Here is a 72,089-nt window from a genome sequence, read left to right as displayed (position 1 = left end):
TTACCTGTTGTTGAATGCTTAAGCATTAAAAGAGGAGTCCATTATCTGTTGTCTATGTTGTCCCGGTATGGGTGTCTAAGTTGAGAATGATCAAAAGCGAGAAATCCAATGCGAACCTTCTCCTTAGACCCTTGTACAGGCGGCATAGAGGTACCCCTTTGTGACACTTGGTTGAAACATATGTTATGCAATGATAATCCGTGTTAATCCAAGCTAATTAGGACAAGGTGCGGGCACTATTGGTATACTATGCATGAGGCTTGCAACTTATAGGATATCTTATACATAACTCATATGATTTATTACTACCGTTGACAAAATTGTTTCTATGTTTTCAAAATCAAAAGCTCTAGCACAAAAATAGTAATCCATGCTTCCCTCTGCGAAGGGCCATTCTTCTACTTTATTGTTGAGTCAGTTTACCTACTTCTTTCTATCTTAGAAGCAAACACTTGTGTAAACTGTGTGCATTGATTCTTACATGTTTACCTATTGCACTTGTTATATTACTTTGTGTTGACAATTATCCATGAGATATACATGTTAAAGTTGAAAGCAACCGCTGAAACTTATATCTTCCTTTGTGTTGTTTCAAAGCTTTCTACTAAGAATTTATTGCTTATGAGTTAACTGTTATGCAAGTCTTATTGATGCTTGTCTTAAAAGTACTATTCATGAAAAGTCTTTGCTATATGATTCAGTTGTTTACTCATTATCTTCATCATTGCTTCGAATCGCTGCATTCATCTCATGTGCTTACAATAGTATTGATCAAGATTATGATAGCATGTCACTTCAGAAATTATCTTTGTTATCGTTTACCTACTCGAGGGCGAGTAGGAACTAAGCTTGGGGATGCTTGATACGTCTCAAACGTATCTATAATTTCTTATGTTCCATGCTACTTTTATGATGATACTCACATGTTTTATACACATTATATGTCATTATTATGCATTTTCCGGCACTAACCTATTAACGAGATGCCGAAGAGCCCGTTGCTGTTTTCTGCTGTTTTTGGTTTCAGAAATCCTAGTAAGGAAATATTCTCGGAATTGGACGAAATCAACGCCCAGGGGCCTATTTTTCCACGAAGCTTCCAGAAGTCCGAAGAGGAAACGAAGTGGGGCCATGAGGTGGCACCACACTAGGCGGCGCGGCCCAAGCCTTGGCTGCGCCGGCCTGTTGTGTGGGGCCCTCATGTGGCCCCCTGACCTACCCTTCCGCCTACTTAAAGCCTCCGTCGCGAAACCCCCAGTACCGAGAGCCACGATACGGAAAACCTTCCAGAGACGCAGCCGCCGCCAATCCCATCTCGGGGGATTCAGGAGATCGCCTCCGGCACCCTGCCGAAGAGGGGAATCATCTCCCGGAGGACTCTTCATCGCCATGATCGCCTCCGGATCGATGTGTGAGTAGTTCACCCCTGGACCATGGGTCCATAGCAGTAGCTAGATGGTAGTCTTCTCCTAATTGTGCTATCATGTTCGATCTTGTGAGCTGCCTATCATGATCAAGATCGTCTATTTGTAATCCTACATGTTGTGTTTGTTGGGATCCGATGGATATTGAATACTATGTCAAGTTGATTATCAATCTATCATATATGAGTTGTTTATGTTCTTGCATGCTCTCCGTTGCTAGTAGAGGCTCTGGCCAAGTTGATACTTGTGACTCCAAGAGGGAGTATTTATGCTCGATAGTGGGTTCATGCCTCCATTAAATGCAGGACCGATGAGAAAGTTCTAAGGTTGTGGATGTGCTGTTGCCACTAGGGATAAAACATCGATGCTTTGTCTAAGGATATTTGTGTTGATTACATTATGCACCATACTTAATGCAATTGTCTGTTGCTTGCAACTTAATACCGGAAGGGGTTCGGATGATAACCTGAAAGTGGACTTTTTGGGCATAGATGCATGCTGGATGGCGGTCTATGTACTTTGTCGTAATGCCCTGATTAAATCTCATTATAATCATCATGATATATGTATGTGCATTGTTATGCCTTCTTTATTTGTCAATTGCCCAACTGTAATTCGTTCACCCAACATGCTATTTATCTTATGGGAGAGACACCGCTAGTGAACTGTGGACCCCGGTCTATTCTTTACATCTGAAATACAATCTACTGCAATACTTGTTCTTTACTGTTCTTCGCAAACAATCATCTTCCACACAATACGGTTAATCCTTTGTTCACAGCAAGCCAGTGAGATTGACAACCTCACTGTTACGTTGGGGCAAAGTACTTTGGTTGTGTTGTGCAGGTTCCACGTTGGCGCCGGAATCCCTGGTGTTGCGCCGCACTATACTTCGCCGCCATCAACCTTCAACGTGCTTCTTGGCTCCTCCTTGTTCGATTAACCTTGGTTTCTTTCTGAGGGAAAACTTGCTACTGTCTGCATCACACCTTCCTCTTGGGGTTCCCAACGGACGTGTGTTAATTGCACGCATCATCAATCACTTTGGGTACTGCAACAAAGCTTCTTGATGATATGATGATCAACTACTCTGAATGGCACACTGAAAGAACTCCTCAAGGTAAGAAGGTAAATTCTGTTGAAGAAACCTCTTCCTTGAGTGATAAGATTGATGTTATTATGTCTATGCTTGTTAATGGTAGATCTCATGTTGATCCTAATAATGTTCCTTTAGCTTCATTGGTTGCTCAAGAAGAGCATGTTGATGTGAACTTCATTAAAAATAATAATTTCAACAACAATGCTTATAGGAATAATTTTGGTAACAACAACTATAGGCCATATCCTTTTAATAGTGGTAATGGTTATGGTAATTCTTATGGTAATTCTTACAACAATAGTAGGAGTGTACCCTCTGATCTTGAAGTCATGCTTAAATAATTTATTAGTACACAAACTGCTTTTAATAAATCTGTTGAGAAAAAGTTTGGTAAAATTGATGTTCTTGCTTCTAAGGTTGATAGTCTTGCTCTTGATGTTGATCTTTTGAAACTGAAAGTTATGCCTAATAAAGATAATGATAACAAAATTCTTGCTACAACAAATGCTATCCAAGTTCGAATTAATGAAAATATTAGAATGATGGCTGAATTGCATGCTAAGTGGGAAAGAGAAGAAAAACTTGCTAAAGAAAATAATATAGCTAGAGTTTGGACTATTACCACCACTAGTAATGTTGATGCTTCACATGTTGCTAAACATCCTACTATCAATGGTAAAATAATTGGTGTTGGCAATATTTCTACTTCTACTACAAAGCATGCAAAATTGCCTGAAACTGCTGAAACTGTTTGTGATAAAAGTGCTGAAATTTTTCAGAGTGTTGGGGACAATGGTCCCATTGCTGTCGATCATAATGGTTTTGATTTTGATAATTGTCATATTTCTGAAGTTATTAAGTTCTTGCAAAAACTTGCTAGAAGTCCTAATGCTAGTGCTATAAATTTGGCCTTTACAAAACATATCACAAATGCTCTCATTAAAGCTAGGGAAGAGGAATTAAAACTTGAAGCTTCTATCCCTAGGAAGTTGGAAGATGGTTGGGATCCCATCATTAAAATGAAGGTCAATGATTTTGATTGTAATGCTTTATGTGATCTTGGTACAAGTATTTCTGTTATGCCTAAGAAACTTTATGATATGCTTGACTTGCCACCTGTGGAATGTTGTTATTTGGATGTTAATCTTGCTGATAATTCTATAAAGAAACCTTTGGGGAGAATTAACAATGTTCACATTATGGTTAACAATAACCTTGTCCCCGTTGATTTTGTTGTTTTGGATATTGAATGCAATGCATCTTGTCCTATTGTTTTGAGAAGACCCTATCTTCGAACCGTTGGTGCTATTATTGATATGAAAGAAGGAAATATTAAATATCAATTCCCTCTTAAGAAAGGTATGGAACACTTCCCTAGAAAGAGAATGAAGATGCCTTTTGATTCTATTGTTAGAACAAATTATGATGTTGATGCTTCTTCTCTTGATGATACTTGATAGACAACCCATTATTTTATTTCTGCAATTTTGCTTTATATTTGAGTCAAGGTGCTTGTTACTACTGTAGCAATACCTTTGTATATTTATTTTCTTGCATTGTTGTGCCAAGTAAAGTTTTTGATAGAAAGTTGATACTAGATTTGGATTTCTGCGCAGAAACAGATTTTTAGCTGTCACGAATTTGAGTTGATCTCTCTGTAGGAAACTCGTAAAATGCTGAAAAAATTCATGCGTGATCCACAGATATGTACGCAACTTTTGTTCAACTGGAGCTTTTCCATCTGAGCATGTTAAGTGCCTCGAAAAAATTCATCTTTACGGACTGTTCTGTTTTGACAGATTCTGCCTTTTATTTCGCATTGCCTCTTTTACTGTGTTGAGTGGATTTCTTTGCTCCATTCAATTTCAGTAGCCTTGGTTAATGTCCAGAAGTGTTGGGAATGATTGTGTCCTTGCTGAACATGTGAATTTTTGATTATGCACTAACTCTCTAATGAGATTGCTTTGAGTCTGGTGTGAAGGAAGTTTTCAAGGATCAAGAGAGGAGGATGATATGATATGATCAAGAAGAGTGAAAAGTCTAAGCTTGGGGATGCCCCCGTGGTTCATCCCTGCATATTTCAAGAAGACTCAAGCGTCTAAGCTTGGGGATGCCCAAGGCATCCCCTTCTTCATCAACAACTTATCAGGTCACCTCTAGTGAAACTATATTTTAATTCCGTCACATCTTATGTGCTTTACTTGGAGCGTATGTTTGCTTTTATTTTTGTTTATGTTTGAATAAAATTGGATCCTACCAATCCTTGTGTGGGAGAGAGACACGCTCCTCTTTTTCATATGAACACTAGTGTTCTTAATTCATGTTCATGACGAAAGCTGAAAGCCGCAACATTTATACTTATTGCTATTTGGTTGGAAACAGAAAATGCTTCATATTGTCTTGAATAATTTGATACTTGGCAATTGTTTTGAGCTCTCAAGTAGATCATGTTTAAGCTCTTGCATCATGTAGTTTAAATCTATTAGTGGAGAACTACCGTAGAGCTTGTTGAAATTTGGATTGCATGATTTGGTCTCTCTAAGGTCTAGATATTTTCTCGTAAAAGTGTTTGAACAACAAGGAAGATAGTGTAGAGTCTTATAATGCTTGCAATATGTTCTTGTGTAAGTTTTGCTGTACCGGTTTATACTTGTGTTTGCTTCAAACAACCTTGCTAGCCAAAGCCTTGTACTGAGAGGGAATGCTTCTCGTGCATCCAAAACCTTGAGCCAAAACCTATGCCATTTGTGTCCACCATAACTACCTACTATGTGGTATTTCTCTGCCATTCCAAAGTAAATTGCTTGCGTGCTACCTTTAAAAAAATTTCATTCCTTGTCTTTGCAATACATAGCTCATGGGAAAGTAGCCTAAAAAACTATTGTGGTAATGAATATGTCGCTTATGTATCTTAGTTCTTATAAGTTGCTTGTTGAGCGGTAACCATGTTTCTGGGGACGCCATCAACCTGTCACACCTTTGTTGAATATCATGTGAGTTGCTATGCTTGTTCGTCTTGTCTGAAGTAAGGGAGATTTCTCATGAGTTAAATGGTTTGAGTATGCATATTGTTAGAGAAGAACATTGGGCCGCCAACCAAAGCCATGTATCATGGTGGAAGTTTCAGCTTGGACATTAAACCTCAATCTCTTATGAGAATATTATCTGTTGTTGAATGCTTAAGCATTAAAAAGAGGAGTCCATTATCTGTTTTCTATGTTGTCCCGGTATGGATGTCCTCAAGTTGAGATCTATCAAAATTGAGAAATCAAATGCGATTTATCTCCTTGGACCTTTGTACAGGTGGCACAGAGGTACCACTTTGTGATACTTGGTTGAAACATATGTAATGCAATGATAATCCATGGAAGTCCGAGCTAATTAGGACAAGGTGCGGGCACTATTGGTATTCGATGCATGAGGCTTGCAACTTATAGGAAGTTTTATGCATAACCCATATGAATTATTACTACCGTTGATACAATTGTTTTCATGTTTTCAAAATAAAAAGCTCTAGCACATGAGTAATCCCTGCTTCCCTCTGCGAAGGGCCTTTCTTTTACTTTATGTTGAGTCAGTTTACCTACTTCTTTCTATCTTAGAAGCAAACACTTGTGTCAACTGTGTGCACTGATTCTTACATGCTTACTTATTGCACTTATTATATTACTTTGTGTTGACAATTATCCATGAGATATACATGTTGAAAGTTGAAAGCAATTGCTGAAACTTAAATCTTCCTTTGTGTTGCTTCAAAACCTCTTATTAAGAATCTATTGCTTTATGAGTTAACTCTTATGCAAGGCTTTTTGATGCTTGTCTTGAAAGTACTATTCATGAAAAGTTTTTGCTATATGATTCAGTTGTTTAGTCATTATCTTTTTGTTAGCAAACTATATACCATTGCTTTGAGTCACTTCATTCATCTCATATGCTTTACAATAGTATTGATCAAGATTATGTTGGTGGCATGTCACTTCAGAACTTATTCTTTTTATCGTTTACCTACTCTAGGGCGAGTAGGAACTAAGCTTGGGGATGCTTGATACGTCTCCAACGTATCTATAATTTCTTATGTTCCATGCTAGTTTTATGACAATACGAACATGTTTTAGTCATACTTTATAATGTTTTTATGCATTTTCCGAGACTAACCTATTAACAAGATGCCGCACTGCCAGTTCCTGTTTTCTGCTGTTTTTGATTTCAGAAAAGTTAGTTTACGAATATTCTCGGAATTGGACGAAACGAAAGCCCACGGTCTTATTTTCCACGGAGTCTTCCAGAACACCGAAGAGGAGACGAAGAGGGGCCACGAGGCGGCCACCCCATAGGGGGCGTGGCCCCACCCCTGGCCGCGCCGCCATATGGGGTGGGCCCCTCGAGCGTCCCCCGACTCTGCCCCTTCGCCTATATAATTCTCCCGACGCGAAAACCCTATCACGGAGAGCCACGATACGAGAATAGTTCCAGAGACGCCACCGCCGTCAACCCTACCTCGGGGGGTTCAGAAGATCGCCTCCGGCACCCTGCCGGAGAGGGGAATCATCACTGAAGAACCTACTGCAATCATTGTTCTCTTTTGTTTTCTGCAAGCAAACATAATTCTCCACACCATACGTTTAATCCCTTGTTTTCAGCAAGCCGGTGAGATTGACAACCTCATTGTTAAGTTGGGGCAAAGTAGTTTGATTGTGTTGTGCAGGTTCCACGTTGGCGCCGGAATCACTGGTGTTGCGCCGCACTACACTCCTTCACCAACAACCTTCACGTGGCCTTCATCTCCTACTGGTTCGATAACCTTGGTTTCTTACTGAGGGAAAACTTGTTGCTGTGCTTATCATACCTTCCTCTTGGGGTTCCCAACGGACATGTGCTTTACCGTCACAAGGAGCTACTTTTCTGGCGCTATTACACCCCAGGGATTTTTAACTCCCACACGCCAGAAGCTATCACAAGCAGCCATACGATCAATGTCATGTCTCACACCGATGGTGACGCCCAGACCATGACCTCCTGACTAGGCCGAAGGTTCGTCAGCAGTAGCATCAAGCTTCTTTTGACTACTGGCACTAGCACCAGACTCCTTTTATGGGTGGAGGTTCTACGTGGGAGCAGCAGCCTCCTTACCAGAGCGGAGGATTTCCACCTCAGCCAAATATAAACTACGTTGTCTCAGTCATGATTTATGCTTCCTACCACCGGTTACACGCAATAGACTGCGTCAGGAGGTACGTGGGGGGCGAGTGATCATGATGGTGAGAATAGCATGGAGGATTATATCACACAACCCAACTGGATAATTATGCAAACTCCTCCACCGGAGCTCACACAGGAGACACAGTAGGGTGAGGATGTGTCATGGATCCTTTCTCATAACGTTAGGGCCCACGACCGCTTCATTGGATGCCGTGTGGGATACCACCTCCATGCTAGGCCAGATGTCGTGGTTGATGACCTCTGTATGACCTATGTATCATACATTTACCTATGTATGCGGTATGTATGACCTATGTACGAGACATTTATCTATCTATGTTTGCGAGAGACATACTACTATTGGTTCACATTACGATACAACTTTCTAAGTAACTTCAAGTGACAATTAAGATACAACTGAAATGAAGATACATCGGTACTGCAAACACTAAAACGTAAAACAACGCTAGAAACGCTACATGGCCTTGTTCTTGCCCTTCCAACGGGCAGCACTCTTGCCCTTGTTGCTTGGCATGAAGTCGTCTTCAGAATCTTCATCCACCAGCACATCACTCTTCCCCTTCGAAGGGGCAAGACACTTGCCCTTCGAAGAGGCAACGCTCTTGCACTTTCTTCTTGGCATGAAGTCATCATCTGAGTCCTTGCTTGACTCAGCCCATGTGACAGACCACTTTGCGAGTTGCTCTCTTTCCCATGCATTCCTGGGCTTTTGCTTGTGAAGCCCTGCTTGCAACCTCAGAAGCTCTTACCGTATTTCCGCCGGAGTCCGACTAGGCATACCTACGGGCTTAGAAAAAATCTTACCTACCTCGACGAGAAGGGTAACATTCCTGAGGAGATCCTTGAGGTAATCTATCTTATTGTCACACATAACTGAACATGCAGAGGACAAACGAGGTCTAGCCATACACTTGTTGAAACTACGATCGCCAGGAGGAAGCATCTTCGACAAAATACACTTAGATTGAACAAAGGAATCACGAGCAGGTTTTATAGGACACGAGGAGGATAAATTGCAGGAAATCTTGGCGGGACAAAATGGCGGGAAATGTGTTGGGTGGAAAATTTTGGCGGGAAATTTTGGGTAGGACATACTAGCGGGAACAACTTAGGCGGGACAAATTGGATGGGAAGAATTGAAAAGGAGAAATTGGGATGCAATACATCTGAAAATAAGATACACTGGTACACTCTAGAACAGAAATAAAGATCTTACTCGGAGGGTCACCCAGTAGTAGATTAATAAACTGATTAATCAGCCAATTAAGTGATTAACTGGCCCATTAATCCCCAACTCACCGTCTAACCGATAAGTTACCAGTTAATGATATCCCCAACATTGTACAACACAACACTAAACCTAAAATTAAGATACATTATTTCACCAAAATGCAAACAAAGATACATCGCTACTCGTACATAAATCTAGTGGTCCTGAGTCGAGTGTGGGTGCTTCCCGGTCTTGTCACCACACTTTTCAGCTGCCTCAGTAGTTCTTTCTCTGGACCTCACAACCCTCCTTTGCAACTAGTTCCTCTGCGTTTCTACGTGCAACCTCTTCTTCCATCCTCCTCTTGTTCACTTCACGGTTTCGAGCTTGTTGCGCCCTTAACTCCATGATTGCTTTCTCTCACTCCTCTTTCTCCCATGCAACGGCCTTTTCAACACACTCCTCCGCGATATACCGCTCCCATGCACGCCGATGTCTATCATCAATCTCCTGCAGTGCACACAACAGCTGCTCCTTGTAAATCCAATGGTACCACTTGTAGAAGGGAGGAGGAGACGTACTACAACATAAACAAGCAAGTTAAAAAACACTAACAATTTTTTTCCTATTCAAGATGCTTTCACAGCATACATGAGTCCTCGTCGATGACGAACTTGCGTGATGGGATGGAGAAGCATCATAGTTGACACACATGAAAAACTTCATGGCCAACTTTTCTAAAAAATCTTCCACCTCCTTCACCTTCACAAGATGGCCGCACCAGCACCGCTCCGCTCTCACCCATTATGGAAAGCTTGCATTCTTCGAACTAAATTCTAGGTCAGAGCAAAGCACTCTCATGGTGGAATTTCGTTGTGGGGGGAAGAGGAAGAACTGGTACATCCCCACTAAGCAATGCCCGGTTTTATAGAGGGAGACAGTGAGAAATGGCAGGAGAGAATGGTAGGAAACGAAAGCATGAGAGAATGGCGGAAAACGAAGGCGGGAGAGAATGGCGGGAAATGAAGGCGGGAGGGTTTAGCATTAATCAACTAACATGCTAACTACACGTCTATGGTGATCATGCAGGTAGTCGGCGACACATAGGCCGATCGGCATCCGATTTGCCGATCAGGTCCCGTGAGCAACCTTCTTGCCAATCGGTGGCACCTCGGCCAACCAGGCATGTCACATGACGCAAAGCTAGGCGTCAGTTAGGCTGACGGCCTAACCGGCTACCTTTTGGCCGGTCGACAACTGTGTGGCCAAGTAAGTCAGTTTTTTTTTTCAAATTGTATAATATTAGTGGATATTAATAAAAATGTATTATTTAAAAAAATCACGTTCAGTGGAAAGGCAAAGCGAGAGGGAACTTAAGAAGGTTTAACGGCCATCGGTACCGTCAGGACCCATCCGTATCGCGCGTACGTACCATGTTGCACCTCCTCCGCCTCGTTAAATAGTTTCACCACGCGAAGAGCTGAGATCCAACATTCAGAGACACCACAACTCACATAAACCTTACCTCTAGAAGGTATCTAGAGGGGGAACTTGCAAAGGGCATCATGATTGTTGTTACACGGATCATTTGAGGCCAAGGTATCATCATCCATCATCAACAGCTGCATCTCAATCACCATCACCATTTCCATCTCGGTTACCTCTTTCTTATTGTAATTCCAATTCCCATTGTGTATTTGCACTTGAGTTCATCCATATATTCGTATACCATTAATATTCCTATGATGATGTTGTTTATTTCCTCTATGTGTGAGTAATTTACCTTGTTCTTGGGAAGATGGAGAAACCCTAGCAATATTTATGATGTGAAATAAAATGATCTATAATTTCAGTTCATCAACATGTATTGGTTTTTTCTCTACATATTATGTGAAGTGCAACATATAATATTTGCCAAGGGGACTAGAGAGGGAACTACCATTGGTCATATGGTAGTATGTATGGTGCTAAGTGACATAACATGCCAGCGTGTTGTTCATGTGGGTAATGGGGATAAGAAGAGATTCACTAAGCTCATATCAATATCCATGGGGATACCCTTCATTGCCAGGGATCGGAGTGGCTTGTTACAATCATTGCAGTGGTTATTCGGGATGAAATATCATATGGCTTATTTGTGATCATCTTATTATGCAGCTCTTCCCATACATGCACATGAAGGATGATATAGTTAGACTCATCTTAGATCATAAATAGTACCAATGCTAGTGGTGGATCCTACACTCCACGAGAACACTTTAGCCTTCTTGCAGTTTCAATATCTTTTACATAGTGATTGTCTCTTTGTTTACATTCCTTAGTTATAACTATTATTGTTTCACACCCAAAAACAAATTGTCTCAAAACACTCCTACCCAAATCAAAGGCAACTTTCAAGTATCCTTTGGTAAAGGGTAACGAGAGGCATAAATACCTCTATAAATAGCTCTCTGTGATTCGATACTCTAACTTCGAAACTAGTTACATACGAACTGTGCACTTGAAGTCATGAACCACTGGCCAAAGATTTTTTTTTTAGAAATGGGAGCATCACCCCGGCCTCTGCATCAATTGATGCACACAACTATTTTATTGCATAGTTTAATATTCAGAAGTTATACAACTGATGAGTCACATAAGGTGTACATAAAAATTAACCAGCGGAAAATAAAAAGAAAAATACAATTATGCTAGTTGCAATCTCTTAATAGGCTGCCAACCACCCTGGTTGTAGATATCCCGAGCAACCGTCTCCAGACGGCTGCATCTAGAATCCATATGCGCACGCTGAGCCTCCGATAGTAGGTATGACCATTCGTGGATCCAGTGCGTAACCATACGGATAACCTGTAAAAATTTAGCATTTGAGATTCTGTTAAAGACAATATCATTGCGACAATTCCATATAGCCCACATCAAAGCATAAATACCCGTTTGAATTTGTCCTTTAGATATTTTATCAACACCATTTAGCCAATCTCCAAACATATTTGTAACATTGACCGGTGGAGGGACATTAAAAGTATACTGGATGGTTCTCCAAATTAGCTTTGCGAAGGGACAATCGAAAAATAAGTGGTTTATGGTTTCATTAGAATCACGGAAAACACAATTCTTACACCCATTCCAATTTCTATTTGCGAGATTATCTTTTGTGAGAATTACTTTTTTATAAAGAAGCCACATGAAAATATTAATCTTTAGTGGCACCTTTATTTTCCAAAGATATTTGCGCAATAAAACCGTATGACCATTCATCATGTCTGTGTACATGGACTTGACTGAAAAAACACCATTGGTAGTTAATTTCTAGACCAAAACATCTGGGTCTTCCGTCAAGTTAACCCTAATTAGGCGCTAAAGTAGTAGTAGCCAAACCTCCCATTTATCAGTAGATAAAGTTCTCCTGAATTCGATATTCAGAGGATTACTCGTTAGAACATCTGAAACCAGAACGTTTCTCCGGTGGACAATGTTGTACAACCAAGGGTATTGCTTAGCTAGTGGTTGGTCACCTAACCATATGTCCTCCCAAAAGCGCGTATTTTAACCATTGCCAACTTTGAAAGAGCCGCGGGAGAAAAAAAACATCCTTAACTCCCATGAGTCCCTTTCAAAAAGGAGAATCAGTGGGTTTTGTTGTCACTTGTGACGGCGTTTTAGTTCGGAAATATTTATTATGGAGCAACTCCTGCCATACTCCATCCTCATTTAAGAGTTTAAACAACCACTTACTGAGTAAGCATTTGTTTTTGATATCTAACACCTCCACCCCGAGACCCCCTTGATCTTTAGGTCGGCAAATAATGTTCCACCTAGTCAGCCGATATTTACGCTTAATTTTGCCAAAAAAAACCTTGACCTGTAGAAATCTAATATTTTCTTTACCCTAAGATGCACTCTGTCTAGCCCCAACTAGATTCTCCCGCAGGCTGAACGCAAGAGCTGGCTGGCCAGGCCCAGCTAGACCCAGATCCAGATGCCACCAGCGACGCTAGATCAGGAACACCACGATGGCCGCACAACCAACAACATGTCAACACTTGCAAGAGCGCGGCCACGAAGGTCGGAGGGAGAACCACAACCGTTAGAGCAGCTACAACACGAAACATGCTCCCTATCCTGACGAGCATGCGTCGGCCCCGGGACCCACTCCCAACAAGCCAACAAGGATGTCACCCACAACGACGACATACTGCTGGAGTCCCTAGAGGAAGCAGGACTCCGAGAACACCGAGCGGCCAGGAACAGATTCGAGCCCACCTAGACGAGACCAAGCCCGGGTGCATCCAACAAAGGAAGGCGTGGCAATGGAGGTGACACAGCGAGTAACACAAAAGCGTGCCCCAGACCACCCACAGATTTGGCTGATCTCGGCTAGGCCCTTCCAGGCCCTAGGATCCGCGCAGGAGGAGAACCGCCGTCACCACGTGGTCTTTGCCCGGCGGTGGGTGAGAGGGGGCTGGACGCTCCGGTCGCCCACCAATGAATTATATTGTGACGCCATGTTTTTATTAGCATCTTACTTTTCATAATTTTCTTAAACATTGTCGGATAATTTTCTACTAAAAATTAGTATACATTTTTTAGATCAACAGGGGCCACATCCCCAGCTCCATTTTCATAGAAAAGAAGCCAAGTTCATACAAAAAAGCAAAAACAACAGGACCAAATGGTTTTGCTGGGGAGACTGACTGCCATCCTAGCCAGCTCCGAAAATACTAGCAAAACCTGAGAGGTTCCAGAATTAAAACTAGGAACGACGACTAAGCGAAAGTAACAACTTAAACCGACTAGTTCTATTACAGACTTTTTCAGGAGGAAGATAAGATCACTGAAGCCCTAAAGCCATCAGAACTTTTTCTTCACAGCCTTTTTGCTCGACGCTTCTCCTTCATCCATCTGGTTCCTCCCATTTTTTAGGTGACCACATGGATCTTGTGGGATTCGCCGGGGTTGTCCAGGAGGTAGGTCAGCGTCGCCCTGCCTTCATAGCTTGAGTTCCAGGAAGATACCCAGTCGAAGGACTGGCATTTCACCCCACTGGGAGGCAGAGAGGAGCCTTTAAATTGGCTAGCAGCAGGTCCACAAATTGACCGTTTCTTCCAGACTCTAGATCTATGAAAAGTTTCATCCAATCCCGAAGTAGGAATAGAATCCTTCGCCACACCTGTTTCACATTGATCCAAGTAGTTTTGTTAAACACCAGACTATTTCTATTCAGCCATAGACCCCAGAGAAGAGCAGAAGAAGCAACATTGAAATGCATGAATTTTTTGTTACAGAGCCATTTTGCAGCAATGGATTCAAAGCTAGTAACATGCACTTCAAAAACTTCTTCAAATAGGTTCCAAATGGATCTAGCTACCACACATTCAAACATAAGATGATGAACTGATTCAAATTCAAAACACATCTCACAATTCATAGGTTTTGGAATACCTCTAGCTCTCAGGTTATCTCTAGTCATGATCTTATTTTGAGAGAAAAGCCACAAGAAAACTTGGTCCTAGGAGGGATTTTCAGTTTCCAAACAGCAGACAGATAAATGGGCTTAACACCTCTAAAATTGATAATAGCATATAAAGAACTAGAAGAATAAACCCCAGATGAATTGTATTGCCAGATAAGCTGATCCTCATCTTGGGAGAAAGTAATAGTTTTTGCAATCTCCAGCAGCTCATACCATTGAACCATCATATCCTCAGTAAAAGTTCTCTTAAAATTACCTCTAAGCTCATGACCATCCCAGATGTCAAAGATAGTTTTATTTTGTTGATTAGATACAAAATATAAGTCCCAGAACTGAGTGGCCAAAGGAGAATTGCCAAACCAGATGTCCTGATAGGGCAAAGGTGGCCGATCTTTCGATGAGACGTGGATAGATCGATTTGTTGGTGGAGTTCGTGCTTGACGATCCGACTACACGTGCAAAGCTCGTGCGCCAATGCAATCGCTAGGACAATCTCCGGGAGTTACTGATCTTGCGGATGCACGATCAGCCTGACCAGCGAGGGTCTTAATTCCTACCTGAAATCGAGAACAAGTAAGAACTAATAATGCAATCAGAATATTGCGGATATGGATGAAAGCTTTATTGAAAAGGTGGGATTCCGAATAGTCGGTCTTGTTCTGGGCGTTGGCCTCAAAAGAAGTACACGAGAGTTGCAGCAATGGCTAACTTTTAATCTAATCAAAATCCGAGTCTAAACGTGACGGCTATGGGGGTATTTAAAAGAGGAAAAGGTGGGGTTTCGGCCAGCCATGCATATGGTGGCCGAACCAAACCCTAGAAGGCCTTTCCCCCTTCAATACGGACTCTAAAAAGTGGCTGACTTAAATCCTGCGAAAATTACATGGGCCTGGCCCAAAACTAATGGTGTCGCAGCACCATGGACTCATGTGGACGAAATTATGAAGTGGAGAACTCTATATTTCGTCCATGTCTCCATCTCCAATTATGGTGGCTTCAAAGTTCTGAAATCTCCACTCGCAACGTCTTCTTCAATCCTCATATGTTTGCTGCCATCTCCTCCATGTGTGATCATGCTCCAATGCTTGTCCCTCTCATCCATGCTAGGTCCATCATTCCTAAGAGTAACAAACACATCTGATTTAGGCAGCATCATATTCTCATGTATGTGAGGAATAGTTCCAAGAAACGAAAGTACCTGATAGTTAAGTTGTTTGGCACGAGCTCGAGTGATTGGTCCTTGAATTTGTGTGGCTGTAGGTACAGCGGTTGTATCAATAGATGGGATGTCCTCATCATGCTCCCCTTCTTGAATTGAAGTCGTCCTCGACGCGATCTCATCTTCTTCACCAAAGTAAGGCTTCAAATCTGCAATGTTAAATGTAGGACTAACCGGACCCAATTCTGCAGGAAGCTCAAGTTTATATGCATTATCATTTATTTTCTCTAACACCTTAAAAGGACCAGCGGCACGTGGCATGAGCTTAGACTTGCGCAATGCAGGAAAACGATCTTTGCGCAAATGCAACCAAACAAGATCACCAACATCAAACACAACATGCTTTCTTCCTCTATCCCCAGCAATTTTATACTTAGCATTCATGCGTTGTATGTTGTCTTTAGTAGTCTCATGCAATTTTAATATCAATTCAGCCCGTTGTGTAGCATCCAAATCATTTTGCACCAAAGATGGTAAAGGCAATAAATCAATAGGTGCACGTGGAACAAAACCATACACAATCTCAAAAGGGCACATCTTAGTAGTAGAATGCAGCGAACGATTGTAAGCAAATTCAATATGAGGTAAACATTCTTCCCACAATTTTAAGTTCTTCTTCAAAACAGCCCACAAAGATAGTAGACAATGTTCTATTTACTACTTCAGTTTGTCCATCAGTTTGGGGATGACATGTAGTACTAAACAGCAATTTAGTCCCCAACTTAGCCCATAAACATCTCCAAAAGTGGCTAAGAAACTTAGTATCACGATCAGAAACAATAGTATTTGGCACACCATGTAAACGCACAATTTCGCGAAAGAACAAATCAGCGACATGTGTAGCATCATCAGTTTTGTGACATGGAATAAAGTGTGCCATCTTAGAAAACCTATCCACAACAACAAAGATACTATCCCTCCCCTTCTGTGTACGAGGCAAACCCAAAACGAAATCCATAGAAATATCCTCCCAAGGTACACTAGGAACAGGAAGAGGCATATATAAACCATGTGGATTAAGTCGAGACTTAGCTTTTTGACATGTAGTGCAGCGTGCCACAAATCTCTCAACATCTCGACGCATACGTGGCCAAAAGAAGTGTGCAGCAAGTACATCCTCCGTCTTCTTCACACCAAAGTGACCCATCAATCCTCCTCCATGCGCCTCCTGCAACAACAAAAGACGAACGGAACTATCTGGGATGCATAGCTTGTTAGCACGGAACACAAATCCATCATTGAGGACGAATTTGTTCCATGTTCTACCATCTTTACAATTCAGCAACACATCTTTAAAATCAGCATCATGCAAATATTGCTCCTTTATAGTTTCCAATCCAAAAATCTTGAAGTCAAGTTGAGATAGCATGGTATAACGGCGCGACAAAGCATCAGCAATAACATTATCTTTACCCTTTTTGTGTTTGATAACATAAGGAAAAGACTCAATAAATTCTACCCACTTTGCATGGCGACGATTCAACTTAGCTTGACTACGAATATGCTTCAAAGATTCATGATCAGAATGTATAACAAATTCTTTAGGCCATAAATAATGTTGCCAAGTTTTTAATGTCCGAACCAGCGCATATAATTCTTTATCATAAGTAGAATAATTCAGACTAGGCCCACTCAATTTCTCACTAAAATATGCAACAGGTTTGCCCTCTTGTAATAACACACCTCCCAAACCAATTCCACTAGCATCACATTCAAGCTCAAAAGTCTTATTGAAATCAGGAAGTTGGAGTAATGGAGCATGTGTTAACTTATCTTTCAGAATCATGAAGGCTTCTTGTTGTGCATCGCCCCACACAAAGGGCACATCCTTCTTTGTAAGCTCATTCAGCGGCGCAGCAATGGATCCAAAATCTTTTACAAAGCGCCTATAGAAACCAGCGAGGCCAAGAAAACTCCTCACTTGTGTGACCGTCTTTGGCTGCGGCCAACTTTCAATTGCCTCAATCTTGGCTGGATCAACTTCAATTCCCTGCGCAGTAACAACATAACCAAGAAACGCAACTCGATTGGTGCAAAAGGTGCACTTCTCAAGATTACCATACAAACGTGCATCACGTAAAGCATTGAAAACAGCACGTAAATGATCCAAATGTTCCTCCAAAGATTTGCTATAAATCAGAATATCATCAAAGTATACCACCACAAAACGTCCAATAAAAGCACGTAAAACTTCATTCATCAGTCTCATGAAAGTACTAGGTGCATTAGTTAAACCAAAAGGCATGACCAACCACTCATATAAACCAAACTTAGTTTTAAACGCTGTTTTCCATTCATCTCCTAATTGCATACGAATCTGGTGGTAACCACTATGCAAATCAACTTTAGAGAACATAATAGAACCACTCAATTCATCAAGCATATCATCTAAACGAGGTATAGGATGACGGTAACGAATGGTAATATTATTAATAGATCTACAATCAGTACACATGCGTGAAGACCCATCCTTCTTAGGTACCAAGATAATAGGAACAGCACATGGGCTAAGAGACTCACGAATGTAACCTTTATCTTGGAGAACCTGAATTTGTCGCTGAATCTCTTTGGTCTCTTCAAGATTGGTACGATATGGCGCACGGTTGGGCAGCGAAGCACCTGGAATCAAGTCAATCTGGTGTTCTATCCCACGGATAGGTGGTAGTCCAGGTGGTACATCTTGTGGGAAGACATCAATGAACTCCTGCAAAAGGTTAGCAACCGCAGGTGGCAAAGAAGGAGGCATATCCTCAAATGAAAACAGAACTTCTTTGCAAATAATAGCATAGCATTGAGTAGTGTTCACATCAAGTTCGGCAATATCAGATTTGCTAGCAAGCAAACAAGGATTTTTCAAACGAATTTCAGTAGCATGGTTTGAATTAGATTTAGTATTAGTCTTATGTGGCACAAAATCTGCAGCAACAATCTGATTCTCACTCTTAAGTTTCTCCTCGTTTTTTACTCTACTAGCTCTAGCAAGATCATCTTTTAGTATTTGTTCAGGAGTCATAGGTTTGAGACCAATTTTCTTTCCATCGTGCATAAGAGAATACTGATTAGTTTTACCATTATGAACAGATTCTCTATCAAATTGCCAAGGTCTACCAAGTAACAAAGAACAAGCTTGCATAGGTACAACATCACAATCCACAAAATCAGAATATGTACCAATAGTAAAATGCACACGTGTAGTTCTTGTTACCTTGAGCTTCCGAGAGCTCTCAAACCATTGAATGTAATATGGATGTGTGCGCTGTCTTGTAGGAAGAGAAAGCTTCTCCACCATGTCAACGCTAGCCAGATTATTGCAGCTCCCTCCATCAATGATGATCCGTATAGCTCTCTCTTTTACAATGCCTCGTGTTTGGAACAGATTGTGGCGTTGATCATGCTCAGCTTTGCTCAATTGCACGCTCAACACACGCTGTGCAACTAAGCTCCCGTATCGATCAGTGTCGCCTTCCATTACCTCCATCTCTCTCTCAGAATCAGAATTGGCACCATCACGTGCAGCAATAAGGGCCAATGTATCTTCATCAAAGTCACTTGCAGAATCATACTCGCCATCTTCACGCACCAACATCACATGCTTGGTTCTGCATTCTCTCTCTATGTGTCCAAATCCCAAGCATTTGCGACATTGTATGTCGCGCGTCTTCCCCGTGGAGGCCATCGAAGATGAACTCCGAGGAGGACCAGCAGATGGTGGTGGAGTAGCAGCCGGTGGTGCTCGTGATGCAGGCGTGGTGTACTTGGAGGTAGTAGGTGCTGGTGCAGTCCCACGAGATGGTGGCGCTGATTGTCGCGGAGACCACGACGATGTACGACCTGCAGAAACATTAGCTTTTCTCCATGGTGGTTGACGATCCTGCACTTCATGTTCAGCTTTGCAAGCAAGATGAAATAAGCGAGTAATGGTGTTGTACTCCTTATAATCTAAAATATGCTGAATCTCTTTATTCAAACCACCAAAGAAACGTGCAAGCATAGCCTCATTATCCTCTACAATACCACAGCGAATCATGCCAGTTTGCAATTCTTGATAATAGTCTTCTACAGAATTTTTTCCTTGTTCTAAGCGAGACAAATTTTTAAGCAAATCACGTTGATAATGTGGAGGAACAAAACGAGTACGCATAGCAAGTTTTAAACCAACCCAGGTAGTAGGAATATTAGCATGATGTACTCTACAATGCTCAGACCACCAAATAGATGCAAAATCTGTGAACTCACAAGTAGCAGCACTAACACGCAAGTGATCGGGGTATTTTAAACATGCAAAGCGTTGTTCCACCTCCAATTCCCATGTAAGATATGCATCAGGATTATATCTACCCTCAAATGGCGGAATATTCAGTTTTAGTTTAGCAACATGATCATCATCACGTACCGGCCGTGGAGGTGGTCGAGCGTGGCGGTTCAACTGCCGTGGATGACCAGGTGCAGGTTGTTGGACCTCCTCGTCATCCAGCGCGTTCTCATCGACTTGCTCATCCTCGTTCCCTCCATAATCCTCGTATCCTTCATCAGAAGGCGCATCATGGGCAGCTGCTGCAGCAGGAGCGGTACCTGCAGGCACATCCACAAGGGGAACGCGGCGTGCACGACGGCGCACGGGCGGCGGTAACCAAGTCAACAGCTCCTGGAACTTGGCGTCGAACTTGGAGTTGAAAGCTGCCTCGAGGCCATCGATCTTGTCCAACGCGTCGGTGAGTTTGGCATCAACATCACCGAGGCGCCCATCCACGTCGGTTGTATGCCCACCCAAAAGGTGGAGGAAGTGAGCATGCATCTCTGCATTCGTCATCTTATCCGGGTCAACGTTCGCCGACTCTGTGCCTGTCATGGTTAGTACAGAAAAAGCACCAATGTATATGCCTACAAACGATGGAATATGGTGGTTCACGCGCAATTCGTCAAGCAAAATACAAAGCTCTTACAAGTCCTTACCAAACAGGAGGAAGGCGATGTAACAACCAACAGGAATCAGTGTCTCCAAGGATTGCCAAAGCGATTACCAGGGGTCGACACCAAGCACGTGGAGACAATATGAGGAGCTGTAGGAAGGCTAATATGGTAGCAAAAACAGCAATTGTCAAAACAGCAATGCAGTATTGAAAATATGCTCAACGACGGTACTGTGCTGGTCCTAGGCTAGACCGTACTAGAGACGCGAGCCTAGAACACTAACGAGGTCACGGCGCGGCACACAAGCAACTAGCAGTGATGAGGTGGCGATGATGTGGCGACGCGAGGTGCGAAAAATCACTATGATGGCAAGTGTCTCAAACTGATCCCCAAGGTCTAAAAACAGTATAGCCTCAGAAAATTTTTTTGTCGAAATTTCTGGAAAGTGCTCCGGAAAGCGCGCAGGTGCCAAAAAAATGTCGCTATAACGGCCAGTGGCGAAAAGTGATCGCCAAGGTCAAAAACCAATGTAGCCAGAATTTTTTTTCGGAGGCGGTTCCAGACTTTTTTTTTTTTTTTGCTCTCCTTCCAATTCTTTACTGGCGGCCGAAACTTATCTCACGGGAATTTTTCTACAGCACAGATGGAATTAGAAGGCAACAGCTAAGAGGGAAAAACAAATAAAACCTAATTCTACTCGGACTCTGTCACGGCAGAGAAACAGCAACAATCCGTGTCGCGGTAGGAAACGGGGTATATGGTGGATACGGATGTATATGGCAGGGTGTATATGGCAGGGTGTATATGGCAGGGTGTATATGGCCATGGCGGAAGTAGTGGGTGTATATGGCGATGGCGGAAGTAGATGGTGGGTGTATATGGCAGGGTGTATATGGCAGTGGCGGAAGTATATGGTGGGTGTATATGGCGGTGATCTGCGTATGGTGCGAGTGGGCGGCGGCGGCGTGACTAATATGACCAGAACTCGAAACTCTAAAGGAACTAGACGCTAAGACCAGCAACTTGACACGAAGATGCAGACACAAATTCAATTATGCAAAACTGAAAAGACAATGCAAGGCGTGGCAGGGGGTTTATGGGACGATGATCTAAAAACCCTAACAGTATTTTTGGCTTTTTCGTGGTTTATGGGTATGATGGCAGATGCAATCTATATTACGAAAACTGTAAAATCTCACCGAGCAACCTGAAATCTGATACCACTTGATAGGGCAAAGGTGGCCGATCTTTCGATGAGACGTGGATAGATCGATTTGTTGGTGGAGTTCGTGCTTGACGATCCGACTACACGTGCAAAGCTCGTGCGCCAATGCAATCGCTAGGACAATCTCCGGGAGTTACTGATCTTGCGGATGCACGATCAGCCTGACCAGCGAGGGTCTTAATTCCTACCTGAAATCGAGAACAAGTAAGAACTAATAATGCAATCAGAATATTGCGGATATGGATGAAAGCTTTATTGAAAAGGTGGGATTCCGAATAGTCGGTCTTGTTCTGGGCGTTGGCCTCAAAAGAAGTACACGAGAGTTGCAGCAATGGCTAACTTTTAATCTAATCAAAATCCGAGTCTAAACGTGACGGCTATGGGGGTATTTAAAGGAGGAAAAGGTGGGGTTTCGGCCAGCCATGCATATGGTGGCCGAACCAAACCCTAGAATGCCTTTCCCCCTTCAATATGGACTCTAAAAAGTGGCTGACTTAAATCCTGCGAAAATTACATGGGCCTGGCCCAAAACTAATGGTGTCGCAGCACCATGGACTCATGTGGACGAAATTATGAAGTGGAGAACTCTATATTTCGTCCATGTCTCCATCTCCAATTATGGTGGCTTCAAAGTTCTGAAATCTCCACTCGCAGCGTCTTCTTCAATCCTCATATGTTTGCTGCCATCTCCTCCATGTGTGATCATGCTCCAATGCTTGTCCCTCTCATCCATGCTAGGTCCATCATTCCTAAGAGTAACAAACACATCTGATTTAGGCAGCATCATATTCTCATGTATGTGAGGAATAGTTTCAAGAAACGAAAGTACCTGATAGTTAAGTTGTTTGGCACGAGCTCGAGTGATTGGTCCTTGAATTTGTGTGGCTGTAGGTACAGCGGTTGTATCAATAGATGGGATGTCCTCATCATGTCCTCCCAGAATTTTATGGATTTACCATTTCCAACATGCCATTTATATCCAAATTTCACTGCCCTAGAAGCCCACATCACACCTTTCCAAAAAGTTGAAGGTTGAAGGTCATGACAGGACAGGATGTTTGGATTTTTAGTATTATACTTAGCATCTAAAACTTTCTTCCACAGTGCTCCTTCACTCTGGATATACCTCTTAATCCAAGATCCTATCAAGCAAATATTCAGGTCTTGAAGGTTTGGAATGCCCATCCCTCCAAAATTAGTATACATAAGGTATCATCTCTTTATTTAGAGGACATATCAATTTCAGAGGCATTACAAATATTTCACAACTCAACCCAGAAAATATTCAAAATTCTATAAGCCCAAGAGGGGGAACCAGTTTGTAGCACCTTCTTTTTCCCACCGCAGTCTCTTCTCCCGCCGAAACCCAAGTCAGCCTTACTTGATTCAACAGCGAAATGATCATTTATTTGCATGATGATCGGGTCTCCAAAGCACGAAGCAACGGATCACCAGCGCAGCAACGGTCGTGTGCGTGCACACAGACGCACGCCACGTTCATTTCCGCGCCATGGCCGTGGCCGCGGACACGAACCTCTCCTTGCTCGTCGCCATCGCTGCAAGCAGAGCCTCCCTATCCGGCAGGCACTGCCTCACGGTCGCATCCGCCGCGTACTCCGTCGCCCACCGCAACAGCGCCGGGTGCCCGTCTTCGGCGAGCAGCCGCGTCCCGCCCATCTCCTCGTACACTCCCAGCCAGTGCGCGAACCCGCTGGCGACCAAGTCGAGGAAGCCGACGCGGTCGCCGCCGAAGAACCTCTTCCCCCCGAGCTGTCCCTCCAGGAGCGCCAGGTTCGCCTTCGCCTCCCTCGCCGCCGCCTCCTTTCCCTCACCCTCCGCCGCCCACAGCGCCACCCACGCAGGACCCCAGCACTGCGATAATAAGCAAGCCGAGTGTGATCAACCTACGGTGGACTCATTCATCACTGGATCAGTAACATATACAGCTCGATAATGTCACCTTCTCGTCGATGAAGCGTGCCCAGAAGCGGGCCATGGCCCTGTCGAGCGGGTCGGTTGGCATGAGAGCGAGCCCCTGAGGGAACGCCTCGTCGAGGTACTCGAGGATGACGAACGACTCGCAGAGGGCCGGCCGCCGGTCGCCGTGGAGGAGCACGGGCACCTTCTTGTGGATGGGGTTGTGCTTCAGCAGCAGCTCGCTCTTGTTGCCGAGGTCTTCCTCGATGAACTCGTAGGGAATGCCCTTGAGCCGCAGGGCCACCTCCACGCGGTGGACGATCGGGCAGGTGAAGGTGCCGATGAGCTCTACCGCGTCGGACATCTTTCCGATCGATTTCTCCAAGCTAGCTTTGCTCCGGCCTGAGCCTGAGCTGGACTGAATATATAGTTCGCGCCACGAAATCACCGTACAGCTCCGCGTCAGAGTTTTGGCGACGTTTCTGTGGCTTGCTCTTTGTTTTTTCTTCAACAATTGCTGGTTCATCAGGCAACAGGTCAAGATCCTATATCTAGGTATCTCCAACCAGGATCTTACGAAGAGTACAATGGATCGGCTTTGGAAGATGAGAGGGGAGGTACAGACGTATAGTAGCCTTCGCCACGTTCACAACCATGTCTGAATGAACCGAGGTGACAGTTGGCCACTGGCTCAGTTTTAACTTTCAAGTACCCAAATTAAGCACGCCATCTCTTGCTTGGTGGGGCCAACTTAAAGTTTCTGGCATAACTGGCGACAGAACTGTTTAGAGTAAAAGTATTAAGAGATGAACTATTGATTTCATTGATGATTGAGGGGTATATATACCCAGCGAACAGGCACCAATAAAGGCGGTTTACAAGGTTGTGTCCCTTCGAAGAGACACGGCTGTTGGACAAAAGTAACTGCCTAGTTAGCTTAAGACTTAAGCTAATCCTATTTCTAACACTCCCCCTTGGACAACGCTATTTCTTGAAAATCTCATGTGTAATCTTCAAGATCTTCTCGCATAGTCTTCTTACTTATATATGAGGATGTCCTTGTAAACAATGGTGCTCTTTGTAAATATTCATCATCTTGAAAGTCATCATCTTTAAAATGTCTCCCCCAAAAACCCTGTGGGAAAAATATGAGGAGATCAAGTTGTATTTGATATGTTTTAAAACTCCTTTAAACCCTTTGGGAAAAATAAGGAGAAAATAGTACAACATGTAAAGATTGTTGTCTCCATGAGAACTCATATGAGAAAACCTTAGAGAAGGGAAAAACCTCACGAATGAGTTTGGAGAACAATAAATATGCCTTATATACTTCCTTTAAAAACCCCAGTGGGGAAAATAGGAGGTACGACATATAAATATTGCAAAAAGTGCAATATGATGTGCCACCGAAAACTCCTTTAAAACCCAATGGGAAAAATGTAAGGAGAAAGCGATGTGGCATATCTAAACACTTGTATTTATATCGTCTCATTAAAAACCTTTTATGAGAAACCATTAGGAAAAACTCATTAAGGGAAAAAGAGTACAATATATATGATCTGATGATCATCAATGGGTTATAAGTTGGGAGTTTACTCCCCCTGGAATGTGCAAATATTAAAGTTGTCAAATACCAACTCCACGTGAAGTCGATAAAGACACTGTGAAGAAATCTGTTAGATTTTCATGAGATATATTCACAAATTTTTTATCCCTACTTAGGAAAATATTATTTGATGAGAAAATTTCTTTGCAATATTGCTCTATATATAACCCGTATGCATTTAAGCAATACAAGTGGTATTATCTAGATAGATAATGGTAGGTGATTCTGTTGAATCTTAACCACATTATCTTGAACGTGGTCAATCATTATATGAAGCCATTAGAGTCTATTTTGTAGACTTATTTTAGAAGGCTCTTTCATTGAATTCAGTCTATGATATGGCATTTTCGGGATCGGGTAATTATAGCCAACGTAGATTACATGATGGTCAAATCTTGATATTCCTCAGAGAATTAATCAAGAACATTTGTGCCTTAAATATATCAGAGGATATTACTTACACCAACTTTTTAGTTGGGGTTTGCACTTAAAAGAAGTTGACAACAAAACATTCGCATTCGTGATGTAGTTTGTATTGAGATATGGAACAAGAGGTCCAGTATCACTTCATCACTACTACAATGTATGAATGAATTTGTATCTATGTTAGGGATATTGTGACCATATGTATCTTTGATTTTATTTATCCATATTTAATTTCTCCAAAATTTTATGGACATGTAAAGACTGATAGATATGTATTCCGAAGGAATATACTCAAGTTATAAACTTGATTAATACTTGGTTCAATTCAAATCTCCGTCTTGATAAGATTGTAAGGATCTTTCATGTATATTATAGACTTTGATGATAAAAGTATCGATATATACAAAGGTCATGTAGAATCCAATTAGGGATTTTATTTATGACTGCATATAAGCAATCATTATTGTACGAGTAATCCTTTATAAGAAGGTGCTCTTATAGTCAATTGTACCACACAATTTGTGTTTGACTATTTTAAGTCATAGAGTGACTTTTGTATTATTACACATATGTTGCTATTTATTTTGGATTTGGATTTATAAGCCTTAAGGACTTCAATATAGATATCCAAATTGAGTGACCCATATGATTATGTAATCACTACATCCATCAACTAATAGATAGTTTATTTATAATTGCCAATAATATTAGTATCGAAACATAATTCCACTTATACCAATAGGGTATGTTACATCATATATAATTGATGTCGGGTCTCTGCGTGAACCCTTGCGCTACAAGCCTTACTTTATCACCACCTCATTTTTTTTTTTTGTTAACAAAAATTCATTTCTCTTCCAGAGGGAAGGTGCTTATGAGGAATAGGTATTACGATGGTAAATACCTCCCTTGTTGAGTGAGTGCTATTCTTATTCAATTGCATCCTTCTAGTTGAACCAATATATGAGTGCATTAGGCACTCTGCCATGGACTTTGGTTCAGGGCCCTAAAGGTTTTAGCAATTTAAGAATAAATATTTGTCGACAAAATGTAGTCTATGTTGTATGATTCTGTTGAATTGACAAGATTTGTGCAAATGTGATTAAAATATTTGAACTCCTCATGATTTCCCATAACAATGGAGTCAAGGTGTTTCGATGTCCCAACACTTAAAATTATGTGCACATTTTTGTTGGGTTTGGATGATGAGCATCCACTATGTGTTATTCAACTTGAGGTTGAACTACATTTACTTGTTGAGGATATAATTTCCTCTGTTCCGCGGAAGCATGTGAGAATTTATATCTCATGTGGCCAATTTTCTCCCCCTTTTGCTCTCATTTCGGAGGAAAGTGGTTATATTAGGTACCTTCACTCTTTTGGCACATTGTTGCATGCATAATACGATTTTGTGACATATTTGTCACGAGTAAATGTATGTGGCAGATTTGCAATGTGTTGCAAATTTATGACTGAACTTATCGTTCAGATTTTCAAGTACGTGAATATAAGGACTGAAAGTCTATGACATTTATTATTTATTTATCGGCATTCTTTGTGGTACTAATCTCCCCCTAATGCCGAAAAATGTCGTTATTGCAAATGCAATCAGCGTACGAGCTATCAATAACTCCCTTGTTAGGGTCTTAAGGTATTTGACGGATAAACGATTATACCTTAGTTATTTATCACATAGATCCCAAATTGATGTGAGTGCCCATGATGTACGTTGGGGTGGTGATAACGGTATATAACCGTATTATCGCAGATGGGAAATACTTGTTTGATTTCCACGTACTTACTGCTAGGGGAAGCAGTATGATAAGCAGTTGTTGTGATCTGGATCAGATCTACGGCGTGTAAGACCGCATGTGTCCAACAATATGTTGGCATGTTAAAAATTTGTCAAAGTGGTCATTTAGTTAGTTTGATTCTTTTGATAAAGAATTTAGATACACCATTCTGGGTATGTACCAGAAGTACTTAGTAAAATCACAAATGCTTGTGAAAATAATAATTGTATTGGTTTAACCAATATGTTATTGGTATTTTGCTCTTAATTTGATAATTTGAGCAATTAATTTAGTAAAATCATGGGTTTGTGGAGATTAGAGACCCACATAAGACCATCCATTAAAGTGTCTATGAATACCATGAAATAATTATATGACCCAGATAGTTGTGAATAGTCCACATGTATCTTCTTGAATAAGTTCAAGAAATTTGAGCGGAGTGTGAGAGACTTATAAAAAAAGTTCTCATGACACATTAGGTGCTTATAAAATTTGATGATTTGAGAATTTTGCAACTTTTAAGTTGTGAACAATGAAATTTTCACTAATTTGTTTTTCCACATTACCCCTATAATGGGTGACCAAGGCGATTATGACAAATCTTAAATTCATGAAGATCCAAAATATTAGTTTCTACACAACAAAGTTTAGTATGAATTTAGTTCATACATTGAAATGTCATGTATGAGAAACATGATATTAATGGACAACATACCACATATGGTAGCATAAATATGGGCTTATGTATGAGACTAAACAAGGTCTCCAAAATGTCTTGGGAATTTCATTCCACAAGAAAACTATTATTGCAAAGGAGTGTATCTCCAATCGAACTAGGCTTATGTTTTCTTCATGATGAAGATTATAAGTACAATCCCTAACAAGATTATAGTACGGTGTTTCTTGAAGTGAGCTTCAAAATTACCCCGCTTAACTCGTAGATGATCAAATTGTGGAATAACCCTACCAAAAAAAGCTTGGGAATTGGGATTTCATATGTGTAATGATTCATAAAATAACATCTTTGATAAACTTGAGAGTTATCTTATCCCTTTGATAGATCCACTATGTTTCTGTTTGTCATTTTACCTTCAGTTTACATTCATTTCTTGTAGTTCTTTTCAATATCATTGAGATTCTTAGTATTATGAGTAATAGTTCAGTTTCAGGTAGTGCTATATATCACCCGTAGGGTGTATCTAATGATTCTATATAAGAAGACATCATATAGCCTGAAATAAAGACGATAATGTTTTTACATTACCATCAAAGTAGGATGTAGAGTTCATTGAGGTATTTGAATCAGGCTTATATTTGAAACTACCTAATCACAAAATATAAACTTGGAGCTGATTTTATAGACAACTGAACTGAATAACTACAATGGAGTAGAAATCCTCAAAAGTGAATGAGAACCTATTGACATTGTGTTTATACAACAAATATCTTGTTGGTGGAGATTTAAAGAGGAATATATATTTATCCAATTTCTCTCATCTAATTGAGTTTAGTGGATTCCTTTGATGGAGATTCTAGCCCCGCATGAGATAATCATGCAACTCATTTACTATGATAGTAAATAAGTTTATGAAAATGCTTTAATTGAACATATTAATGGTCGAGTTAATTCCTTAATGACCATGGAGTAGACATTCAATACTTAGATATTAAATGATACATCTATCTATGCTTTGAACTTCTTACCCAAAGTGATGGGAGATGTTAAATTCATTTCCAAAACATAGATATGTATTTTGACATTGGTTATTTATGGTGAATATAATTATCACCATATAATGTACAAGCTATAGTAGTTTTGTGAGAAATTTATATTTATCATGGATTGTCTTGATAGACATTGCATCCCTGTCCAATGATTTAACATTCCACATCTTACCAATGTAATAGAAGCATGCAATAATAATGCATCAATTTTATTTTTACTATGATAGTAAAATTTATTTTGGTAAACAACAAATATGCTCTAGAGTAATAATTTGAATATTAAGCTGATGCTTATATACCATATGCATGTAGATCTCAAATTATAAGTTAACACATAGTAGATAACTCCGTATTCATGGAGTGCGTCTCTCAGTATTAGGAAACATAGACTGGCATATATCAATCGATGCCTTATCCTAATATACTTTGTGTTAAATTTGACATTGATACATTCGAAAGATCACTTTGAAATTAAGTTTATTGTTAAAATAACAAATATGTACATATTGTAGTAATAGATAATCTGCAATTTATGTAGCAGATGCCATCAACTTGTCGTTTGCAAATAAAATATACGGTAGTCACATTTTTTTTTTTTGACAATTTTATCTCATATTTGTAATGAGAATTTTGCAAGAAAGATAATATTTCAATCGCAAATTAAGCTTTGTTGTTACAAAATTGCATGTTACAAAAAAATTGCAAGAAGCACATATAACAAGGCAGAAATTCAAGAGGAATGATGCATCGGATGTAACTATCCTATGCATACTTACGAGAAGATCCATAGTCCTGATATGGTGATTTTACATGTTGTAAAATGGCAGTACATAACTATTCTTTATGCAATCTAGGATGACATGAGAGTTTCAGCATGTATATTTTCTCTAAAGCCAACGGCTTACAATATACTAAATAATGATACTGGTAGGTTAAAGTGCTGAAACAATAAGTCTTGAGAACTTATGGCCTAGATATAAAATTCAGCAAGTAAGGAGAGATTAACGGCAAGGTTTGAATAGCCAAAACGCCGTGACACGGCTGAACAAGAAGCTACAGGAATGTATGCGTAAATACAAAAATACGTAGGACTAAGATGAGAAAAAACCAAATAGATAAGGTTCATAATCTCTATCTTCTGCGTGTTACGAATGGGTGGATTCGTTTCTGTTTTAGATAACTAGGACACCGACGGCGTGGGTTCTGAGGCACGAGCATCGCCGGAGCCCGGAGGGGCTGCTGTCGGGATGAGCGCCACTCCGGCGCTGCTGCCTATGCCGGCCGTAGGCCGCCGTCGCACCGTCTTAAGCGGCTGTGTGTCCGCGCCGGAGGGCGCTACTGGGCATGCCGGCCGTAGGCCGCCGTCCCACCGCCTTAGGCGGCTTTGCGTCTGGGCGGCACGCCGGAGGGCGCTGCCGCGAGCGCCTCTGTCGCCAGGAGGAGGGGCGGCCGATCCACGCGCTGGGCGTGAGTCGACGTCACGGGCGATGGCGCCTGCATCCGCCACAGCATATGCCGATGTGGCGTACCCCGGAGAAGCAGCGCCAGGGAACCACGCTGGTGAAAGACAAGCGGTTGGTCACGGGCGCCGCCGCCCTGCGAGGATGCGGGCCAATGGCCGCGTCCATCGCCGCCGCCCGTCCTTCATTCTTCCTTTCTTCTGTCCGACGGTTCTGTGGCCTGGGTGCTCTCGGAAGAGAAAAGTGCTGATAACGTGTTTAGAGTAAAAGTATTAAGAGATGAACTATTGATTTCATTGATGATTGAGGGGTATATATACCCAGCGAACAGGCACCAATAAAGGCGGTTTACAAGGTTGTGTCCCTTCGAAGAGACACGGATGTTGGACAAAAGTAACTGCCTAGTTAGCTTTTTTTTTTTTTTTTGCGATAAAACTGCCTAGTTAGCTTAAGACTTAAGCTAATCCTATTTCTAACAAGAACAAAACAGGTCCTGAGGATCTGAAACAATTTAAGCATCAAACACAGTAGACAGATATCAGTACACTGCACTTAGTGCACTAGCAGGCAGTCACACAACAACCCCAAAACCAAGCACATCGCCTTCTAAGAATAAAGCACGATATTCTGTTATACTCGAAAAACCTCTCCAATCTAAACCCACTTTCAGATAGATCCGAGTCGCTCATCACACACACGGAGTACTTACACACCACTCACACCGAAAACAAATATGACAACAAACTGATGATCAGAGATACAGGGTGCGTTGATGAAGAAGAGGACAGTATGGAAGTTGATGAACATACTGATGTTGCCTGATGGAAGACAGAGAAGTTTGAAGAAAACGGTGGTGTCTTGGGGTTCTTTGTTGCTACTCTATCTTGACTGGCATTTGTCGTAATCCTTTGCCAGTTGTTAAGCTGGTGGGCTGTGTCGTTTGTTGGATGTAAAACTGTTAGTTCGTTTCGTTTCTGGTTAGCTTCAAACGGCGTTTGTATATATGGGTTGGTGTGTGTGTAAACTTGCCTGGTAGGCAAGGGATACTCGTTTTGTTTTTCGTTATCTCCTGATAATGAAAAAGCCGATCCTTGGATCGTTTGGAAAAAAATATGACAACAAACGAACACACACAGGCACCAGGCCACCGGGCCGGTGGCTGGCTAGTTAGTTTGAAGTGTGCACTATCAGTATCGGGTCTTCCGCGATGAACTCCTACTGGACTCCATTGAGACACACGGCCACCTCGGCGGGCTGCTGAAAGTGCCTGACATCTTCAAACGGTAGAACAACGACAGCCCTCAATTTAGAACATGGAAGAAAACCTCTCATTTGAGAACTATGGACGGTCGCTGTGAAGGGCAGTACACACAGCTGAGAAAATCTTGAGGCATTTCATTCAAATTACCAGTGCCCCTTGCATTGGCGTGACCTGCCTCCAGCTGATTTTAGCCATGAAGCTCAACAGCAGCTGTGTTTTTGAATGTTTCAATCACACTAGGGTGCCAAACAAGTCACGCTCCTGAACCAGCTGTGTTTAGAGACTGCAGAAGGATGGCTTACACATTCCAGATAGGAACCAACATTTTGACAGGAGGTTGGAATGTCTGCAATTTAAGCTTTATTGTATTATACTGACATTTTATCTGACCAATTAAGTTGGTTAATGCAGAGAAAGTAAGTTTTACCTGGAAAACTAGCTTGAGTTCATCTTCATCACACAGAAGCAACTCCAAGATCCAGTAACAGGTCACAGGTGTCACACACTTGTTCAGTAATGGCTTCAGAATCTTGCCAATGAGCTCAAAATAACAATCAACTTTTCCGCTAAGAATAATAAGTTTGAATTTAATGTAAGAAACCAATAGCTGGAACCTAAGTTTAAGTACCCTTGCTACTATTTCCTAAGGACGAACAGATGCAGAAAACATATGCTCCGGAAGAAAAAACACTCAATGTTCACTGTTTTTGCAAAACACCAAAGAAATGATTTAGTTCACTTCATCCGTGAACCTTCCTGAGAGTAAAAGTACCCTCCTGAGAGTAAAAGTACAAAGTAGTTCAAGCAAAGAAATGAGTTTCATAACGCATAAACAAAATCATAGACATCATTGCTCAGTGACTTGATCTGAAACCAACACCTGCAAGGTCTTACCTACCAGGAACAGCGCTTTGTTTTACTCCATATTGCAAGAACTTACATGAATCAACTGGCTGTTAGCATTTCTCTTGTTCCCACCAAAAGTAAACAAATTACATGTATAACAAGAGGATTGTTTCTCTTGTTCATTTTTATGCAGATATGCGTTGGGGAGAGGAGCAAGTGGTAAAAGGATGCTATGTGGGCTCAACAACCAGCAATTTCAAGGTAGTATTATTTTCTACTAAATAGCTGCCATATCATTCTACCACATCAACTAGAATTGTTAAGGTGTCACCTCGCCTTACGCTTTAAGTGCTTAAAAGGTGAAAAGGTCCCCGAGCGCCTTAGATCACTTTACCACCTTAAAAACCATGCATTTGGCAACTAAAGTAGTCATCCATTTTGAATGTCTAAACTGGTGATGAGTGCATTCGACAGCTAAATCAGTCATCCATTTTGATTATCTAAACTGGTCATCTTACACCCACAAGGCAACAAGATAACCTAATAGTTCCCCCAATAATCATGTTGCATTTGACAGTGAAAATACAAAGTAGGAAGGGGGCAAGAACGAGCGACAGTAAGAGCGTAATTCAAAGATGATTGATGATTTCACATCAGGATACTGGTACCTCGAAAAGAGTATTTCTGTCTGAACCCCAAAAGATGGCATAATCACTTCACTACCGACTCTGCACACAGGGAAACAGGAAAACCTAGTGAGAAACACGATGTTCATACTTCATATTCATGTGCAGTTTTCAGCATGGACTATGAATGGATATCATACTAGGTGCAATCTTCAGGTGCAAATTAACAAAAAGCTATGTATAATGTGCAGAAAGCCCATACAAAGTTATATCTGAGAAAGGATTCACCTTTCTTAACAGGTTGGTATTGCAAACATTTGGCAACCAGAATTCCAAAAGGTACTACACACTGATCTGAGGCATAACGAATACTGCAATACTGAAGAAGGTCAACACCAGTATACGTGCCATACATGTCAAACCTATATGATTCTACAGTGTTAATAAACTCCAAAGGATGGGCTTCCTCTAATTTTATCTTCAGTCAAATGGTTGTTTTGATAAACACGTGTATGATCACAATCACAATAATTGACCAAAAAGTGTCCCTAGGTTGTATAATTCTTTTGAACTGAGCCATATTTATTAGCAGGCCTATGCCACAACCAGCTAGAAATTTCTAGGATGGCCCTTTGTAGACACCTAGCAAATATATTCAGAGATGAGATTTAGTGTTCACCCTAAACAGTCATTGGAATATCTCTTCTTTGTCAGAGACTATTTACAGAAGTACAAACAAGTCAAACACACGAGCAAGATCGGACAGATGAAACAATAAAAAATAAGGGGTGCAACGCGAAGCTGGCCTCAAAGCTGTTAAATGGTTCTGCACTACACCAAAGCGATACTATTAAGAGAAACATAATTGATATACACACTGATTGCACAATAATAAATTGTTTGCAGCACTCAACCAACTTCAAAGCACTAGAGAATATCAGCACTCAACACAGATATACTGATGAGATCCCTGGGCTCTATATTAAAACAATTCAAAGGATACCTTATTTTAATCCCGAAAAATCACTAAACAAACATAAATATCCAAGAGTCAATTTTCTCATCCATTTGCTAAAAACAAAAATGTGATCTGTGGAGGAGGAACCACATATATAATATTTAACACTTTCTCTAAGGGTATTTGAATTTAAACCCCCCCTTACCCCCCCTTTTAAATTGGCATTCCTGAGAGGCATAGCTTCCCCCTATTACCCCCCTCACCAGCCCGGCGGTACTATTAAGAGAAACATAATTGATATACACACTGATTGCACAATAATAAATTGTTTGCAGCACTCAACCAACTTCAAAGCACTAGAGAATATCAGCACTCAACACAGATATACTGATGAGATCCCTGGGCTCTATATTAAAACAATTCAAAGGATACCTTATTTTAATCCCGAAAAATCACTAAACAAACATAAATATCCAAGAGTCAATTTTCTCATCCATTTGCTAAAAACAAAAATGTGATCTGTGGAGGAGGAACCACATATATAATATTTAACACTTTCTCTAAGGGTATTTGAATTTAAACCCCCCCTTACCCCCCCCTTTTAAATTGGCATTCCCGAGAGGCATAGCTTCCCCTATTACCCCCTCACCACTCGGCGGTACTATTAAGAGAAACATAATTGATATACACACCGATTGCACAATAATAAATTGTTTGCAGCACTCAACCAACTTCAAAGCACTAGAGAATATCAAAGCACTCAACACGGATATCTTGATGAGATCCTGGGCTCTATATTAAAACAATTCAAAGGATACCTTATTTTAATCCCGAAAACTCACTAAACAAACAGAAATATCCCAGAGACAATTTTCTCATCCATTTGCTAAAAACAAAAATGTGATCTCGGAGGAGGAACCACATATATAATATTTAACACTTTCTCTAAGGGTATTTGAATTTAAACCCCCCTTACCCCCTTTTAAATTGGCATTCCCGAGAGGCATAGCTTCCCCCTATTACCCCCTCACCACCTGGCGGTACTATTAAGAGAAACATAATTGATATACACACTGATTGCACAATAATAAATTGTTTGCAGCACTCAACCAACTTCAAAGCACTAGAGAATATCAGCACTCAACACAGATATACTGATGAGATCCCTGGGCTCTATATTAAAACAATTCAAAGGATACCTTATTTTAATCCCGAAAAATCACTAAACAAACATAAATATCCAAGAGTCAATTTTCTCATCCATTTGCTAAAAACAAAAATGTGATCTGTGGAGGAGGAACCACATATATAATATTTAACACTTTCTCTAAGGGTATTTGAATTTAAACCCCCCCTTACCCCCCCTTTTAAATTGGCATTCCTGAGAGGCATAGCTTCCCCCTATTACCCCCCTCACCAGCCCGGCGGTACTATTAAGAGAAACATAATTGATATACACACTGATTGCACAATAATAAATTGTTTGCAGCACTCAACCAACTTCAAAGCACTAGAGAATATCAGCACTCAACACAGATATACTGATGAGATCCCTGGGCTCTATATTAAAACAATTCAAAGGATACCTTATTTTAATCCCGAAAAATCACTAAACAAACATAAATATCCAAGAGTCAATTTTCTCATCCATTTGCTAAAAACAAAAATGTGATCTGTGGAGGAGGAACCACATATATAATATTTAACACTTTCTCTAAGGGTATTTGAATTTAAACCCCCCCTTACCCCCCCTTTTAAATTGGCATTCCTGAGAGGCATAGCTTCCCCCTATTACCCCCCTCACCAGCCCGGCGGTGCGGGAAGCCATAGCTTCCCCCTATCCACCTGCGCCCGGTGCATACCTTCCCCCTGTTCGCCTGCGCGCCGTGCATACCCTCCTTCCTCTCCCCTGCGCCCGGCCCATACCTCCCCCTGTTCGCCTGCGCCCTGTAACCCTAGACCCACTACCGTATGTACTCTACCGTCTCTCTACCCTAGTGCTACTTGGTGATAGACTTCCTCAGGCCGACCCTTATAAACCGGCGGAAATCCCACCAAATTCCCGATGTGGGACTAAACGGTCGAGGATGGATGCAGCTTACCAGTAAGTAGCAGCCGGCCGGCGTCTCCTCCGCGATCCAAGCTTCCTCCAGTATTCGCTCCACTCGTCTTCGACGTGGGGATGACGCAGACGAGCCCATCCGCGACCCCCGGCTGTCGATGCGCGACTGCGATGGCCGCCGGTGGTCGCCTCTGACGGTCTGACCTCGAACTGATAAGAGCGCCGGTGGCTGCGTGGTGGCGCGACGAGGCTAGAAGGGAGGAGGAGAGAGCAGGCCCACTTTCTTGGGAGGTCGTGGCGGCCGAGGTAGCAGCACGCCGGCGACCGGCGTGGGGAGAAGATGCGGGAGAAAGAAGGTCTCGCTCGACAGGCGTGGAGGTGGCCCAAGATACCCTCTCGATTGCAGCCCAAGTTATACTATCGGGAACTAAATTGCAGCCCACTACTATTGCGAACTAGACACGCCCTCCCTCCTATTCTCTGCAACGGTAGCCGGCGGAACGCGGCGGCAGTCGCGATCCGGCGCCGCCCAGCCTCTCCGCCGCTGCCGGGGGGATCCCAGTCCCTGTATCCGGCGCCTCCTAGCCCACCACTTCCCAAAGGTTCGGTTCCTCTGGCAATTCCCCTCCTCGACGTGGTTAAGAACTTGGCCGGCGTAGTCGCCGGAGATTTAAAGCGGTGGCGCCCGTCGTATAGAGTCCAATGCATGTAACCAAATAGCATGTACCGATAGCAGTTACAGCACCGAAAGCTCAAGCGTCTCCTCGCGCTCATCTCCTGATCTCGCGCCTGTGTTGTATGTGGTTGCTGTACAGCACCGAGAGACTAGGTAGGAGTTGTGAGGGCAGCCGGCCGATTGCAACCAAGCGCCGCACGATACTAGCATGTGAATTCCAACCAGGTAATAATGCCAATGCCCTGCAACCACTTGCTTTGAATAAGCCGTACTTAGTTTAGACTTGTGAGCATGCTCATTGTTATATCAAGCATCTAACCTCTGATATGACTTTGTGCTGTTAACAGGCTTTGGCATGTTAAGAATTTTAGCTACAAAAGTGATACTTAAAAGAAGACTTATAGCTACAAAAACATTTTGGAAGGTACCATTGACATCAAGCATCTCGATAGCCGGCTTGTTCTATCTGTAGATGCACATGGGAGGCTGGCAGGGTCGTGCATCCTTTCTTTTTAGTTGCCACCCTTCCAGGTCGACGTAGGCAGTCAGGTAGGTAAGGTAGTGGCACGAGCTGGAAGCCTGCAATGCTCGTTGCCATTCACTCCCTGGAACACCATGAGCAATCCAACATCGAAAAGGTAGTACATGGACTTTGTATTAGTTACGGGTATTAGAATTTTTATAACAAGGTGTTAATCTTGTAACAATGCTTACTCTGCAATCAATAAGGTCAGGCCGATGATCAGAAGAACAATATGTTGTATACTTAGGCTTGGTGTTGCCACCTCGGTCGTGGTTGGGGCAACCGGTTGCCATTGTCGATTGCAGTAATCTAGTCAATTGCAGGCACACAGCCCAAGGCCGCCGCCCCGACTTCCTGATGGTGGACTTGACCCTGTTCCTACTCTAGTTATCACGTGTTGGTTTCTATTAAAGAATATAGAGTTTTTTTTTTTTTTTTTTTGCTAGAAAAAGAAGATTACATGGAGACTTCGATCCAAACAGAAAGATCCAGAAAAACAAACAAAATACAGATAAGCTCACAGGATCCCGACGACGGCGGCGGACAGAACGGCCCGGCGGCGCGCCGCTGCTGCTGCTCCACTTCAAGCCTTGGATCGGAGACAGTCCCCTTGCAGCTGGGAAGTCGCTGGACAACCAGATCCGAAGAGCTGACGCCCTGGACCACCATCGACGTCGCGAAGCTCCACCCAACCTTCTTCTTCAGTAACCAAAACCGGAGCCGTCACTCCTCGAACTCCGGCAGGGGAAAGCCACGCGCCACAGCTCCGAAGAACCGAGCGCCTGGACAGAGCGGACGCTCCACCGCGAAGCTCCGCAGAGCCTCACCGTCGAAGGGGACGAACGCCGCTCCAAAATCCCACTCCGGCTGCGCCACCCACTCCTCCACGCCGCCGGCTGAGCACCTACCCGAACCTACGCTATATACACGACGAGATCCGGGGTTCCCCCACCCTCCCGCCGCCGAGGCGGCCGGCGGAGAGCGAGGGAACCGGCGAATCGCCGCCCGGCGAGGTGGTTCGGCTAGAAGATTTCAGAAATCGCCCGTCTGCACTGTAGCGAGAGAGGGGATAAGGTCCAAGGTCCTTTCCTGCCCAAAGAATATAGAGTTGGTGTCATTGTATGAAATTGTGTACTAATGTTTACAATATTGGATCAGTTTGGCGCGTCTGAGTTGCGCGCCATTTTTTCAGCCCGCAAACAAAACCACAATACAGGGTTTTGCAATACTGGACATATCAATCACAATTAATCAATTGCTACAACAAATATTCTAGTTTCATACAATACAACAATAATCCGAATTACAACATATGTTTTAGTGTCACACACTACAATGATAATTCGAATTAAAACAAATGTTTTAGAGACAATGTGAATCAAATGATACAACAATAATTCAACAAATAACAAATGATTGAAAATACAAATAAATCCTAGTTGTCGTGCCTCTGCCAATAGTGTTGAATGAGATATAGGTGAAGTTGTTCTGTTGATCCAGCATTCTCAATCTCACGGTATGTTTCAAGAAATGCCGCAACAGTATCCGGATTTCTAGCAGGTTGAACTTGGGTGCCAACATTATCAAAGAAAAATGATAGGTTCAAACCCCTCTCACACTCGATGATGATATTATGTAGAATCACACACGTGGTCATGATGTCCATGAGGGTTTGCATATTCCAAAATTTGGTGGACCTCGGACTATTGCAAATCTAACTTGCAAAACACCACATGCTTCCTATCCCTTTTCTTCATCCGCACAGGTTTCGCATAGACACTATGCGGGAGCTCGCCAAGACGGAACTCTACAACCAGCATGGCCTCCATATCCATTGTGTGCTCCGTTCCTTGCCTCGCCACTAGTGTCTCACAGCGGCGCTCTACCATTAATAGCCCCCTACAGTGACACGGGTGACGCCAACTAGGGGCAGCAAGGTTGAGGCTGCCAGGGACGCCCGAGGAATCGGGCCGCGCCGCCGCTGATGTTGCGGACGGCGAGTTGCCAGGAGTGATGCTGCGATTGACGTTTGTTGGAGTTGCGAGAGATAGGAGTTGATGCTGCCAGTGGCGTCGGCTTCTTCTACAATGGGTGGCAGCGTTTGCAGGAGTTGCACGGGGGAGCCGATGATGCGGCGGCGTCTTCTACAAGGGACGGCGGACTCTGCTACAATGGACATTGGTCCTCTGCTAAAAATGTATACGGCTGCTACAAGGGGCGCGTCGGTGTCTACTCCGTGTGGCGTCGGTGTTTGCTACAATAGTCGGCGCCGGCTGCTGCTACAAGGGTGGCGGTGGTGCTAAAGGATCAAAGTGACGGTTGCTGCGAACGTCGGCGGCAGAGCGATTTGCGGCAATAGTTGCTGCGAACACCGGTGGCGGTTGCTACAAACTGAGTGTCGCAGTGCTGCAAGGAGGCCGACGAACCCAGCGCCGGTACTACTACATGCTAGCTACGATGCTACATGTGAGGGGTGGTGGGGCTACCGACGCGGAGATTGCAAGCCGGACTCAACATCACCAGGCTTGGTCATGCGTAAGTGCCGGGAGGAGTGGAGAATATTTTTTCTCAATGGGTTTTTTTCATGCGGGAGCGTTGACCTGACCGAATCATACGGTCACTATCGTTTGTATCGAGCGGCTGGCAACCCGGGGATATGGGATTTTTCCCGGGGACGCACATTACACCCTCTTTTCTTTTTGGAAAATTTGCTAGAAGACATCACTTATTTTCTAATGTTTGACAAAACACACCGCCTAATTGTATCTTTAATTCTATCTTTGTTAGATACCATTACAATTCTGTGACATATTTGCCAGAACACTGGCTAAAAATGCAAAGTTTTGCACTTTTGCTTTCAAAACAAGTCATAGCATGGTCATCACAGGAAAAAAAAAAGTGAAGACTTTCCATTTTTAACCCGGTGGTAATGTGCCACATAATGTTAAACTGATTTTAATGGTAGCGAGAAAAGACATAATCGGGAGGGGTGTGGTTCAGCAAACGCCCAGTGTCTTGTAGCAAAATTTCCCCTTCTTTATTTATGTGAAGCTGTAATCAATTTCATCGATTCTGTGTTTGGAAAAGCAAAATCTCGATTTGGAAGGTACATTTGTTCCTTGTTTTCGGCTGAGATATGAGAAATAAGATGCCGCATGCCCCGTTTCGTGAAGAGAGGACGAGGCGAGGAGGGGTGGACGAACATAAGACGCTGGCTAGATCCCTCCCCCGGCCGACCCCTCAATTTCCATCCTCTTCCTCGCCGGAACACATCGACCCGCTCGCTGGAGTGCGCTCTTCGCTGACTTGGTAAACAGATTCGCCTCCCAATCGGCTGTGGGAGGTCAACCACGTTCTGATTATTTGTTCTCCATCTATCTTTTGCCCTAAAACCCTTTTGTGTTTGTGCGTCAACCGTCAAGACTCCAAAGACGCCGGAACAGGGTACCGACATGGGGTGTTAGCAATTCCGCATGTCTCTTATGTTTTCCTCTTTTCTCCGTAGTTGATCGGAATCGAATCTGACGGAGCAAGGCGGCAACCAGTCACCATGTCCGGCAACGGAAGCGCGACCGTCCTCGACGACCTTCCCGAGTGGATTGTTGTCGAGGAGATCCTCGTCCGTTTGCCGCCCAAGGACCTCCTCCGATGCCGTGCCGTGCGCAAGTGCTGGCACAGGGCCAGCTCCACCGGCAAGTTCATGCTGGACCACCACCGCCGCCAGCCCATCCTCCCGATCCTCAGAGATGCCGTCAACTGGCACGACTACCGCCGCCTCTTTGTCTTGGGTAACGCCACTATGTGCCAGCAACAGCTCTGCCCCATTCTCCGGTCCTACTCCTACTGCTATGGTACACTCCAGGCTGCCCTCGATGGCCTGCTCATTGTCTCCCACGGGAGTGAATAGCATAAAACCACCACTTTGATGGTGAAATTTACCGTATACCACCACTTTCCGTTTGCGGGATAGAAAACCACCAGATTTTGCTCAGTTTTTTGCGGAATGCGCTAAACACGAATTGAACGCGAATTGACACAGTTTCTGACCGGTGGGGTCCGCTGTAAGATGGAGAGGGACCCACCTATCAGCGCAATTAAAAAATATCCAATATATACTCAGTATAAAAAAGTCTCTGCAACCGCCCCGTCCCACCGTGTGGCCGCGCGCGCCTCGCCGAGCCGGCCGCCGCCCCCGTGCGCCTCGCCTCCGTGCCCACCGGCGACCACGCGCGCCTCGCCGAGCCCATCCGTCGCCGTCGCGCGCCTCGCCGAGCCCGCCGCCGCTCGCCTCGCCGCCGTGCCCACCCGCGACCACGCGCGCCTCGCCGAGCCCGCTCGGCTGCCGCCTGCCGTGACCGCCCTCCGCCGCGAGCCTCGCCCGTGCCCGCCCGTGCCCACCCACCCGCGCGCGAATGGAGCAGAGGAGGCGGAGATGTAGGGGCCAGCGTGCTCCGGGACGGGTTGGCTATGGCGCGGTGGTGACAGGAAGGCAAGCAGCCATGCCTCGGCCGGCGCGAGATTGGCCGGACGCGGAGAAGATGACCGGAGCCAGTGGTGGTTCACGAGAGGAGATGACCCCCCCAATTTTATGTTTTTTGGACATTTTTTATTTTTTATTGCAGGGTGGTTCACGGGAGGATAATAAACATCCAGCCTCACTCCCACTTTTGTTTTTTTCCTAGAATTTTAGATTTTTTAATGTGGTCTGATATGTGGGCCCTCTGTCCACATCAGCAAGCTACTGCGCAGTGTTGTCAGCTCAGCGCTGACTAGTAGGCCCTACTTGTCAGATTTCCTGTCAATTCGCGTTTAATTCGCGTTTAGCGCATTCCGCAAAAAACTGAGCAAAATCTGGTGGTTTTCTGTCCCGCAAACGAAAAGTGGTGGTATACGGTAAATTTCACCATCAAAGTGGTGGTTTTATGCTATTCACTCCTCCCACGGAGACCAGTTCTTCGTCTGCAACCCGGTCACCCGCAAGTGTGCTACCCTAGGGAAGCCTCAAAGCCGCCAGGGTTCTGAGCTCTACATTGCCGGCTTCTATCGGCACCAACCGTCCGGAGAATACCGAGTGCTTTGGGTCTCTGTCTCTCATGTGCCATCCTACAATGAAATACCCAGAACATTTTACTTCGTCGTAGCGGTAGGATCTGATGATACAAGATGCATTCGACAAGGAGGCATCCCACGACCAACATCCTCGTCGCCTTCCTTGGAGATGGCGTTACGCTGGGGCCTGGGCAGCTCGGACGGTTTTCCGCCAGTCCACCACCGCGGCAGCCTGCACTGGAAACTTGGAAAATTCTCAGGCTGTGATGATGCCAGCTACATAATGGTGTTCAACACGACAGCTGAAACGTTTAGGCTGATTTGTCAACCTGCCCAGTTGCGTCCAGAGGATTTGTTGTTCTTGGAGATGGATGGTACTCTTGCTTTGTGTAGGTTCAGCAGTGACAGAGACACCATAGATGTTTGGGTTATGCAAGACTACGATACTGAAACATGGTCTTTCAAGCATCGGATTACTTTGTCAGGGGTGAATCCATTACCACCTGTTGATCCAAAGCAGGCAGTGTTCCCTAGGATGGTTGTGGTCAATGAGGGTGAGCTGCTGATCCAGTTCGCTCGTAGTTGTGTGTTGCGTTATGGCATTGATGGTAAGTTCTTGGGATATGTGAAAAATGAAGAGGACCAAGAGATCGGTTTGTGGATTACCAAGCATTACCTCCAGCAGAGTGTTATTCCCCTTCCACCATTCCATGAGATGAGTGAAGATGGTGCAAGTCAGGAACCTCCATTTTTCCTAGGGCTGTAGGATGTTGTGCTTGATCTGGATGTTCTACGCTACTGGTGTGCTGTGTTTTTATAATATCTAGTATTATATATGAGCCCTATCTTTTGTTCTTAGCTGTCCTCCTTATTGCTGCTATTAGAACTAAACATTCTGGAGGGTAGCTGAGCACCTCTACTACTATCGTTTGTTGCCTATTATTTTGCCTTAGCATCATGTTGAAGTTCTGAACAATGGTGAATCTTTGTTATAGAACTGCTCTATTCTATTTTCGTCATTTACTTTCAGTTTGCATTTTCCAGAACCACGAAAAGCATGGTTGCAACATTGGAACGGTTATATATTGTGTGATGGCAAGGGTTGGTGGCTGGGCCGACGTATTCATAGCGAAGAAACCGTGCCATGACGAGAATGGATTTTGTTCACTAGATAAACTGAATGCCGATGAATATGAATGACTTTCTTCCTCGTCTTTGGTGACAAGCATATGAATGTTCATGTCTTGCATTTAAAATTATTGAGAAAACAACTATTTCCCTTCCTCTAGCGGAATAAGTTGAGAATCCAAAATCACATTACCTCCTGGTTCCAGTAAAATCACGTGTATGCAATTGTACCCTCCGTGTATGCAATTTTACACACCATGAATTCTTGGATATATTCATGGTGTGTAAAATTGCATACACGGAGGGTACAATTGAATCCAGCAAAATCACGTGCATATACATGTTTTGTCACTATGGGGCAGCGGGTTCTAGCTAATCCAATTATGGTTAGAATGCATTAGTAAAGCACCTAGATGTGTTTCATCGCCTTTGGTTCTTGGGCCGAGGAGGTATAAGTAAAGCATCAAGAGTAATCAACATCGCTGAGAATATCTTTGCTGGATTCAATTGTACCCTCCGTGTATGCAATTTTACACACCATGAATATATCCAAGTTTGTAAAGGAAGAGATGTGGGGGTCAACCAGGTTTCTATGTTTGAAGCCAAGGTTGCTAGTGGCAATGGTGAACAGACTCTGAGGCGTGTGATGTCTTCTTCAACACACGCTAAAGTGTGCGTCTTTGTATATTAGAGGAAACCGCAAAGAAAGAGGGCAGAAAAACAGCGTAGCCAAGATACAAACAAAAAGAACCAGAAAAGAATGGACAACTAAAGCAAACGAAGAACAACCAAAAAAGAAAGAGAAAGACTATACAAAACTACAAATTCTGAGCCGTGATGTTACAGATTGGGTCACAGATTGGGCCGTGACGAAGCTCTCATTACATGCTCCTCCCTAACCTAGCCGCCGCCTCCTCCTCTCCCGCCCCCCTCCCGGGCGGCGGCGGAGGATCTGCCCGCCCTGCTCCGAGCAGCCGCCCCCGGACCGCCACACCTCAGCCGCCGCTGCTGCCGGCCTCGGCCCCGGCCCCAGCCCTGGCCTTGGCCCCGGCTCCGGCCCCGGCCTCGGCCACAGCCCCGGCCCCGGCCTCGGCCACGGCGGCGGTGGCGGCGCCCCTTCCGTCGAACGACGAGGGGGAGGAGAGGGTTTCCACGGTGGCGTTCCATGGGAGGTGATGAAGCGTCGGTGGAGGAAGCCGGGCGGCACGGCTACTTGGCCGGGGCCTGATGCTCTCCGTCGGTAGCCATGGAGGATTCGGTGGAGCGGTGGCGGCCTCCGCCCCCGGTGACGGTTCAGCAGTGGTACGCACGATCCGCGCCGCCGTCCACTTCCCTGGTGATCCGACAGGAGGGACTGGCGGCGTGGGGGCTGCTTGTCTTGCTTTGTTTTTGGTGGCGGTCCTCGGGTTTCTCGCAAACGAAGATGAAGATCTACCGGAGGTCAGTTTGCTTTGATCTGGATGGAGAGATGAGTTCCGGAAAGCTCCGCTGGCGAATGGAACAGTGCATATTTTGCCTGCAGTTTGCTGGATCGGGTGGTATTCGGTCGCGTGCACCCATGTTTTTATTCCGACCGTTTCGTTCCGGAGGGAGCGCCGCGAAGCTATATTTTGTGTTGACATCAGGTGACTTTTTGGTCCATGGTGAAGTCAGAAGAAGGAATATCACGAAGGCCGGATTGGTGGATTGGCTAAAGGAGGTTCGAGTCAACGCGATGCTGAGGAATCTGCTTGGCGTCCCGGGCTTGCAGCAGTGGTATGCATGTGGGGGCGGCAGCACAGGGGAAGTTCAGAGTCTTACCTCTCAGGGTGAAAACCCAAGGTCTGGTCTTAGCTGGTTGTGCCTGGCAATGTTCTTGTTGGAGGCATTGTTTTGAGAGTGGGGACTAACTTCAGGGTGAAAACCTAAGACCTTTGGTCGAGCGACGATGGCGTTGGTGCACTGTTTCCTTCTTGAAGGCGTCGCTTTTGGAGAGTCTGTACTTCAGGTGTTGTCACGGTGGTGGTTGTATTGCTGTTGCTAGGTCTAGAAGGTTGTAGCGGGACTTTTATTTCTTAGTTTTCTTTACTCTTTTTTTGGTTGTGTGCATCCGTACTGCCATTAGGGTGGGGCATTGTTGCAGAGGCTAGGTGTAATTGGTATCTTTCGATATTAATATATTCCCTTTATCGAAAAAAGATTGGGCTTGTTTCCGATGCTCTCTTTCTTCTATACAACTATTGGATTTTATTTCAACACAATGGTTGTGCTAACTGTCTATGCATGTGTATGGGGACAGTTTCATCTTGCACCGCACCGTAAGAGCCTTTGGTCCCGGTTGGCCAACCGGGACTACGACCCCGTCGGCGAGCGCATCTACGTGACCCGCGACGTCGCGTTCGAGGAGCGGCGTACACGTGGAGCTGGGACACGGCAACGCAAGCTAACAAGCTCACCGCACCACCGTCATTCTCCGTCGAGTACGTCATCGAGCACAAGGTGGACACTGTCGATGCAGACACCGTGAGCATAGGCTCAGAGGTGGACACGAGCACGAGTTCAGCTACTGAACCTGGTGATGAAACTCCTGCACGCGAGCCAGTGACTCCATCCGGGCTAGGCGTGGAGTTTGCGACTACACCGAGCCACGACAGCAACCTCGACCCTGCCTTTGTCGGACCCCATCGGTACAGGAGCATCACCAACCTGTTCGACACCACGCTCCCAATGGAGGAAGAAGAAACACTCGGCCTGATCGCGCCCGAGGAACCTGCAAGCCTTGAATCCGCGCTCTCCAACCCAGCTTGGTGCAGCACAATGGAGGCTGAGCTGAAGTCTATTGAAGACAACGCCACATGGTCGACGTCGCCGCTGCCAAAGGGACACCGTGCCATTGGCATGAAGTGGGTGTTCAAGGTCAAAAGGGACCCGACCGGCGCCGTCGTAAAGCACAAGGCGAGGCTAGTGGTGAAAGGGTACTCACAATGCCAGGGAGTGGACTTCGACGAGGTCTTCGCTCCTGTGGCGCGCATGGAGACGGTGCGCTTGCTGTTGGCGCTCATCGCGCACAGCAAATGGGAAGTTCACCACATGGACGTCAAATCGGCGTTCTTGAACGGCGTGCTCACCGAGGAGGTGTACGTGCATCAGCCTCATGGATTCTTCATCGTCAAGGACGCCAGCAAGGTCCTCAAGCTGGACAAAGCACTGTACGGCCTTCGTCAAGCTCCACGTGCATGGAACGCAAAGCTCGACACGACACTGGTGTCGCTCGGGTTCACGCGGTGCTCACTCGAACACGGCGTCTACCGTCGTGGTAACACTGACTCCTTTCTACTTGTTGGTGTCTATGTCGATGACCTTGTGATCACAGGGAGCAAAACCAGCGAGTCGTCGGTTTCAAGGCCCAGATGAAGCAGATGTTCGAGATGAGCGACCTCGGCCTCCTGATTTACTACTTGGGGATCGAGGTGCAGCAGCAGCAGGGGGAGATCACGCTGACGCAAGCTGCATACGCCGGGAAAATCCTGGAACGTGCAGGACTCAGCAACTGCAACCCCTGCAACACGCCGATGGAGCAGCGCCTTCTGCTCAAGAAGGTGGTCGACGGGAACACTGTCGACGCAACGGAGTACAGGAGCTTGATCGGCAGCCTCCGCTACCTGGTCAACACTCGACCTGACATCGCCATGTCGTGGGCGTGGTGAGCAGACACATGGAAGCGTCGGGCAAGGAGCACTGGGCAGCGGTCAAGCAAATACTCTGCTACATCCGCGGCACACAAGACTTTGGCTGCCGCTATGTGAGCGGGGGAGCGGCACGGCTCGTTGGCTTCAGCGACAGCGACCACGCCGGCGACATCAATGATCGCAAGAGCACCACGGGCTACATGTTCTTCAACAACAACCTGAGTTTGTTTAGGGTTTCGTGGGGTCAATGCCTCCACTTATCTCGTATATATATAGACCAACATACAATGTACAATACAGCAAGTACCCGTATACAAAGCGAGTCCGTTTCCAACACACCCCCTCAATCTGAACTACATCTACTTACTACTATATACAAGATTCAGATTGGACTGGAAACGTTCTAACATCTGCCGTGTAGCTGGTTTAGTAAACACATCAGCTAGTTGGTCATTAGTCGAGATGAACCTAACATCAAGATCACCAGAAGCAACACGCTCTCGCACAAAATGGAAGTCTATCTCAATGTGCTTCGTCCTTGCGTGGAAGACTGGATTTGCCGTTAGGTATGTAGCCCCTAGATTATCACACCACAAAATGGCGGTATGCTGTCGAGGTACACGAAGTTCCTTCAAGACAGACTCTATCCACATAGCTTCAGCGACGCCATTTCCCAAAGCTTTATACTCTGCCTCATTACTGGATCTTGAGACTGTTGGCTGTTTCTTGGCACTCCACGAAATCAAATTCGGTCCAACAAAAACAGCAAACCCACTAGTGGAACGGCGGTCATCAACATCTCCTGCCCAATCAGCATCTCTGAAAATACTAACACCAGTGAGTTTAGACTTACGTATCCGTAGTCATGTATCCAGTGTCCCTTTAACATATCGCAATATACGTTTGACAGCTTCCCAATGCAAGTCAGTCGGCTGTGACAAGAACTGGCACACCTTATTCACTGCAAAGGATAAATCAGGACGAGTAAGCGTTAGGTACTGCAATCCACCGACAATGCTGCGATATCTGGTAGAATCCTCAGTCCCCAGCAATACTCCAGACTCACGGGCCAGATGCTCCGTGGTAACAAGGGGTGTCGAAGTGGGTCGGCAATTCTCCATACTCACTCGATGAAAAAGATCCAAAGCATACTTGCGTTGAGTGAGAACCATCCCCCCTGAATTGTAAGACGCCTCGAGACCAAGAAAGTAGGACAGTGTGCCAAGATCCTTAATAGGAAAACTAGCTGAAAGCTCCCGAACCAGGCGATCCACAGCTGCAGGGGTAGAGCCAGCAATGACAATATCATCCGCATAAACCAGCATATAAATCTGAACGCCATGGTGAGAGAAGATGAATAGCGGTGTATCAGCCTTCGATGAAACAAAACCAAGCTGAAGCAACCGGGTACTCAACCGGGCATACCAGGCACGAGGAGACTGCTTGAGGCCATAGAGAGCACGCTGAAGCTTGCACATATAAGAGGGATACCGAGCATCCTCAAACCCTGGCGGCTGCTGCATATACACATCCTCAGACAAATAACCATGCAAGAAGGCATTACTGACATCAACCTATCGCAACATCCAGCCACGAGAAACTGCAAGGGACAACACCAATCGAACTGTGGCAGGTTTCACAACAGGGCTAAAGGTATCCCCATAATCGATGCCATGCTGCTGGGTGAATCCGCGAGCAACCAAACGAGCCTTGTACTTATCAATGGAACCATCAGGATGTTGCTTGGTTTTAAACACCCACTTGCTGCCCACAATATTAACTCCAGGAGGACGGGGTACCAGCTTCCAAGTCTGAGTGTGACATAGAGCAGCAAACTCATCAGACATAGCCGCACGCCAAGCGGGTTCACGGAGAGCGGCAGTATGCGAAACAGGAGTCGCAAAGAAAGCCCGACGAGTGGAGTCATAACGAATGGTGCCATCCGTATATTCTTTCGGACGCCGCGTGGCATCACGAGTACGAGTCACCATAGGGTGAGCTGGAGGGGCCGGCGGAGATGGCACGGTCGAAGTCGATGGCGAGGACGACGCCTGTTCCGGCGTCGCAGCACTGGCAGCATCAGTGCTTGACGAAGACGCGGAGCTGGCCGGGGACGGCCCATCAGGCGAGGGAGAGCACCGCGGCCCAGCAGTGGTGGGCGAGGAAGGCGGCGTCGGGGCGGCGTGGGGATCCGTGCCGCCATGCACGTCGATCGCCCGCTCGCCATGCACGTCGATCGGCGGCGTAACCTGCACACCAAAGTCACTGGTACTACCAGGTTGATTAGTAGCCAAGTAGGTGAGGTCATATTTGCGCACAGGGACACTAGTAGCCGGTTCAGTAGATGGAAAAGTAATAGCATCAGCTAGGGTAGACACATCTACTGTAACACCGGGTGTGGCAAAAGGGAACACGGACTCATCGAAAACAACATCTCGAGAGATATAAATCCGCCCGGTGGAACGATCTAGGCACTTATATCCCTTATGCATAGGACTATATATAGCCAAGGAAAACACACATTTTGGAGCGAAACTCAAGTTTATGAGTGGTATACTTGCGAAGACTAGACCAGCATGCACAACCAAAAATACGGAGAAACTCATAATTCGGCTGGATCTTAAGAAGACGCTGGATAGGAGTGTCCTGCTGAAGTACTGGTGTAGGCATGCGATTGATAAGATAACATGCTGTAAGAAACGCCTCATCCCAATACCGTAATGGGAGAGAAGAATGAGCGAGCAAGGCTAGGCCGGTTTCAACTAAATGGCGGTGTTTGCGCTCGGCAACGCCATTCTGTTGGGAGGTGTGTGGACACGGGACTCGATGAGCAATACTAGTGCGCTGAAAATAGCTATGCAACCGATGATATTCACCACCCCAATCAGACTGGACAGCACGAATCTTAGTGTCTAAAAGACGCTCCACATGAGCTTGGAAGGTGTAAAACACCTGCTCGACATCAGACTTGTGTTTGAGAAGATATATCCAACAAAAACGAGAATAGTCATCGATGAAACTCACATAATACTTGTACCCCCCAGAAGAAGCACGAGCAGGCCCCCAAACATCAGAATGAATTAATTCAAGAGGCACAGTAGAAACACGAGAAGACGCAGTATAGGATAACTGATGACTTTTACCACGTTGACAAGCATCACAAACTAGAGTTGAATTGTCTGAAGGATTACATAAAAGATCGTTTTGCCTAACAATGGAGTTCACAATATTATTGGTGGGATGACCTAGACGCTGGTGCCAATGGGACGATGTAATCTTGACGGTGGATGCCGCATGACGAGGTGAGGATGACTGAGCTCGGCCAAGCGGAAGAGGGTAGAGGCCGCCCTGGCTTCTACCGCGAAGAAGAATTCTCCTCGTGGCTTTGTCCTTAACAAGGAAAAAAAATAACGATGAAACTCAATAAAGATGTTATTATCCGAGACAAGGCGATAAACCGACAAGAGAAGCTGACTGATGTGAGGAACATGCAGGATATTATTCAAGCGAAGAGAAGAACCGGCTATAGTAGAGTGTCCAATGTGCGAAATAGACAAACCTGAACCATTTGCTACTTGAACTTGATCCTTGCCATCATAGGGAGCACGAACGTGAAGACGCTCGAGATCGCTAGTCAGATGATCGGTCGCTCTAGAGTCCATGACCCAATGCCCTGAGTCGGTGTTGGAGGAGGTCGACGCCGAGTTGCCGGAGCGAGGGTTGCCGGAGTAGTAGTCCTGGTCAAAGCGCTGGCGGCAGTCCGGGGCCTCATGGCCCCAGTTCTTGCAGATTTGGCACCGAGGGCGCCAGCGACGACGCCCAGTGTTACCGGTGTTGCCGGTGTACCCTCCTCCTCCTCCGCCGCCATTGGGACGGCGACGGTCTTGGCCGCCCTGACCACCCTGACCCTGTTGCTGTTGCTGCGGGTATCCACCAGAAGGGCGGCCTCCGGACGGACGGCCAGGGTCTTGTACATACGGGCGGCTCGGAGCATGAGACCGCATCGTGGCGTTGGCCGACGAGGTCCACTCCTCGTTCTCGGCCTGCTGCGAAAGCTGCAGCGCTTCAAAGTTCAGCACCATGGAGTAGAAGCTGGCGGCGGTCACCGGGGTGGTGACGACATTGAGCGATGCCGCAATTGGGTTGAAGGGAGAACCCAGGCCGGTGAGCATGTAGTCGATGATCTCGTCGTCGCGAAGCGGAGATCCAGCAGCGGTCATGGCGTCGGCCATAGCCTTCACCTTGTGCATGTACTCGCTCGCAGTCATGTCACCTTTCCTCAGTGCCTGGATCTGGCGCCGGAGATGGCGCACGCCGGCGCGGCTCTGGGCCGAGAACATGGCATGGATCGACGTCCACACCGCAGCGGCTGTCGAGCAGCCGAGGAGTTGGCTCGCAATCTCCTCTGACATGGAGGAGAGGAGCACGCCTTGGACCTTCTGGTCCTGTGTCCACCACGTAGCGTACGCAGGGTTGGGCACAGACCGGGCAGCATTGCCCGTTCCATCGGTGATGGTCTGGGCCGGAGCGGCGGCTGTACCGTCGAGGAAACCGTGGAGAGAAGCGCCGGAGAGGTTGGTGAGGGAGAGCGCCCGCCAGAGAGCAAAGTTGCCCCAATCAAGCCGAACCGTGATCGAAGTGACCACGGCCGGGGCAGCAGCAGCGGCCGGAGGAGCGACGATGGGCCCGAGGATGGTGGAGGACTGGGCAGAGGTGGTCGTCATCGCCATGAGAGGGGCGACGGAGGCGGCGCGAAGATTGATCTCGCGGATGGCGGCGGCGGCGGCTGCGCGGGTTAGGCTCTGATACCAAGTTTGTTTAGGGTTTCGTGGGGTCAATGCCTCCACTTATCTCGTATATATATAGACCAACATACAATGTACAATACAGCATGTACCCGTATACAAAGCGTATACGAGTCCGTTTCCAACAACCTGATCTCATGGTGCTCGAAGAAACAAGGAGGGGTGGCAACCTCCTCCTGTGAAGCTGAGTACGTTGCAGCGGCGGCAGCAGCATGTCAAGGTGTGTGGCTGAACAGGCTCATCGGCGAGCTCACCGGAGTGGAGCAGCCAATGTTCAAGCTCTTCATCGACAACCATTCCGCCATCGCATTGTGCAAGAACCCGGTGCACCACGACCGCACCAAGCACATCGACACCAAATTCCATTACACTCGAACGCAAGTGGAAGGTGGAGCTCTGGGCGTAGAGCATGTGAAGGCTTTGGGCTGCAACAAATTCGTCGAGCTTCGTCAGAAAATCGGCGTTCAGAAGATGATGCAACAGGTTTGAGGGGGAGAAATGTTGTTCAAACCTTCAGCTTGCCCAAGACTGAATCCGTCGCTGGTTTTGGCCGTTGCAACACACGGTGCTAGTGCTAGGCTTAGATAGGACTTAGTCGTTTTTCAGTTAGCGTGTTTTCAGTCTGCAGTCAGGTGGCGTGGACGCGGTCTGTGCGGGCCACTCTTTAGTCGTAGGATCGAGCTGAGCAAACTCCGGGCGTGGGATGGCACAACCAAGTAGTGGAGTAGCTCCACGATCTATCTCTGTAATAAAAGGTGCAATAGAAATCGAAAACAGTTAGTTGCTCACTACACCAAAACTTTGTCTCCTCGCTGTTCTTCGTTTTCGTCAGAGATTTGAGAGAGATAGCGAGATCGACAACTACATCAGCAAGAACACTAGATCTACAAATAATGCACCCTGGGATGTGTCCTGAATCAGCAGTTCAGTTCATCATACAGCTGGGCTTGTTCACTTGAGCATGACTTCCTCAATGCTGCAATTTGCATCTGTTTTCTGCACCTTCTCTATGGGAACGAAGAGACACTATTATGGACGTATGATCCTTCATGGAGGTGTACTGGCCGTGGATTTGTTGTGAAGCACAATAAATTTGCTGAGAACTACAGGCTATCCTGCTGACACTTTCAAGTTGGTTTTTAGTGTCCTCGTGGATTCTTGTCCCTTAATTTTATATCCATCAGGTTTTGAACGGCCATAGAATTTCAGTGACTTTCAAGACTTCCTAACCAAGGTGAAATCTCGGTGAAGTCAGATCAAAGATGGGGATCATCTGCGGACCTCCGGTTTGTGGGGAAGCATCTTGGAAATCTTCATAGACCTACAGCATTTCTACTTTCAATATGCAATTGTTTATCGGCTTAACATTGCCGGTGGGAGTAAAAGCATTTGTCTATCTTCTTTCGTGGAAATGCATACTGATGGCATTTGTGGCTCTTGTCATAGTTGCTTATTATTGGTTTCACTGTGACTGGTATTGTCTTGTTGATAGAATTCACAAAGTTTCAGAGCATCTCCAGCCGCGTCCCCCAAACCGTCCCCCAAAGCGCGCCGGATTGAGCGTTTGGGGGACGTATTTCGTTGGTGCCGCGTTTGGGGGACGTCGCTCCCCAGTTGCGTCCCCCAAACGCCGCCCCCAAACATTTAAAATACTTCTTATAGATAGAATAAAACTATTTACTAATATTCAAATCGGTTCAACATAAACAAATTACATATAAAACTTCGAAAAAACATAATTAAATTACATATAAATTATTTTAAACTACTACTTTTTCTTCTTCGATGATGGCCCCGCCTCGTCGTCGTCATCACGGTGGCGCTTCCTGCTCGTCACCTCTTCCTAAGAGGCGGTGTCGGCCGACGCGTCCGAGTCCTCCTCGTTGTCGTCGGTGCTCGCCGGCTGCGCCTTGGCCTTGGCCTTGGCGGTATTGGCCTTCGCGTCCGCCTCCGCCTTCGCACGGGCCACCGCCGCCTCATCTGACCCTTCTTCCTCCGCATCCTCCTCCACGCCCAGCCATTCCTCCGCGCTGTCAGGTGGCGGGAGGGAATCGTCGCCGCTGCTGGGCGTCCGAGCTTTCTCCCACCAATGGCGCCATCCAGCAGGCTTTCCCTCGCTGGAGGTGTCGGATGCGGCCGGTGAAGATCCAAAAGCGCCGACGTACGGGTCTTATTGAGCGCGGATGAACGGCGGCGCAGAAGTCGAAAAGAGCAGCGGTTGCTCTTCCGAGGAGTCCCGACTCCATTCCGGCGGTTGCCGCGTCATCGACACGGTTGTCAATGCGACGGTTCCGCTTCCCGGCAACTGCACCGTCGCTACGTAGGCGGCGGCTGAGCGTCCGAGCCACTGACGCGTCGGGCCCGCGTCGGTTCGCCTCGCTTTTCGTTGTGTCCGGCGTGCCCGGAGCGTCCCCTGTGGGACGGGGACGGGCTCGGGGCGCCGGACACCGTATCGGGCCGCGCCGGACAAAAATGGGCTTTGGGGGACGCGGCTGGAACGCATTTTTTGTCCGGCGCGCCCAAATCCCTTTGGGGGACGCGGCTGGGGATGCTCTCAGTTCATTGATGCCTTTACTAGTCGTTTGGCTTTGCTGCCGACTGGCTGGGCAATCAATCTATCGCTCTGGTGTTGAACCCATACCTGAGGAGGTCTGAGACAGTTTGGGAAACCATAGTTACCGCGGCCTTTCATTGACACAGGAAATGCAAACAACGACCCTATTCAATGAAGCATTCAGCAGGGGACTTCATAGTAGTACTCTGCAGCGACAAGCATGTCAATGGTCACAACATTTAAGATATTGAGAAAACAACTATTTCCCTTTAGCAGAATAAGCTCAGTGCGCTGAAATACAATATTTGCTGATGCAGTAGACATATACGGAATTCAGCATTACTATGCACGTTGCAACCAACAGAGTGAAAGGAATTATCTGCGCAAGCTTTTTTTAATATAGGCTACAATATATATAGATTTATTGAACCAGCACCAAGTATTTAAGGCCAGAAGGAGTATTATAAAATTGCAAAATTATTGAACATTGCTGAAGTGTTTTGCTTAGGAAATACAGTAGCGAACTCTGGTTCCAGCTATTGATTCTTGCATCAAATTTTGAACTTATGATTCTTAGTGCAAGAGTTGATCGTCATTTTGTGCCCATTCGCAAGACTCTAAAGGCTCTGCTGAACGAGTGTGTGACACCGGTGACCTGATTACTGGAGCTTGGTGTTGCTTCTGCGTGATGAGGAAGAGCTCCAGTTTGATTTCTCCAATTCGATTAACAGACAATTGCTCGGCAGATACTGTAGTAGTTCAGTGTCTGTCGGGCAACCGTCTCCGATCTCAACCGGCCAGCTGAAAACCCTGAAGGCAAGCTACTGCGCATTCTTCTTCAGTGTAAACAATTGTTGATTCTCTAGATCCTATGGCATTCTTCTTCAGTGTAAACAATTGTTGATTCTCTAGATCCTATGGCATTCTTCTTCAGTGTAAACAATTGTTGATTCTCTAGATCCTATGGCTGTTGCTAGCATCTCCAACCGGGCGTTTACAAAGACGACAATCCACTTCCAAAGGTGTTTAAACCATGATGTACTGACGTGCACCGTCCGGCCGGCCAATCAGTTTTTAAAGCTGATGATTGCTATCTTTGCTTTGGTGGAATAGCTAGTAACCAAACAAAAACTCCCAAGTTCTGAACCATTTTAAGATACCAAAACAGTTCAGACCATCCACACTCCACTGTTGCAATAGCTGTCAAGCAAGCACAAAAACACTTAACCAAACAGATTGCTTTCCAAACGAAACCACAAACAAGGAAAAAGAGCAACAGCAGAAAAGAATCCACCATATGCTTTTGCCTCGTCAGCTTCGCACCAGCCATCTAGTGGAGCACCAAAACGAGGCCTCTCCACATCAGCCATCAGCAGCACCGTCAGCAGCAGGCAGGGCACAAAAGCAAGATATTCTGTTATAATATGAAATCATAAGACGGAAAACCGCTACAATCTAAACCCACTTTCAGATCCACTCACCCAACACACAGAGTACTTACTCGACACCACTGGTACGAAAACAAACTACACGAAAACGCACACAAGCACCAGGCCACCGGGGAACGGTGGCTTGGCCACCACTTGTCTCGCCCACAGGTTTTCTTTTCCTTTTCTGGCATTCTGATGATACTACTATAGGAGTCTTCGGAGCTAAGAAAACTGAAACAGGGTACAGCGACAGACAGGAAAAATAAGAGAAAGAGCTAAGGAAATCTAACTAGCCATCCACTCCCTGGTAGCCACCTTCCATGATCAGATCCTTGGGACCGCATGTCTTGCCTCGTTCATCGGGACCATCCAGTTGTTCTTCATTGCTAGCTGGGAGCATTGGGTATGCGATCAAGCTACAGCAGTTTTGGCAGAACCGTTGGCGACGACAGGTTTCTCGGGCGCTGGTTTCTGGGCCACCTTCGCCGCATAAGTAACAGCTGGAGGAGCAGCAACTTTCTCTGCTGGAACCTTCTGGTCCGCATTGACACCATTCGGCACAGATGACTTTGGCTTCCCATTAGCGAGATCTGGCTGTTTCTCCCCGTTGACAACATTCGGTGAAGATAAGTTTGGCTTCCCATTGATAATATCCTGCTGTTTCTCTCCGGCAACAGGATTCGGAGCTCTACTGTCCCAGACCTAAATGATTGAAAAACCAGGACGGAGTTACTACAAAAAGGTCAACACAGCAGACAGTGATGAAAAATTTAATGGATTAACTACAGATTGACATGTACCTGCTTTTGGATCTGCTGTTGTTTTACTCTCTTTTCCTGCATCAACTTCTGGCGGTTCTCGTAGAAGGTGAAGTCTTCCAGGATAGAGGTCTTGCTGACATGCTCCTTGAATATCTTCAGCATCTGAACACCTTGCTCAAGGTTTATCTGGATTGTTGACGAGAAGGATTAGACATCTCAAACTCAGTAAACCAAAAAGAATAAACATTCAATGACACTTACATCCTGTGTGTCACGGCTGTTTGTGACTGGTTTGCCCTCGTTGTGCTCTAGGATGATGTGCTTGAGAATATTGTTGGGCACATCCTTGACTATGTGCCACTTGACAGAGAATGAACCATTCCACTTGTCTTGCTGCCAGTACTCGAGAGTTTTCTCAAAATCAACAGGGCCAGTCATTTCAGCAACACCAACAAACTGTCCACTTGTATTCACCTGAAAGGTTGAAATGAACGAGATTCAATTAACCTAAGGAATCATATGATGAACATTCTAAAGCAGTAGCAAGTGCAGAGAACATCCTTACCGAGAAAAACAAGAATATAGGGCAGCTAGAGCTCTTCGCCTGCGCTTCTTGATAAGCAGCATCGAGCTTCTTGTTTCCATTGGTGGTACTTGCCCACACACCGTACTTTATACTCTTGTGGATATCATCCTCACTGTATGATTTAATGACAAAAAATTTTGCATCATCATATTGGACAGGAAAATCATCTAGGTTGAACTGTGCCTTATCAGGTACATCACTAGCAGTCTTGTTTTCACTTGGAGGAAGGGTCTGTCCTTTCACAGCAATAGTAACGGTATGGCCAAACGATTTCTGGTTCTTGAAACGACCTGACCTAGGACCCCTGTTCAGCTCAATTGTTCCATCTTGACTCTCATTGCCAAAACCATAATATCCATTGCCACGGCCTCTGGGCCTGTTGTATCTGTTATCCATAGTAACACCCCACCGACCATATAACCTGGAATCATAGCCATTGCCATAACCACCGCCGTAACCACTGCCATAGCCACTGCTTCCATATCCATTGCTTCCATAGCCGCTGCTTCCATAGCCATTGCTTCCATACACAAGTCCATTTTTCACCGAACTTCCATACTGGCTGTAAGACCGGGTGCTCGGGTACATCCTATTTTGATATGTAGGAGTAGCTGATCCTGTTGTAGTCGCCGGTCTCCCATTGTGCACGCCCTGCAAGAGAACACATATTTCAGCATGCAAACAATATACGGCACAATATAGGCAAGACCTCCTAAACAAAATCAGAATGATGAGATATGCTTTTCTATTTAATTTACCCCAGTATGTTCCAGCAGAAGAAAATAATATGGAAGTTCATAGAAATTGCATCTTCGAGAAGCTTAACTTTATCAAAAAAAAAAAATTCATCCCCATGCAATTGATTAGGAAGCAGCGTAGTGACAGCGTGTCAGCAAACATGCATGTGCAGACTAAAGGTGAACACAAAATTCCTCATATCCACGCTAATATAAATATTAACGCATTACATCTACACTTACCGGCTGCTGCGGTGTGGGGCTCTTGTTCTGATACCTTGCTGAAGAGCCATTGCTACTATACGCCGAAGTCGGCGTGTGACTAGCTGCAGTTGTTCTTTGCTGAGCATTCGTATAAGCAGAACCATCGTACCACGCATAGTGTGCTCCTGTGGTGTCATACCCATAGGTTGAGTCCAGATAACCAGTAGAGGGAACTCCACCTAGCACAGGTGCCCTATAAGTTCCATCAGGGGTCAGTGATGAATTTTGGTAGCTTGACCCAAGGGGCGCAGTTCCGCTGTTACTGTGAGCAGTACCATTCGGAACACCGTTTGCGGTTGTTTTGGCAGCATCTGCCTTAGCTGCTGGCTTGTTATCAGTCTTGGCAGAAGGCTGCAGGTCACCTTGAGTGGTAGACGGCACAGGGGTAGGAGGCTGATAATACGCAGTTGGATACTGGTAATGCTGTGCGGCAAACATCTGACCATCAACTGTTGGTACTGGGGAACTAGCTGGAGAGTATGCACCGTAAGGAGCATACCCATATCCATAAATATCTCCATATACTGGCTGTGAAATTCCAAAGGCAAATTAACATAGTTAATTATGATGTCGATGGAAGTAACACAGCTATATAAGAACACCAAAATGAGATACAAGATGTCGACATTATCATGACAAGATATTAGTGGCAAGCAGATAACACAGATACTTTTGAATAGAATTGAGAAGAAACTGTGGAGAGAGCATTAGCAGCAGAAAATCACATCAAAGGTACAAACCATACCCAAAAAATGCGTGAATAGCCATTCTCGTTATTACATATCCTACATGGACGCGACAGGACAGTTCCCAGCAGGCAATAAAAGCAAAAATCTTCACCATTTATATGCTACGACAATGACGGATGGTGCACATAATGATGAGCTGCGACAACACATAAAGCTATAGGATCATATCCTCTAGGACAACTTACTGGGGCAACCTCCACTCCATCTTGATTGACATATCTAGGATATTCATCCCACTCGCTCATGGTTCCGTCGTAACCTGGAAGACAGGCACCAAGAGGAACCTTGGTTAGCTAAGCACACAACAAAATACACGAAAGGAAGTCGTGACAGAGACGGTAAAATAGCTGAGCCTTTAATAGCACGATCTCGATAATAATTCCTGGACGGCCCCTCACCTCCATAGTAATACGCTGGCAGATAGAACATGTTGGGATCGGTAAAATCCTGAACCGCCGGCGTGATGGAGCGGTCCTGCGGGATCGACACGCTGAGCGGCTGGCTGGCCACAGGCCCCTGCTGAAACAGCACACACATCAGAAACACATGTAAACCTGGAGCAAGCCATGCATGAACAATCAGAAGACAGGAAAAGGGGTGATTTTTGCTGTTGTATCAATACCTTGGTGGCGGCAGCAGCAGGCTCGGTGGCGCCGGCTGCCTTGGGCTGCTGCGAGTCCAGCGTCATCTTCTGCATCAGATCCGTGGCTTCTTCGCAGATCAAAACCGTCGAATTAAGGCGTCACAGGGCGAATTCGAGATCCCTAGCTAAACCTTGGAAACTAAATCTTGCAACAGAAATAATACTACTTGCTCTGCTAATTAAAAATTGCTTCTTTTGGAGCTCCTGTATGGAGTTCGCAGGCAGCGTACGAAGCCTTACTACTACAGTAAAAACGCATCTGGAAAAGTCAAGGCAGGGTAGCGCGACCGCGAGGACGGGCAGGCAGGCGCACAGGGCGTATGGGGCCGGCCGGCGGCCGCCGCCGCCGCCGCACAGTATCAGCACAGCAAAGCAAGAAAACTAAGTCAGAAAGCAAAGGGAGCACCGAAAGGATACGATCCGCGGCAGGGGCTGGGGCCGGAGCAGGAGCAGCGGCGGCGGCGGGCGCCGGAGCGGCGGCCGGGGCGGGGGTCGGCGCGACGACGGCCATGCTGAGACGAGATCCCAACGGACGGAGGCAGGTAGGCGAGATCCGACGGAACCAACCGGAGCGCCCGGCCCTTGTCCCCTGTGGATAGGTAGGCGCGCGCGAGCTTGGGGTAGAGGCGGGCCGAGGTGGGAGGGAGGCGAGCCGCCACCAGGGGAGGAGACGAGCAGCAGCAGCAGTAGTGGTAGAGTAGTGGTACAGTAGCGTGCTGCGAGGGGAAAAGAGGGGGGTTTAGGGTTAGGGGGCTGGGATGATATAGGAAGGCGGGCGGGCGGGTGGGTGGGTGGGTACCGGGGGAGGGGAGGGAGGAAGCGCAGACGACCACAGCTCAGTGTGTGCTCACTGGACTGGATTCCCCTCCTCCTCTCCATTTTCCCCTCCCTTTTACATTTGTTTTCTATTAGGGCTTGTGTGAGTCACTGACTTGTGGCCTTTTCTTTTCTTTAGTGTTTCTTTCTTCTTTCTTTTCTGTTTGTTTTCTATGACGTGAGGGTGTGGTTTGGATAAAAATTAGTTGCTGCTTTTTTCCTTGGTCCTTTTCTTGGCTTGGTGGGTTTAGGGAAATGCCCATTAGTAGGTTTTAGTCACCATCTCTAACTTTTTGTTTCTTTCATCCGAAAAGACATAGCAGATATTGTATATTTAGATAAAATAGGCACAAATTATACGTTAATTTAGATAGCAAGATAGTATACCCGCCACTCAAGAAAATCGTTAATAAGCATGTGAAATACATACCATGTCAAACGCTCCGTGTACTGTTTCCAGCTCACGCTACAACTGATACCGAGTGACAGACAATATTCTGCTAATGAAGAAGTGAGTAAAAGGAGTATTGTGTGTCTATTACAGCGCACGAAACAGCTGTCAATGAGCACGCATAGTACATGCCACAAGACAATCGTCCTCGCGGTGCTACCGGGTAAGATACACTAGCTAACAAGTAAAGCCAGCATTCTGCAAATAAACTATAATGTAGAAATATGACCGATGAGGTGATAGCAGTACTCACAGCTCATCATGCAATGGGCCAGCCGCGTTGCGCGGCTACTCAAAGCAAGAGTGGCGTAGTGCGCAGTAAATCAGTGGCTGCAAGTGGCGGTAGCTCACAATCCAGTTGTTGGTGAGCAACAACCTCGATCCTAAGCTACTAAATGCAGAAACACATGATAACATTGTAAATTATCGGTATATCGGTGGATCCAGCTCATAGCATATCTTATAGCGAGTAGTGACACCACGCGGCTACTCAAAGTAATGGTGACAGAGTCAGTGGTCGTGAGTGGTGATAACTCACAATGGAAATATCGATGAGCAACAAACATTACTGAGGTACTAAATGGAGAAATGCATGATACAGAGTAAATCGGGTATATCGGTGGATCCAGCTCACAGCATATCTTATAGCGAGTAAATACACCACGCGGCTACTAAAAGCAATGGTGACAGAGTCTGTGGTCGTGAGTGGTGACAACTCACAATGGAAATATCGATGAGCAACGACATTACTGAGGTACTAAATGGAGAAATGCATAATACAGAGTAAATCGGGTATATCGGTGAACCCAGCTCATAGCATATCTTATAGCGAGTAAAGACACCACGCAGCTACTCAAAACAATGGTGATGTAGTGCGCTATAAATCAGTGGTTGTGAGTGGTGACACCTCACAATGCAACTATCGATGAGAAACAATGTTATTGAGCTACTAAACGCGGAAACGCGCAGTACTAAGTAAATCGACGGTATATCGATGGTTCCAACTCATAGCAAATCTTATAGAGAGTAATGACACCATGAGGTGAGTCAATGAAAAAAGGGCGCAATTCAAGGTAGATAAGTACTCTCTTGGTGGATCTAGGTCACAACTTTTCTCGAGCCGTGGTGCCACTCGCTTACATGACACGAAAACGATGATAGAAACCTACGGAAACACGCCATGGAAAATAGTGTTATGTGGGCTAAACCAGCTCACGACACGTATGTTAACGTTACCAAAACACTTTAACATCCCGCTCGTCAATGAAACCCTGAGATTGGGGTCGGGAGCTTGGTATTCTAACGCTTTTGAAGTAATATAATGGACGGTGCGTCTGAGTGGTCACCGGCTGACATCAGTATTGAGGCGAGTCAGAATTCCTGAAAGATGAGAGGTGAAAGTGCATGGAACCCCCATGTGTGGTTTTGGTCATTAATGACAATCCCTATGGACTAATGTTCGCATTGAGTTATATTTGTAGGAGTTGTCCATAGGCAATGCTTGAACCATATGTTGGCTTCAAGATTGCAATAAGAAGTAAATGAAGAAGATCAAGTGTCAAGTATGTCTTGAAGATGAAGATGAAGTGAGCCCTCAAGTTTAACTTCAAGACATCAACGATGAAGTGAAGAAATGAAGTGCAAGTTCAGGAAAAGATAATTTGTTGAATCTTGCCATTCATATGGTGATCATGCATATGAGAAGATGTGCCGAAGAAGAAGCTCTCCCATGATGGATTATGGGGGAGAGCAATCCACAAGACATCGTCAAGCAAGCACAATCAAGAAAGGTGTTACATCTTGTTGCGGTCAAAACCGTCATCATCGAGCTCAAGTGGAATGCATAAGTTTAAGGTCTGCTCTTAATAGGGTTTCTTTGTCACTGGTCTCATGGTGTAGTTGGAGGCCGGTGTATAGTTTAGATGTCGTACTATCAAGAGGGCTCTCGATCGTATCGTTCTGAGAGAGCTCAAACATTTGCATCCTTGCATCATCTTTCTTGGTTGTTATTTGGATCTTATCCATGTGATGTTTTAGAGCTTGTGATTATTCTCATGACAAACTCTAGTTCATCAAGATTGGTTTTTGCACGGGCAACTTGTTGCATTTTCAAGGTTGGAGGTTTTACCGGTATGTATTTTTTAGATAGGTCGAAACTTTCATCATTTATTTCTATCCTACCTTACTGTATTATGATGGTTCCCTGTATAATCTTGTAGAGCTTGTTGCTAGCTTCGAAACGATCATAAGATCATCAAAATCGGAGTCCGGATGCTCAAGTTATGGTCATTCTCGTTTTGATGTTTCTTCAGTTTTCGGGGGGGGGGGGGGGGAGGGGGCGGAAATTCCGGCCCGAATTACAAAATTTCCGGCTAAATGTCTGTCCCCCTTACTGAGAGCATTTCCCTTAAGTCCTTAGTCATTTTTCAAAGTATCGGGGAGGGGCGGAAATTCCGGCCTAGGGCGGAAATTCCGGCCTGGGAGGTTCCAAACGGTCATATTCCATGGGGGGGTATATAAGACCCCCTTCTTCCTCCTTGGGCTGGTTGTTTCTTCTACTCTCTCCCTACTCCATGGTTGACGTTGAGAAGCTTCCTCTCCCTCTAATCCCTCCATGATTATTGCACCTATTTGAGGGAAAAGAGAGAGGAGATCTAGATCTATATCTTGACCAATCAAATCCCTCTCTTTGTGAGGGGAATCCACTAGATCTAGATTTTGGAGATATTTGGTGTTCTCCCCTTATTTGTCTTCCTCTCTTATTCCCCCAATAACCTTTGTAGCTTTGTTGGAATTTGAGAGAGAAGGACTTGAGCATCTTAGTGGTATTCTTGCCATTGCATTTGGTGCATCGGTTTGAGTTATCCACGGTGATTCGTGGTGTTCAAAGCAAGAAGGTTGTTACTCTTGGGTTCTTGTAACCCTAAACGGATTCTAGGCCTTTGTGGTGATTTGTTGGGAGCCTGCAATTAAGTTGTGGATGTGTGCCCCAATCTTTGTGTAAGGCCCGGTTTCCGCCTCGAAGGAAATCCCTTAGTGGAACCGGGACCTAGGCCTTTGTGGCGAGGGTCACCGGAGAATAAGGTGAGGCGCCTTCGTGGTGCTCGGTGTGTGGTGTGACTACTGCATCTTGGGGTGAGGCCTTTGTGGCGTTAGTGTGAATCGAGCAACCACACCTCAAGGTGAGGCCTCTTGTGGCGTTCGGGAGCACTAAGCTACTGCACCTCTCCAACGGAGATTAGCACTCGCAAGAGTGTGAACTTCGGGATAAATCATCGTCTCATGCGTGCCTTGGTTATCTCTATACCCGAGCTCTTTACTTATGCACTTTACTTTGTGATAGCCATCGTGCTTGAAGTTATATATCTTGCTATCACTTAGTTGCTTATATTGCTTAGCATTAGTTGTTGGTGCACATAGGTGAATCATAGTATATAGGCTTTGGGCTTAACAAAGTAAACGCTAGTTTTATTCCGCATTTGATAAGCCCATCTCGTAAAAGTTTTAAACCGCCTATTCACCCCCACCCCTCTAGGCGACATCCATGTCCTTTCAGAGGTTTGCTGATCTAGACGATGAGATGGCTATGTCGATGGTAGTCTGTAATATCCCAGTATTTGGGGTTACAAATAGAGGAAACAGATGTGTGCATTGCATTCATGCATAGAAAATCCGGGGAATTTTCGCGCTTTCAAGTAAAACATGTCACATTAACTGAAGTTTCACCTGACCTGATGGAATTGAAGTAGCTCAGCAAGTCAAGTGCTATAATCCTAGTATTCCTTGCCATAACATATGAACATCTATTTAACTACAAATCAAGTAACAATAAAATGAAGAAATTATTCTTGACTTATCTTTTCCATGTCTTTAACAAATAAATATTCCTACCATGAACCTCATGGTATTTCTTGAATAAAACTTTTGAATTTAACACCAACACAAGCTTATCATTAAACCCTAGAGATGAGAGAGGTTTATACCCATCAAAGAGATAAGAAACAAAGTCTAAATTATTAACACTTAAAAGTTGAGCAACTACCTTGAGGTATAAATTGAATTCACTTTAAAACTAATTACCAAATATGGTAAAACACAAGGACCTAAGTGCATAAAAGCCACACATTCTTATCTTAAATTCTTAATCATAACTTATTAAATATGTGGAATATTACAAAACTGAATTCGTCTACATTACGAATTATAGTTCAAACTATTTGAATGAAATAAACTATGAGTATTTTGGAACTCATATGATCGTGCCTTGGTGAAATCAACAATCACCATTCAAAATTAAGGTATAATCCTTGTCTTTGACATTTTGATCCTAATTACAATATAAATACAATCACATATGATATAGTGACTCACCCACAAGCATAAAATCATTCAAGATATTTAGTAACAAAAGCCAGTTGGCTATCCAAAAACAAATGACATGAGAGGATAATACCCATGCCACATAGGATGAAAATATCTACATAGCTTGAATCCTAAGTTATGCCACCTCATGTTTAAAGGATTGCTATGGATGAGAGCATGACAACCAAGCACCTTATTCACCAAATCAAAACAAGAGTCTCCCACCTATGTGTCATGATACTAGAGCTTGCTCAAGCCTATAAAAGGGAGCCTCACACTTCATCCATTTCATCATCTTGCACCATGATGTAGAAAACCAACACATTGAGCCACTCCATTAAATATTTAGGATCAAGATGAAGCAGCTAGGAGGTGGAGACATACCACAAGATGCAGGTTTATCAGAATTCCCGAAGAACAAGCTACAAAAGATAGCTAGGTAGAATTCTTAGGAAGACCACATATTTAGATAATCACATCATCATTCCTTGCGTATAACCCTAGATTATAATCCAAGTCCTTGTGGAGTGAGAGGGGTAATTGGTATAACCATATCCAAATACTTCTAGTAATACCTGAGGAAGCTAAACCTCTGATCATTATAAATTGGGTCATGATCATAAACCCTAAGAACTTGAGGTAGAAGATATTAATAACAAGTTGATCATGTCTAATCTATGATCATGCTTTGGAGATATAGAGTTACCAATTAAATATTTGTATGTTAGGCAGTTATCAACCATCACATGAAATCATAGGGAGAATGTTATCAACCCAAGACCATTTCTCATACCATGAGTAGGGAAGTAATAACATGGTACCAAGAATTTGCCTAGTTAATTAGCTATGCCAATCTTATAAGTATTTAGATACAAGCACTCCATCAATAATGAGGAAGAGCAACCCTAGCCAAAATAATATGGTGTTAAGTCACATACAGAACCTATGCCCATATCTCAAACTAACTTGTGAATTCCTTGATGATCACAAGTAAAACCCTAAACCATATCTCAATTCTTGTTTGTCTATCACTTGGGTGATCAAAAATAAAACCTAGTCCATATTTGAAATTCAAACCATGTGCCATTAGGTGAATATAGTTAGAACCCTAGAATTGTTCACTAGTTAAATCTTATGCTCCAATTATTACACATAAGATGAACCTAGTGCTAAATCCTCTATTTAAAACCCATGTGAGGTGATTAACCACTTATATCAACCACTCATCCTTATAATTAAGATCAAACCATGATGAGAGTAGTATTACTCTAAGTATTTCAAGGTGCTATTAAGATACAATAATAGTGCTAACCTTGAAATAGGGCTATAATCAAACCTATAAGATCTTAATAAATAAGTGTTCACATAAAATCATATGCAAGGAACTAAATTCTCAATTAAGAGATCAAACCCTAAGGATAACTTCTAAAACACTTAGAGTAGAAATTCTCAACCCTAATAATTCCATACAGATTTGATTCACAAGAAAAAGGAAATTAAAATGAGTGCATCAAATCATGCTTAATGTAAATTTGCAATAAAGCTCACATATATTAAATGTTTATTCAAGGATAATTCAGAAATACAATGATCCTTTCTTTAGTCCTAATGAAATTCAAATTATCAAATATCTGCAAAATAGAAAATAATTCAAATCTAAATTAAAACCAGAATTCGAAATAGAGAAGAAAAACAGAAATAGAGAAATAGAAAAGGGACTTACATGTACTCACCTGGCCGTGGCAGCCCAACAGCAGCCCATCAGCACCGGCCCAACACCAGCTCGTACCCCTTCGTCCAAAAACAACGGAGAGGGGGTCGTCCTCATCCTCTCTGTGTGCATGGTGGACAACACGACGGCGTGCTCACCTTCCCCTCTTGCTGGCGACCTCTCCTTGCTCCACTTCGTGACGAGGCGTGTTCTGGCGACGTATAAAAGCTTCACGACGAACACTGGCCCAAGTTCTTCCTCCCTCTGCTCGATTTTCCCCTTCCTACCAAAACCCTAGCACGCACAGACTCCGATCATCGCCGCCGATTGGGGCATCCCGAGACCTCGTCATAACCACCATTGTGATCCCCGTCCTGGACTTGCTCTGTATGCAAGAGGAATCGACCCCGAGCTCCCGTAGTACCGCCGTCGAGCTCGTCTTCTCCGATGATGGGAGCAGGCGATTCCTTCGAACCAGCCATCCCCTGGCTTCGCCGTCACGCGCGTCGTGATCCTGGTGAGTGATACGTCTCCGACGTATCGATAATTTCTTATGTTCCATGCCACATTATTGATGATATCTACATGTTTTATGCATACTTTATGTCATATTTATGCATTTTCTGGAACTAACCTATTAACAAGATGCCGAAGAGCCAGTTGTTGTTTTCTGCTGTTTTTGGTTTCAGAAATCCTAGTAAGGAAATATTCTCGGAATTGGACGAAATCAACGCCCAGGGGCCTATTTTCACACGAAGCTTCCAGAAGACCGGAGAGTCAACGAAGTGGGGCCACGAGGTGGCCAGGAGGTAGGGCGGCGCGGCCCATCCCTTGGCCGCGCCGGCCTGTCTCCTGGGCCCCTCATGTGGCCCCCTGACCTGCCCTTCCGCCTACAAATAGTCTTCGTCGCGAAACCCTCAGTACCGAGAGCCACGATACGGAAAACCTTCCAGAGACGCCGCCGCCGCCAATCCCATCTCGGGGGATTCAGGAGATCGCCTCCGGCACCCTGCCGGAGAGGGGAATCATCTCCCGGAGGACTCTACGCCGCCATGGTCGCCTCCGGAGTGATGAGTGAGTAGTCTACCCCTGGACTATGGGTCCATAGCAGTAGCTAGATGGTTGTCTTCTCCTCATTGTGCTTAATTGTCGGGTCTTGTGAGCTGCCGAACATGATCAAGATCATCTATCTGTAATGCTATATGTTGTGTTTGTTGGGATCCGATGAATAGAGAATACTATGTTATGTTGATTATCAATTTATGTCTATGTGTTGTTTATGATCTTGCATGCTCTCCGTTATTAGTAGAGGCTCTGGCCAAGTTTTTGCTAGTAACTCCAAGAGGGGGTATTTATGCTCGATAGTGGGTTCATGTCTCCGTGAACTGGGAGTGACAGAAACCTCTAAGGTTATGGATGTCTTTGTTGCCACTAGGGATAAAACATTGATGCTATGTCCGAGGATGTAGTTATTGATTACATTACGCGCAATACTTAATGCAATTGTCTGTTGTTAGCAACTTAATACTGGAAGGGGTTCGGATGATAACCTGAAGGTGGACTTTTTAGGCATAGATGCATGCTGGATAGCGGTCTATGTACTTTGTCGTAATGCCCAATTAAATCTCACAATACTCATCATAATATGTATGTGCATGGTCATGCCCTCTCTATTTGTCAATTGCCCAACTGTAATTTGTTCACCCAACATGCTATTTATCTTATGGGAGAGACACCTCTAGTGAACTGTGGACCCCGGTCCAATTCTCTATACTGAAATACAATCTACTGCAATTGTTCTACTGTTTTCTGCAAACAATCATCTTCCACACTATACATCTAATCCTTTGTTACAGCAAGCCGGTGAGATTGACAACCTCGCTGTTTCGTTGGGGCAAAGTACTTGGTTTGTGTTGTGCAGGTTCCACGTTGGCGCCAGAATCCCTGGTGTTGCGCCGCACTACATCTCGCCGCCATCAACCTTCACGTGCTTCTTGACTCCTACTGGTTCGATAAACCTTGGTTTCTTACTGAGAGAAACTTGCCGCTCTGCGCATCACACCTTCCTCTTGGGGTTCCCAACGGACGCGTGTAGAACGGAAAGACAACACGTCAACCACACGCATCAAGCAAATTTCTGGCGCCGTTGCCGGGGAGATCAAGACACGCTGCAAGGGGAGTCTCCACATCCCAATCTCTTTACTTTGTTTTTGTCTTGTTTTACTTTATTTACTACTTTGTTTGCTGCATTATATTAAAATACAAAAAAATTAGTTGCTAGTTTTACTTTATTTACTATCTTGTTCTCCATATTAAAAACACAAAAAAATTAGTTACTTGTTTTACTTTACTAAATATCATGCATGTTTTTATTTCACTAGTTAAGCATGATGGAAAATAACAAAAATATGAGAGATCTTTATGAACTTTATCTTGAATTAGGACATGATGTGTTTGAAGAGAGAATTAAAAAACCCATGGAACTTTATATGCATGCTAATGGGAATGTTATTACTATGAATGCTTTGAACACCATTGTTGCTAATGCTATGGAAAATTCTAAGCTTGGGGAAGCTGGCTTTGATGAGCATGATATTTTTAGTCCCCCAAGCATTGAGGAGAAAATTTTCTTTTATGATTACAATATGCCTCCTATATTTGATGATAGCCACTTTGTTGAATTTGCTCCCACTACAACTAATAAAATTGATTATTCTTATGTGGAGAGTAATAATTTTATGCATGAGACTCATGATAAAAATGCTTTATGTGATAGTTATATTGTTGAGTTTGCTCATGATACTACTAAAAGTTATTATGAGAGAGGAAAATATGGTTGTAGAAATTTTCATGTTACTAAAATGCCTCTCTATGTGCTGAAATTTTTGAAGCTACACTTGTTCTATCTTCCTATGCTTGTTACTTTGCTCTTCATGAACTTGTTTATTTACAAGATTCCTATGCATAGGAAGCATGTTAGACTTAAATGTGTTTTAAATTTGCCTCTTGATGCTCTCTTTTGCTTCAAATACTATTTCTTGTGAGTGCATTATTAAAATTGCTGAGCCCATCTTAATGGCTATAAAGAAAGAACTTCTTGGGAGATAACCCATGTGTTTATTTTACTACAGTACTTTTATTTTATATTTGAGTCTTGGAAGTTGTTACTACTGTAGCAACCTCTCCTTATCTTATTTTGTTGCATAGTTGTGCCAAGTAAAGTCGTTGATAGTAAGGTTCATACTAGATTTGGATTACTGTGCAGAAACAGATTTCTTTGCTGTCACGAATCTGGGCAAAATTCTCTGTAGGTAACTCAGAAAATTATGCCAATTTACGTGAGTGATCCTCAAATATGTACGCAACTTTCATTCAATTTGAGAATTTTCATTTGAGCAAGTCTGGTGCCTCAATAAAATTCGTCTTTACGAACTGTTCTATTTTGACAGATTCTGCCTTTTATTTCGCATTGCCTGTTTTGATATGTTCGATGGATTTTTCGATTCCATTGACTTTCAGTAGCTTTGTGCAATGTCCAGAAGTGTTAAGAATGATTGTTTCACCTCTGAACATGTATATTTTGATTGTGCACTAACCCTCTAATGAGTTGTTTTGAGTTTGGTGTGGAGGAAGTTTTCAAGGATCAGGAGAGGGAGATGATACAACATGATCAAGGAGAGTGAAAGCTCTAAGCTTGGGGATGCCCCGGTGGTTCACCCCTGCATATATCAAGAAGACTCAAGCGTCTAATCTTGGGGATGCCCAAGGCATCCCCTTCTTCATCGACAACATTATCAGGTTCCTCCCCTGAAACTATATTTTTATTCCATCACATCTTATGTGCTTTGCTTGGAGCGTCGGTTTGTTTTTGTTTTGTTTGAATAAAATGGATCCTAGCATTCTTTGTGTGGGAGAGAGATGATGCGTGTGGTTGACACGTCCGTTGGGAACCCCAAGAGGAAGGTGTGATGCGCACAGCGGCAAGTTTCCCTCAGTAAGAAACCAAGGTTTAATCGAACCAATAGGAGTCAAGAAGCACGTTGAAGGTTGATGGCGGCGGGATGTAGTGCGGCGCAACACCAGAGATTCCGGCGCCAACGTGGAACCTGCACAACGCAACCAAAGTACTTTGCCCCAGCGAAACAGTGAGGTTGTCAATCTCACCGGCTTGCTGTAACAAAGGATTAACCGTATTGTGTGGAAGATGATTGTTTGCAGAAAACAGTAGAACAAGTATTGGCAAAGAGATTGTATTTCAGTATAGAGAATTGGACCGGGGTCCACAGTTCACTAGAGGTGTCTCTCCCATAAGATAAACAGCATGTTGGGTGAACAAATTACAGTTGGGCAATTGACAAATAAAGAGGGCATGACCATGCACATACATATTATGATGAGTATAGTGAGATTTAATTGGGCATTACGACAAAGTACATAGACCGCTATCCAGCATGCATCTATGCCTAAAAAGTCCACCTTCAGGTTATCATCCGAACCCCCTCCCATATTCAGGTGCTAACAACAGACAATTGCATTAAGTATTGCGCGTAATGTAATTAGTGACTACATCCTCGAACATAGCACCAATGTTTTATCCCTAGTGGCAACAGCACATCCATAATCTTAGAGATTTGTCACTTCCCTGCATTCACGGAGACATGAACCCACTATCGAGCATAAATACTCCCTCTTGGAGTTACAAGCATTTACTTGGC

The 72,089-nt window shown here is 44.6% G+C and overlaps 3 protein-coding genes, 1 long non-coding RNA gene and 1 pseudogene across 7 annotated transcripts; 2 read left to right on the top strand and 3 right to left on the bottom strand.

Moving 5' to 3' along the window:
• Window positions 1–23,057: 23,057 nt before the first annotated feature.
• Window positions 23,058–24,158, bottom strand: LOC127296798 (glutathione transferase GST 23-like). Its single transcript, XM_051327019.2, has 2 exons — window positions 23,742–24,158; window positions 23,058–23,653 (listed from the first exon to the last, which is right to left on the bottom strand). Exons 1-2 carry the CDS (start codon window positions 24,060–24,062, stop codon window positions 23,279–23,281), a joined length of 696 nt encoding a protein of 231 aa, XP_051182979.2. The 5' UTR covers window positions 24,063–24,158; the 3' UTR covers window positions 23,058–23,278.
• An 8,242-nt stretch (window positions 24,159–32,400) lies between these two features.
• On the bottom strand, window positions 32,401–37,073 carry LOC127296799 (uncharacterized). The gene is made up of 2 exons (XR_007848712.2): window positions 36,502–37,073; window positions 32,401–33,543 (listed from the first exon to the last, which is right to left on the bottom strand). It is a non-coding gene; the product is annotated as an uncharacterized lncRNA (long non-coding RNA).
• A 5,805-nt stretch (window positions 37,074–42,878) lies between these two features.
• LOC139830291 (F-box protein At5g49610-like) lies at window positions 42,879–43,475 on the top strand. Its single transcript, XM_071818299.1, has one exon. The coding sequence runs from the start codon at window positions 42,879–42,881 to the stop codon at window positions 43,473–43,475; it is 597 nt and encodes a 198-aa protein (XP_071674400.1).
• Window positions 43,476–46,031: 2,556 nt separating this feature from the next.
• Window positions 46,032–55,436, top strand: LOC127296797 (callose synthase 11-like; annotated as a pseudogene).
• Window positions 55,437–56,265: 829 nt separating this feature from the next.
• On the bottom strand, window positions 56,266–60,778 carry LOC127296796 (YTH domain-containing protein ECT4). 4 transcript variants are annotated; one of them, XM_051327014.2, is made up of 9 exons: window positions 60,452–60,778; window positions 60,014–60,102; window positions 59,790–59,910; window positions 59,577–59,650; window positions 58,622–59,170; window positions 57,621–58,292; window positions 57,317–57,529; window positions 57,095–57,241; window positions 56,266–56,996 (listed from the first exon to the last, which is right to left on the bottom strand). In XM_051327014.2, the coding sequence occupies exons 1-9, from the start codon at window positions 60,543–60,545 to the stop codon at window positions 56,706–56,708; spliced, it is 2,250 nt and encodes a 749-aa protein (XP_051182974.1). In that variant the 5' UTR covers window positions 60,546–60,778; the 3' UTR covers window positions 56,266–56,705. The 4 variants fall into 4 exon arrangements, with proteins under 4 accessions (XP_051182974.1, XP_051182975.1, XP_051182976.1 ...); XM_051327015.2 differs by having other exon boundaries at window positions 59,790–59,907; XM_051327016.2 differs by having other exon boundaries at window positions 60,014–60,099.
• Between the last annotated feature and the right edge of the window lie 11,311 nt (window positions 60,779–72,089).

The sequence above is a fragment of the Lolium perenne genome, chromosome 4, assembly GCF_019359855.2.
Source record: "Lolium perenne isolate Kyuss_39 chromosome 4, Kyuss_2.0, whole genome shotgun sequence".
NCBI classification, from domain to species: domain Eukaryota; kingdom Viridiplantae; phylum Streptophyta; class Magnoliopsida; order Poales; family Poaceae; genus Lolium; species Lolium perenne.
The sequence above is the reverse complement of the archived record's forward strand: the minus strand, read 5'-3'. Positions and strand labels throughout refer to the sequence as shown.

Excerpts from the sequence above, each read along its gene's own strand:
- LOC139830291 (XM_071818299.1), top strand. The coding sequence starts at position 42,879 with ATGGCGTTACGCTGGGGCCTGGGCAGCTCGGACGGTTTTCCGCCAGTC.
- LOC127296798 (XM_051327019.2), bottom strand. The coding sequence starts at position 24,062 with ATGTCCGACGCGGTAGAGCTCATCGGCACCTTCACCTGCCCGATCGTC. Across the intron at positions 23,654-23,741 it reads CACGCTTCATCGACGAGAAG|TGCTGGGGTCCTGCGTGGGT; the intron begins GTGACATTATCG and ends TTATTATCGCAG.
- LOC127296796 (XM_051327014.2), bottom strand. The coding sequence starts at position 60,545 with ATGGCCGTCGTCGCGCCGACCCCCGCCCCGGCCGCCGCTCCGGCGCCC. Across the intron at positions 58,293-58,621 it reads GCCCCACACCGCAGCAGCCG|GGCGTGCACAATGGGAGACC; the intron begins GTAAGTGTAGAT and ends GTTCTCTTGCAG. Across the intron at positions 57,530-57,620 it reads CTATATTCTTGTTTTTCTCG|GTGAATACAAGTGGACAGTT; the intron begins GTAAGGATGTTC and ends TCAACCTTTCAG.